The sequence below is a fragment of the Balaenoptera ricei genome, chromosome 12 (assembly GCF_028023285.1).
Source record: "Balaenoptera ricei isolate mBalRic1 chromosome 12, mBalRic1.hap2, whole genome shotgun sequence".
NCBI lineage: Eukaryota > Metazoa > Chordata > Mammalia > Artiodactyla > Balaenopteridae > Balaenoptera > Balaenoptera ricei.
Window position 1 is genome coordinate 48,137,830 of NC_082650.1, and position 72,089 is coordinate 48,209,918.

Here is a 72,089-nt window from a genome sequence, read left to right on the forward strand (position 1 = left end):
TTCATTTCAATTCCAAACACTTTCCCTGTTTTTCTTGAAGTAAATGATACCTACCAATAATCTGGTATTAAAACAGAGCAAGATATGATGTTGGGTACGTTTACAATCTTTAACTCCTTAGGTACATGCAATATTACAAATGCCCTTTCACTTCTTGATACGTTGTTCAATAAATAAGAACCGTTACAGCAGTCCCCAACCTTTTTGGCACCAAGGACTGGTTTCGTGGAAGACAATTTTTCCACGGATGGGGACGGGGGGGTGGGGGGGGGGATGGTTCAGGCGGCAGTGTGAGTGATGGGGAGCGATGGGGGAGCGGCAGATGAAGCTTCGCTGGCTCACCGCTCACCTCCTGCTGCGCCGCCCGCTTCCTAACAGGCTGCAGACCAGCACCGGTTCTCGGCCCTGCAGGTTGCGGGGACCCGTGCCTTAGGACACATATTTTTAGATAAATTATATTTTTAATTTAGAATAAAAACTTTCTGCTACTTTGATGACATTCTATAAAAATATAACAAACATTAACTCAAGCAAATTTTTTACTTTATTTATTTTGAACTACATTTTCCCTATTTTCATTATATAAGAAAGGAAGAATAAAAAAGAGAGTACAGGAGAAAAAGGTATTCATAACTGTTCTACTCCAACAATAAAACTTCTGTTAATTTTTTTGTCTTGCATTCTAGTACTTGAAATAACTACATATAACATGTTGCACACATAATCAGAAATAGATCCATCAGGCATTTTTGCTTAAAGTACTTTGCCAGCCTTGCAGCCCAAAGTGTCCCAATATTTGAGTTTAACTATCTATTTGCATCCGCTCAAACCAACAAGCTCTCTATGGGCCCAAGACTCATAGTGTTCTCCGAAATCCATGTTTTCTTCCCCATAAACGAAACCCTCTTGCATCAGGCATAGCCTGGTGACTTATTCTTGCCAGTGGATGTGGGCGAGAGCGAAGTTTGTCTCTTCTAGGCCAACACAGTAAAGCCTAGCTGTGCTTTCTCCACATGCACTGGCTCTGAGGGCTTAGGGGGCTGGATAGGCCACTGTAAGCAAGAAGCCTGGGTCCCTGAATAACTATGACTCACACTGGCCTGTGACACGAGCTAAAAGTAAACTTCTATAATGTTAAGAGAATAAGATTGCATGGCTTGCCTGAATAACAGCTAGCATTACTTACCCTAATACAATTTTTAAAAATAACAGAAGACACAACTTCAATTTTATAAAACAAATTCAACAGAAAATATTAACAGGAAGTGTCATCTTAGCAAGAGGCCTCTCATGATCACCTACTCACCCACACCTGGAACTCCCTACTCCTTTCCCTGCTCTGTTTTCTCCACGGCACATATCACCATCTGATACAGCACAAATTTAACTTATTCATTTCTTTATTATCTGCAGCTCTCTATTAGAATGCAAGGTCCATGAGGGAAGGAACTTTTCTCTGTTTTTTGCTCACAGCTTTATCCCCAAAATCTATAAAAGTGCCTACCACATAATAGTTTCTTAATAATTGCTGACTGAATATCTATTGAAGTACAGTTGCAATTTAGAAATTGTAAAATATCTAATCCCATTTAATAATCAAAACTTCAAATTATCAATATTTAAATTGTCTTTTCTCCCTCAATTAAGGTCTTCTGTAGGTAGAAGGCCAGAAGAGAAGCAGTCTTTCTTCTCTTCTCCCACCTTCTAGTCTTTAGTCCCATGTAGCTGAGCAAGTTTCCTCACCCCTTTTGGGTTAGAGCAGAGATTGAGGAAGAGGTTGGGCTTGTGTTGAAGGAGCAGAGCATTTCTGAGTTGACTGTTCTACATTAAGATGAATCCCAGCAGTCAGAGCCAGGCAGGTGCATAAAACTGATGTATACCTTGTGAATTCTTCTGAGACCCCTGGGAACATTCCCACGAACAGGTGATTCATTTTCCTCTGGGCAAGTGTTCATCCCTCATCCCCTTCTTGCATTAATGACTTACTCTAAACAGATGCTCCATCATTCTTTCATGTAGTATTCTTGAAAAGAATTAAAAAGATCTATAGGGCAGGCCTGTCTGTCCCCACTTAACCCACCTCTAAGTCCACAAGAAATTAGCATCCTTTGCCCCAACAAAAGGCAAGAGGGTAGTCCAATCTTATCCTAGCATCAAACTCTTTTCCCTCAGCCATCAAAGGAGCTAGCCAGCCATCTCTTGTCCTCTAGATTTCTCACTGCAGTAAGAAACCAAGTTCTCTGTGTGACTCTGTTGGAGGCCCTCTTACATGACTTGAAAAGAATATAGAAGCACCTCTCCCCCCACCACAGACACCCAGAATAAGGTTTGACCAAATGTCTGGGTACCCGAGGTCCAGTCAAGTCGACACATAAAATTAACCACCACAAAGTCTTTTTAAAAAATACTGTCTGCCATGATGCATATATCCAAACTATAAATAAAAGAGAGTATAAGTCAAGGGTTAAGATCCAATCGTTCCTCAGTATGAAAATGATGATGTATTTTGCCAGGAATGTCTGCCCTAGTCCTACCTAAATTCTCATTCATCCTACTTCTGTGTCATACACTGGTCCCCTTTCCTGTGCCCATTGATCTCTGCTTCCCTGTTTGAGAACTTCTGTGCCTACTGCTGAAACTTCTCAGCAGATCTATCTGCAGTTGTTCAGGGTCAGACTTGGAGCATAAAGCCTTCGTCAGCTTTCTTTCTACAGCTCTCAGAAGCCCTACTCCTCATCTGCATTGCACAAAATCTTTGCAGCCCTAGAACTTCAGGGAAGCTTCTTGCTGTTACTGGGTTCTGAAAAATGCCCTGAGCAGCCTTCTGTTACCAGCAACTGCTGTTCTTCCCTGTATAATGTTAAGTAAATGGGTTTGAAAATCACACAGTCCTGGCTTCGAACACTGGCTCTGCCATTTACAATTTGTATCTCTTTGGGAAATACAATTAATCACTCTGAGCTTCAGTTTTCTCACCTAAAAAAATAGTTAAGACATGAAATATTGGTGGTGACAATGTAAGAAGATGATGAATATTAAATATTTGGCACAGTGGTTGACACAGAATAGAATCTCAACTACTATTATATTGTTATTTTGGTGGTTATTGTTACTTATGTCCTTGTTGTACCAGCTCGGGCAGAGGCCACTTATATATAGGCCACTTTAACTTTGGCAAGAAGAGAATGGCCTCTAGCCAGCGGACTCACTAAGTAAGACCACAGCATGCTTGACTCTGTAAGGCACCCTGGCAAGAGTAAGATATGGTAAGCAACTCCCTGGCCTGTGAGACAGGCCAAAAGTTTACTCTTCAACAATTTTTTGTTACATATTTCAAAGAAGGCAAGAGAAATAACATTAATTAGAACCAGATATGCACCTGCCACACTGTTAGGCTCTTTCTGCTTTAACTTAACCTAACTGAGCCTCAGTTTACTTACCTCTAAAATGAGAGTAAGAATAGTACAAACTTCATAGTGTCACTGCAACAATTAAATGATATAATGGATTAAAATTACTCATAGTGCCTGAGTAAATAATTACTATAGATCATGAAATATCATTAAGTAGAAGTATTTTATTTTAAAAAATATACATGTATATAACTCGCTGCTTGATATTTGTCATAAGATTTTCTTATTATGCTTTGGGAAAATACAAAGAAGTGAAAGCTCATTTGTCAAGTTTGAGTGAGCTTGAGGAATTAGTTAGAAGGGTAGGTTAAGTTATACAAGCTTACACTGTCCCTAAGGCATAGAGCTTAGACTCAAGCCCAACTGTGTACTCTTTTCAATACACTACTTCCTCCCATACATCCATATAGGTTAATTATTCATAATTTTTAAGTGGTTCTTGTACTAGAAGAGCCCAGCAGTTAAAAAACTTTTAGTCTCTGGACTCTTTTAAACTCTTAAAATTACTGAGCATCTAGTGTTCAGATCTTGGTTTCTAATACTATTTTCTAATAAAAAAGGACCAGGTATCCCTGAAGAAATGGCTGGTTCTAGGACTGGGGCAAGAAATCTACAAGATGAGCCTGGAGCATCTTGTAATGCTAGAAAGTAAGGGAGTGGAAAATAAATAAATAAATAAATTGACATTGATAGAAGTGTGTCAGAGGTATATAGGAGCCAACAGAAGGACTGCTCAGTGGCCAAAGCTGGAACAATTTGAGCAATAAAACAAATAAAGCAGAAAAAATTATAACTCAGCATATAAAGTAAGTATCCAACTTAGAGGAGGGCACAACTATTTTTAGTGCCCTCCTCTCTACCCATCTCCCCAAGACTTCTGCTGTGCAAAAAAAACGAAGCATTCTGGTGATAATGTGTGTTGTTTGACAAGAATGTTAGGCAAGTGGCTCTTTCCCATGTGTGATATAAGCCTGGGAAGAAGTGGTTCCAGTTTACGGGTACGGTAGTTGTGAAAGAAGTAAACATGTTTTCTAGATCTGTGAGATATTCCAGAGAGGCCAATCTGATAGGAGTAAAACATCAATCAGTTACTGAGATGGGGAAAGAAGAGCAAAAGGGAAAAGCCACAGAGATTGAGGGAGTAAGGGAAATGAGCGCCGTGGAGTTTGGGGAAGAGCAAAATTTCCACAGGGCAGAAGTTAAGCTGTAATGCTTTCAATGGCTCTGCGTGGTCAGCAGCCATTCATTTGCTGGTAGCTCCTATTTAAAGAGTTAATTTGACCCAGTTACCATGGTGTTCGACTTTGTCCATCTTCCCACACCGAGTTGAAATTCTTTTCTTCCTGAAAGCTATGATGTTGGACTAAACAACACATCCTTGTGGGGTACTCATTGGATTTTAATGAGCATCTGGGAAAACCCTGGGAGAGAGCCGTGTTCTCACAGCGCGAGGGCAGGCTTGATGCTTTCAGCTGTTGGCACTGTTCACAGTAGATAGTGTTCTCAGGAGAAAGAGTGTTAGTAAACCTTTATTTGTGTGTGTGTGTGTGTGTGTGTGTGTGTGTGTGTGTGTGGCTGCAGAGAATTGGCTGCAAAAGAGAAGTTCAATTCTCTTGTTTCTGAAAGCAGTAAAGAGGTTTCCAAATGACTTTCTCTAATGCGTTTGGTAAGTTGCCCTCAAAGACTATTGTTTGAACCTCTCAAACTATAGGCTTAAAAATCCCTCTAATGTCTTTCATTACAAATAATCTGTTTAATATTTGAAAACATGAGTTTGTTTACAAATTTCACCATTGCCCATATTGGGAATAAGATGGTACCCTGAGAAATTCTGGAAGAAGAGGTTGAAGAAGGGGGAGTCTCAATGAGAGTTGATGTAAGCTCTCCTATCCAATGTAAGAGCTGTTCAGAAAATTTCTTTTGACCACTCCACCACACAACAATGGAGGTGCTGATGCTGGTATTCCTGGTGCTTTCCCAAGAAGAGAAGAATCAAATATAGCTAGAGGTAACTACAGATATAGAGTAGCTCATTTTGCAACTCTGTATATTCTATTCCCTTCACCTAGAATAACTTTCCCTTCTTATCCCAGGCTCTCTTTTATTAATCTCTTACTCATCCCTCAAAATCCAGCTCACTCTGTACTTCCTCAGGAAAGCTTTATCTAAGCAGCAGGGAAAACTGGTTTGTGCTATTCTTGTACTAAGATCTATGCATTTCCAAAACACTTTTATTGTACCACGATTGAAGGCCTTACATCTTCTACTCTTCCACTTAATTGTCCCCCATAAGATTTGTGAAATCTTTTAGAACAAGGACCATTTCACTTTTTATCCCCAATCCTACTGCATTTCTGAATGAATGAATGAAAAACAAGGCAGGACAGAAAAGGGCAAGACAAATAAAGCTGAAGATATGCGACAAAATAGGAAGGAGGAACAAATAGCATAGGTTGAAAGTATGTCAGTCTGGAGAAGCAGACCAAGTCAAGAAAAGACAGAAGGAAGAACAAGTAGTATGAAGATATATTTTAAAGGACAATCAGTCTATATCATAAAAAGAACGTGGAGAAAATGGGAGGAGAAAGACAGAGGCACTGAGCTAGGGTAAAGCAGAGTCTGAAATGTCAGAAGGCCTTATCTCTTTATAGGGAGCCAAACTGGTGCCCCACGAGATAGAGTGCTGGACTCAGCTCCTAAACTGTTGCTTCTCCAGGAACTAGACTGATGAAGACCCTGGCAGAGGAATTGCCTTTGTTGCAGTCAGGGCAGTTAAACCTGGCATTGAAAGGAAAACGAGACCTGTAATAGCAAAGCAGTTATTTCCAGGGACAAGAGGAGATGTACATCAGTCTTTATTCCATGCCTACATTGCTTTAAATTGAGGACAGGAGTGGCCAAAGGGAGAGCTTAGTTCATAAGTTTTGGCCTGCCACAGGGGAGTCCCCCCCCAGCTCTGCAAATGTGCTCTGTATATGTGGACCATAGGCCAAGCTCTGCTCTACATGGTGTCACCACTGAATTTTGGAAGCAAACAGTATTACCTCATTTGTATCTTGATGTTCTACCAGATTGTAATTTCCTCAGGGAAAGAGACTATGGGTGTGCTTCTGGAATCAATTCTGGTATGAAACTGATAGCTGTTCCTCAGAAAGCGATTGGTCCAACATGATGGTAGTCTCATTATTGGTCTAATTTGACCACATAAGTTAGCATTCGGCATCTAGATTTCAGCCCTTTGAGACCTATTTTCCTCATTGCTTAGTCTCTGCCCCTAATTATTCCATACTTTAACTGGGGAAGGGCTGATCATAAAATTTTATGCCTACATTTTTTCCTCAATTTTTTCCAAGTTCTCCATCTTACTGTTAATTCTATAAAGTCTCATTCTTCTTCCTCAGGACCTCTTTCCCACCAGCTCCAACCCTCTGCAATCTTGAGTGCTTGCCCTCTAAGCTGACATACGCCACTAATGCTGGTTCTTCTTATCTTTTATTGTTTTCTGATGTAGAAATTGTTTCCTGAGTCATTCTTTTTCTTAGATGACACCATTATTTTGTTAATGTGCATTTTCAGATTTTTGAAGAAAGGGTATCTGGCGTATTAATTTTCCTAATCAGATAATGGCTATACTCTGCCATAACACTTGAATAGTATTCTAGGTAAGTTTAGGATTCTAGATGGGAAAAGATTTGTCTTCAGTCTTTGAAGGCATCATTCCTCTATTTTCTATCACCATAATGTAAATGAAAAGTCTTAGACCAGGCTGTCTTTCCTTTGTAGCTTAACTTCCTTTTCCTCCCTAAAATTTTTAAAATATCTTATTATTATCCTTGAGGTTCTAAAACTTCATACTGATGTGTTTAGATATAGGTCTTTTTAGTTTATTATGCTCAGTAGTACACTGGCCCTTTTAACATTTATGATACATCTCCTTTCACTCTGAAAAATGTCTTTGCATTATTTCTTTTATAGGTTTCTCTCTTCTAGTTCTTCACTCTCCTTTTATTTTACTCCTACTATTCAGATATTGGATCCTAGCTTGAGATTTTTACACCTTTTATATTTTCTTTTATTTTTGTACTACATTCGAACTGATTTCCCAAATGTTATCTTCTATTTCTTTTTTTCTAATTTTGGCAAGCACATTTTTAAATTGCCAATAGCTCATCTTGGTCTCTAAAAATCCTATTTCATAGTATGTTGTTCTTTTTCTGTGGTTATAAAATCCTCTTAAATCTCTCTGATTCTAATAATCAGGGTACATATATGCTGGGGGTTTTTTGTCTTTAATTTCTTTTCCATTTCTTGAATTTTTTGTTTCTATTGGGACCCATTTTTTTCAAGTTACTTTGCTTCATCTTTCTCTTTTATATTGCACAATTGCCTTGAAGGTTAGAGAAAACCTATTTGAATACATACATTTGTATATATATACACATATACATAATTATATATATGTATTTAAAAATAAAAAATATGAAGAGTAACCAGGAGTTCTTTGAGTACTGGAAGAATTTGTTAATGGGGCACACTTTGCTTTAAGATGAAGTGGCAGGGCTTCCCTGGTGGTGTAGTGGTTAAGAATCTGCCTGCCAATGCAAGGGACACGGGTTTGAGCCCTGGCCCGGGAAGATCCCACATGCTGCGGAGCAACTAAGCCCATGCGGCACAACTACTGAGCCTGAGCTCTAGAGCCCGCAAGCCACAACTACTGAGCCTGCGTGCCACAACTACTGAAGTCCGTGCACCTAGAGCCCGTGTTCTGCAACAAGAGAAGCCACCGCAATGAGAAGCCCATGCACCGCAACGAAGAGCAGCCCCTGCTCACCACGACTAGAGAAAGCACACGCACAGCAACGAAGACCCAACACAGCCAAAATCAATCAATATATAAATTTATTTTTTTTAAAAAAGATGAAGTGGCAGGGGGCTACTTTTGACAGTGCAAGTGTTCGACTGCACTGGGTCCTGCTGCTTGCTGCTTACCAAATCAATACTTACAGATGTTGATAGAGAGGAAAAGTGCCTTTAATCAGAGTGCCAGCAATCTGGGGAGATGGGGGACTCAACATCCCCCCGAAACCACCTCCGAAGATTCTACTTGGCCATGAAAGTTTTAAAGGGAAGTAGTCTCAGTTAATCATTGAGATAGGGGGTCAGAGTCATCACCATTCCCCACTGCGTGCAGGCAAGTTAGGCGAAGAATTGTGTAATTAAAAGATTTGAAAGGTGTGCTTGGGCTGGAGATGAGTAGAACATGGGGGTGCCCGGTTTAAAAGTTAGTTACAGTATAGCTTTGCTAAAGTGACAAGAAAAGGGGCTTCCTGCTGAGGGCAGTTTTTTGCAAAGAGCTGCTTACACAAGGATCCAAATTGCTAGAATGAGAAGGACTTACCCTGGGGTACATCCAAGCTAGCTCCCCTCTTTCTCTTCTTTGATTTTGACCTGGGCTAAATTCAATAGCTACAGACAGTTCTTGTGAGGAAGTTGTTTAATGTGGTTGTCTGTTCTCTACACAGACCTTTAACAGGCAATGAGACTGAGAACAGGCATCCAGGAATATAAAGAGAGGACAGAGGGAAAACGGTGTCCAGGAAGCCAAGAGAAGGATGAGCTTCAAAAAGGAAGAAGTGCTCGATCCTACTGCAAATAAACCAAGTAAGTTGCTACATGACGCTGCCTCCTGGTCAGTACTGATTGTTCTCTGGGTGGCATTTGACCCAAATTGGGCCAATGAGTAGTCCCTTTTCCTCTCTTTGATTTTGTTTCTTTGTTATTTATTTAGTTTAGATTGAGGAAAAAGAGTTAGTATAATATCTCTCTATTGGCTTTGGCCATAACATTTAGGTGCTGTCATTACCCATGTTTCCACAATGACATTAAAGCTGGTCTGCAGTGAGAGAGAAGCAGGGAGCCAAAGAGCAAAGAGAAATGGAGCTGAGTGATGGAGAGCATCCAGGCATTGTCTGAGATGCTCACTGGACTTTCTCTTCTCACCATGCTGCCGTGTTCTTACCTGTGGGTTCTGTGAGGTACTCAGGCTGTCTTATAATACATTTCCCTTTGCTTAATCAAGCTTGGGCTGTATTTATATCATTTGCAATTGAAAGAGCCGTGATTAAAGCAACAGTATTTCGGCTATCATTTGTCTCAACTTTAAAATGTATTAATACACTACAAAATCTTTTTAAAGAATGCCTAAGTGAAGAAGAAAAGAAGCTTAAAATGGCAAAGGAAATATATATGACTTTTCCCTAAAATGTGGACCATGAAGATTGTAAGAGCAAATTTTCAGAGAGGTGCCACCCCTTCCAAGATGATAGGAACATTATAAATAAGTTACAAGTAAGTACATTTTAGGGCTACATATTTGGTATAACTCTAGGTTCATAAAAACCTGATTTTTCAGGTTTCAATATTATATAGGGCATAAGGTGTGCTTAAAACATAGAATTTTGCTAGGAAAAAAACTGAGGTCTATACATTAAGCCTTAAGAAACTCTTAAATGGTAGTTCTCCATGTTGACCACTTGTTTTTTAAAAAATGTGATTCACTGCCTTTTTCAAAAAACTGTGTTTGTAAGGTACCTACAAGAGCAGAGAATGGCATTCTTTAGTTGCTGTGGCAACAGCAGAATGAGTGAAGCAGGAAAGTTAAATACTTAAGCTTCATCAGGAGCCAACAAGAGTGGAGGGGGAAGGGTGTTTCATTTATATTCTGAGGCACATAACCAGTTAAGTGATGATTTCTGCTAACTTCTGGCTCCTGCAGGCTATCTATTTATGGACTTCATTTACTCAAAGAAAAAACCCAGGAGGCAACCCTAAGGCTTGACAGTTTACTAGCTAGAACCAGATCTGATCTATATTTATGTCTATCTGTCTATATTTTTTATTTCTTTACATATTCATACAGAAAAGAACATAGCACCTATATATTAATAACCCCTCAGTCTCTGCATTTTCTGGGCATGTAAACTAGGGATGATAATAAACTTACTTCATAGAGTTGTTACAAAAATCAAATTTGTTAACAGATGTAAAATACTTGGAATGGTGTCTGTGACATAGTAACTGCTATGTAAGTATTAACTGTTTTATCAGTGGCACAGCAGACCATAGCCATTCACAATGTCAACCTGAAGTACAGGCTTTAAGGTTAGAGGGAGGGCTTGCAGCAAGTAGCCTGACCCTGAGAAGACATTGCTGACTACTGGAAGCTTCTGGGAGTTACTGTGCATTCATCCAACAAATATGTATGAAACACATGTCATATCACAGTACTATGCTGTGTGGTAAAAGAGATATGAAAGTGAATGTGACATGGTTCAAATACCCTTCAGGAAAAGAATAAGAAAAAAGGTGAAAACATAGGAGAAAATGGGGGATAAACGATCCTGTATAAGAGAAGGCAGAAATATGTAGTCTGAAGAACACAGATGGAGAAGTTGGCCTTGAACACAAAAATAGACATTTAACCATTGTTGCCTTCCTGAAGGGCAATAAGGATGAGAATGGGCTTTGCCAAATTTGTAGGTTGGCCAGACAAGCCAAGAAATGGCAATGAGATCTCACCTAATGGGCTCAATTTTCCCAATTATGTTTGTCAAGTGGGCAAGTTATCTGCACAGGGACAGGTGGAAGAGGGTTTTCTGGTAACCTGAAGGAAAATGGTAAAAGTTTGAAATAAACATTTATGGGAGTAAAAGTGGAAGCTAAAGCAGGAAAAAGGAAAATGCTGAGAATTACTAGGGATCCAGATGATGTTGAGGTCCTAATTTTATGGGGACACCATTGTACAAGCTTATTTAGTTTTCTCAGCAGTTTTCTACTAATTGGGTAGAGGAAAGATAAAGTGGATAGTAACACTGACCCAGAGTTGGGAATTTGCCCGTTATGTACAGGGAAAGACTAACAATAAGACTAACAACAATAATAATATTATATAGAATTTGCCATACGCCAAACATTAAATATTACATGTGTATTACTCCTTAATCATTACCCCTTCTATGTTTATGACCCATAGTGCCTCCTGTAGACACATGACTTGTTTAGGACAGTGGAACGTGAGCAGAAGTGGCCGTGTGCCGGTTCTGAGCAGAAGCTTCAAGGGGGAATCCTGATTCAGCTAGAGTGCCTGCTCGATTCCCACTTCTGGACAAAACTGGTTCCTTTAGCCTGAGTCCCAGAATGAAAGGACACATGGACCAGATCCATGGCAGCCGACCCACAGCCTCTAACATGTAGCCTGAGCAAAACAACAAATGTTTTTTAGAAGCTACAGAGACTTGAGAGGGAAGAGGTTGTTTATTACCCAATTATTACATGTAGATACTAGTCATCCCTATTTTACATACTCCCTCCCTATCAAACTAAAATATAAGAATATTTTTGACAGTCAGCATGCCAATAAACACTTTGGGCACCTATGTAACATGACAGGAGGTATAAATAAGATCAATCTGGTTTATCACCTTGGAGAAGAGACCCTGTCACCACTTAAGAGATTGTTTCAATTGACTAAACAACAGGCAATGAAGTCCTACTAGACTCTGGCAGTGGCAGAAAACTGGAGAGAAGAAAAGAGATTAGAATGAATATAAGAGTGGCTTTGATATATCAGAACAAATAATAGGAATCCATTTAATTGAAAATAATCTTCAGAGCAAAAAAGGTGTCAAGAGTATAAAGAATATTTAATATTCTTTAAATATTATCAGCTCTCTCGCCCAATGAAAGTTGATGCTGTGCCATTACATCTCAATTGTGGAATTTATAGCTTGAGACTTATTCTGAAATCAGTTCTCTGCTGATGTTTTCACCAACTCATTGATTCTTGATCTTCAAAGAGAATTGTAGCCTATAGAAGCTGGGAGCAAAACAAGATTGGATAATGAAGAGAAGATCACGTGTCTATCCTAAACTCAAGGTAATCCAGTAAAAAGTCCATTTCATGCCATAGAATCAGAATCCTTTTCAGGACGTAGAGGGTGATCCAAACCATGTGTTTAGGGAAAACTTGGTTTTTCAGCCTGAAACTAGCCTGAAAGGTGATGGATGCTAGGAGGAAGTGAGAACTCACGGAGAGACTGAAAACTGAAGGTGGGAGGAAAGGGAAGCACAGCACCTTCTTACAACATGCGCCTCGTGGCTCATTTTGTTGATGTTGCAAACGCCCAGCCGCACCCAGCTTCAAGAATAAATGCTATGTATTCCCAAAGTTAAATACTCCCTAACAGTAAGACCTTCCCCGCCCTAACCCTGGCTTTTATTTTCTAACTCCCCTCCCCTGCCATCACTTTATTTGCTCTTAGAGCCCCCAGAGTCTGGCATATTGTATTTTTACATGTATGTTTATTGTCTGCTCCCCAAGAATGGCAACTTCATGGGGGAAGAAACTTGGTTTTGTTCACTGCTGCACCTCCAGAATCTAGAATAGTGTCGGGCATTTAGTGAGCAATTTAACAAATATTTGTTGAATGAATGAATGAATAAAAATATCCACGAACAAAAACCTGTGAGCTTGAGAATAATCCTGGAGAAAAATGCCTCATTATATGCTAAAACAAGGCACACAAACACTTTTAAGAAAACAAAACAAAAAAAGAGCCTCTGGTCTTGCTCTCCACAGATCCAATCCCTTCTCAACACTACAGCCACGTGATCTTTCTAAAACCCAAGCCTCATGATATGCCATATTGTTGCTTCAAATTCTCGAATGGTTTTGCGTATCTCTGAAGATAAAGGTCACGCTGTTTTGGTGTAGTATGGTCTTCACATACTACACAGTTGGTCTTCACAGTTCCTACTCAGGTTTATCACTCTAGGATCAACAAGTATGATGCCCTCACATTCTCACTGTTAAGTCCACTCATAAGGAATGACTGGTGTATTCTTATCACGTGTTTATTCTTGCTTACCTCACTTCCTTCCGGGGAATTATTTACCTGCCCCTGTCTGTCTTCCTATGGCATCAGGTAAAACCCAATCACAGTACTTATGGCGGGAAGAGGCTTCCATGTGCTTAAAAACAAACGACAGGTGGTCCTAGTTCAGCTACCAATGATGTCACACTTGCTGAGAGGGATAGGTGAGCTGAGAGCAAAGTGAGGTTGCTTGGGACAACAGAAAAGGAAGAAACAGCTTTTAGAGATTGTTTGGATACAGGAGAGAGAAAGAAGATACTCTGAGAAGCTGAGAGTCGAATAAGGAAAATAGCAGAGATATTTTAAGGTGATTTACAAAAAGCTTGCTGTGTGGGAGTGATGAAGTCACCATCACCTCACAAAAATCCTTCAGCAATGATATTCTCCTGTGCTTTAGGTGGTGTTTTTAGAACATTATATTTGCTACATTGTGTGCATGTGTGCACGGGTGCACGTGTGCTCTGAGAAAGAGCTAGGGCTGTCCTACGGCCCTGCCTGGAACTCAGTCCCCTTATGTAAGATTTCTAATAAGCGAAGCCCTAAGGAGTGAAAGAAGCGTGTTCTGAGGTGGGTGATGCCCTTGGTGTTGCTTCTAGTGAGGAGAGGCTGGTCCTGAGAGGAATCTGGAATCTGGCAGTCAGCCCTGGTGTCTCACAGGCTCCAGGACAAAAGGCCAGTCTGTCAAGACAAAGCCAGAGAGAGCTGAGCAGAGGCCACCCACATGGATCCCATCTCCTGTGACTGCTGGTCTAATTAGCTGCCTCACCTCACATATCATAGGCAGCTTCAATTCAGGGCCAGTGTTACAGTCACTTCATATCCAAGAGTTCAGGACAAATAAATGTTTGTTGAGTGAATGCAGTACGTAACCTGGCCTGGAACCTGTCATCAGTAATATCTAGCCCACACTACAGAGAAGAGAATTTCAATAATATTTAGGACTATAAAAGCTTCACCTAAGAAATGACAAGCATAATGTGACTACCACCGGGGCCCCTTCCATAAGCTCAAGGTTTATAAAATTTAACTATTTTATGTTAAATATCCAGACAGAATAAATATGGGTTTCTTTAAATTTCATGGTGGAACCAATGTCTGGACTACTAAGGTGAAAGGCTTTGTTGTTGCTTCTACTAAAATTCTACAATGATCGTCAAGTGTTCTTTATTTATATAATACCCTAAAGCAGGGAGGGGGGACACGGTTAGTGCTGAAACAGAAGAGAAAAAATTGTATGACACTCCTGTGAGTTACTACCTACTTCAGACATGGAAACAAAGAACCTCTCTGAAATAACTGTGGCATTGAAAACCAAAGTTCAATTTCAGAGCTAGGATTGAATGTCAAGCTCTTGGCTTCCATTTCTTGGTTCAATCCAAGATTTAAGTTTATCTGCAATTGATTATCACAGCTAACCTAAGTATTACATCATACTTTAAGTCCTATGGGAGGACACTCTTAAAACCTTATTCACTTTCCACTGTCCTAACATTTTTTATGACATTTGACTCACCTATCTCATTCTAAAGGCTTTCTAAAATGTAGAGGAGATCTTGCAGCTAGTCTTTTATTTTGCTAATTCTTACATTAAAAAGGGAATATATAGGGAACTATATTTAATATCCTGTGATAAACCATAATGGAAAAGAATATAAAAAAGAATGTATGTACACTTTGCTGTATAGCAGAAATTAATACAACATTGCAAATCAACTATACTTCAATTTTTAGAAAGTGAATATATAGATACCAAACATATTAAATTTGATTTTTTTAAATACACTTTTTAAGTAAAGTTTTCTTAACTGCCTGAAAAATAGCTAGCACTTATTGAACCAGGGTATTTTAACATACATTAATTCTAATTATCACAGCAACCCTCTTGAAAATAATTATCATTATACCCATTTTACAAATGGGGAAACTGAGGCTCATAGTTCCTAAGTAACTTGCCAAGATAAACCCTGCTAATTTGTGGCTGTGCTGAGATTTGAACCACCACCTGCCTAATTCCAAAGTTCTTGCCATTTCTCCTAAACTGTTACAGCAGGTAAATCTGGCAGTCAGGAAATATTCATGAATTAAAAATCTTTACCAGTGTTTTCAAAACTGCAGTGTTTTATGTTTCTATCTTCATGATTTTTGTCATATCAGCACTTGAGTGGCATTTGCTTATACTTTTCTACAAATGAAGTTACCTTTAACATGCTTATTTTATAAAGAAACTATTGCTATGGAACTGAAAAATCACTATTACTTGTTATAAATTGACTATAACTATAAAAATAGATAAGATGAAAAATGACGCTATCAAATAGAAATTAAAGCATAAAATAAATAAATGCATGTAATATTGAATCTAATTAATTTAAAAACAGAATTCAAAATAATTTCCTCAATGATAAGAATAAAACAATTTAAGATTAGTCAGGAATGAAAGGATAACAGATTGAAATCATTCAAATTTTATATCAATGTGACAATCTCATTTTTAGTTTTGCTGTGACTTATCATTGAGAATTTCATCTCATGTGTGTGTGTTCTAAAATTGTAGAAGGTATTGAACTGACTTTTCTGATAGGGTTGGACACTGAGAAATCATTCCTAACCAAAATGGTGTGACTGTCGTTCAACAAACCAAAACAATGTCTTGAATCTCTTCTGAATGTGTCAAGTTTGAGTTAAAAAGGTGAAAACAAAATCTGCTTCTTAGCCACTCATGAATGTAGTCTTCTTAAGAAAAGTGATTAGAAAGTTTATCAGGCGTTTCTTAGTTCTTCTTGGGAGTGTTTAAAACAACTATCCTTTAGTATAGTGCCCCTGGATAACTTTATAACCAAGGTGTTCAGAAATAATCACAGGCATTCAACTCATCTTGATCAAGGTAAGTAGTCCACTGATCCAGTTCTGTGATTATTGCAATTACATCTTCCATGGTAATTACTGATAAAATCTCATCTTTTGAAAAGATAAATATTTGGTTGTTCAAATAAGCAAATAAATCTCAGGGTATTAGAATTTTCAAAGCAAGACACTGATGTCATACGATCTCATTCCTCCAGAAAAATGTGAAGTCCCTCAGACAACCTAGACAACAGAGGACTTTCTGAGAAAACACTAACCATAGTTACTTCACTTTGAGAAGAAAGTCCAAGATGTATGGGCCTACCTATCATGACTGATAAATTTAACAACTTCAATAAGTGCTCTTGAAAATCTCCCTAGTTTTTCAAGGAGGGAGAGCTCACTTGAACTTGCACAGGGAGTAGAGTTTGTTTTTGTTCTGGGTATGCCCACTTGAATCCAGAGAAACATCTCTAAGCAGAGGATTCAAATCACTCACAATCTACTTTGTATGTTGTAGTTCATCACAAACTTACTACTGGGTTAAAATTCTCTTCTTCAGTTGCATGAATTGTCAAGTTTAGCAAAACAACATATTTTAACGGATGCCCTTGTGTTCACTTCTGTTTGAAAGAAAAATATTACATATAAAGCTTAGTTCACAACATAAGTGCATCCATCAGTCTACAATGACTTTCTGGCATAAAAGCTTATTTGGGGCCATAGTTATAACATTACCACAATCTGTGCTATTTTATAAAACCCCCAGATCGTCATCTTTTCCAACATTTATTTCCTAGAAGTTTTTATGTGTCTCACCAATAATATTTGTAAATGTAGATCAAGCAGCAGTTTTAAATAATTGCCTTTAAAGGTTATGCTAGTTTTTAATAATCTACAGTCTCACAAAAAATAAATAGATAAATAAAACTACGACAGGATAATAGGACAGATGTTTTATTTCCAGTTTTTATTGAACTTATGGCCTATCAGAGTTAGCAGCTCTTGCCTTTACTTATATGTTACACTATAAATGAGGCTACTGTGGATTTTGCATTTTCATCCTGGTCATATTGTGCATGACTGATCAGGAGACTTGACTGTCCTTTTACTTGGTGAAGAAAAATTCTACAGTTTTTCCTGGTGTTCATTGTTTGTTTCAAAATTGAACTTGAGCTTGGTGGATTTATACTAGAATTTGAAAGCATCCTCAAACATAATGGAATATGTTCACTCTGTTACCAGTAATAAACATTCACATTTCAAATAATTTTCATCACATTGTCAGAATTATTACTTTTCACTTGGTATTTTATGACAATAAATACGATTCAGGCTGGTTCATTCATTTTGTCCTCACATCTATCTGAAGGCATGTGGCTGATTTCATCACACTCACCACTACTGCTAACATTTTCATCACAAATTTCATCTTCTCTAAACTTAAAAACGTCTTCTCTATGATGGATAATAAAACTCTACCATAGAGCTCTAATTTAAAACTATGCATATTAATACATTATTCCCACACCTAATAAGTTTCAACATGTGGAAATAAGGTTTTAATGAGCTACAGAGATGTGAAACTGGATGTGTCTGCCATGTACACACAAAAAAGCACAGAGAACCATTCTGCAGAGAACTGGAGAAAGAACTAGTTTTACAGGGAATAACAGGCAAAAGACCATATGGTCTCAGTGGAAAAGAGATTGAGACAATAAGTGTGTTAGATGCTGGCAACGCTATAGTTTCCTGTCTCATCTCTCCTGAGACTTGATAGCACTTTCTGCCCTTGGGTTCTAGGAGATAGTTTAATATCCTAACAATAAAGTCCCCATTTTTGCTTAAAGTAACTCGAATAGATTACGGTTACTTGTAATCAAATGAACCTCTTCTAAAATAATTTCTGACCTACCTTTGTGTTTGGTTAGGTTAACTGAATGGCTATGAACACGCAATCCAAAGTTAAATGAGTTTCTGTATACTCAGAGTATGAAGCCTTTTAAGAATCATTAGCATGAAGTTATACTATTTTTAATAATAAAATATTTTGATTTAGGCAATAGCCTCCCCCCACCAAAAAAAAAACCTAATGGCATAGTTGGGAAAACTGACATGTAAAATGAATACAGCCAACATACAGGGTTACTGAAACTTCTATGGCCGAGAGAAATCTCAGGAATCCTCTGATAATTTTGAAAGACTGATGTAAATTTACTGCATAAAAATCCTAAATTCAGGAAAATTGAAAGCCAGAGACATCAATTCTTATAATCAATGCAAGATTTCACCATAAGTACCTTAAGGTCCTGGCAAGACTACAACTGCTTGTGGCCATGCATCTCTCTGACTGTCCAAGAAATCAGGGTAGATGTGCACCACATGTGTAGCTCTTGACAAACTCAGGCCTACAAGTCTGTTTTGGAAACATATCATTAACCACTGGATATATTTTTTTTAAATCACAGCATATGTCCTAATACAAAAAAGGGAATTCTAAAATAATGAAATATACAGTGTTTTGGCTTAATTTCAGCAAAACCAAAGAAAATATAACTAGCAAAAAGCCTAATCATATTAATGTTTAAACGCAGAAATCAGTGACCACTTCTATTCTCAGAACTAATAGTGATGTTATATAAAACCTTTACATTAAATAAAGTATTCTCAAATTACCTGCACATGTTAGACCCAAATAAACATTACTTTATTTCCTTTCCCCCAATCTTTGGATGAAAGATTAGCGAAACTCTTTAGAAGACACAGATTAGAGTTTAACTTTTCCCAATATGAAAAATATACTTGGAGGGTGAAAGAACTGGCAAAAATAAATAAGTGAAAAGCCAAAATTTATAAACATGACTTTGTAATTAAATCCCTTCCTTAAAATAATCAGATTGCTTTAATCGTATGCTCTCATATTCAAACTTAACTGATTCTCATCTTTATGGAAATTGAACTTAACTCCAAAACTTCAAGATATGACTATGCATTTGTGTGTGTTCTCTTCTCATGGTACTAATCCCTTGTCCTTAGTAATTACCTCTAATGCTAGTTGGAGGAATCTCTCCAAAATATATAGCCTTAGGTATGACTTAAGGAAATTATGTTAACTCACAGTTCTGATTTTAATTTAACTATTTTTAATCTATAATCACATTACCCATTTGAAGTTATATTAATTCCAAGAATGTGACTTTGGAAAAAGCTCTGACTACATGTATGGAGAAAGGATTTTTTTAATTTGATATCGAAGAGTTCAATCTCTGGCATTTATGTTATGAAAGCCATTGCCCTTTTGAAAGAGGTAAGCCCTTCCTTCCCTGGAGTTTCAGATGCAGAGATATATGGAATAGAAATATGCATACTTAGGTCAGAGACCTATTTTGTAATATGAAAATAATTATGGATAGAAGAGTCCAAGTCCGGGAAAAAGGTAAACTCCAATGACTCCAAATATATATTTGAAGCAACAGCAAGGATTTGGAGACAATCCGATATTTGCAGGAAAGGACCACTTGGCCATTCTACCACCTAAGAATGGTTTAGTCATTCAGGCTAGTACCCATCCAAAGAACGTCCTAGCTCCTGGTTTACAGCATCACACCGGATACGAGAGGAAATGGAATAGGGTTGATGAATTAGTCGAATGCAATTTCATGAAGTTCAGTTCGATGACAATGAAAATTCCAAACACTGATGCCATTCCCAAACCAGCCTCTTTTGGTCCATCTGGCCCTCATTTAGTGGGTCTACTGCTCAGAAAGTCTGGATATCCTAGAAGCCGTACACACAAGAGCCTGCTGGAACCACACCAGATTTCATAAAACCTCTTGGACCAACTAGTCAGTATCCATATTTTATCCAAGGGCATATACTATGCTGGTCTCAGGCCTCAAAAACTGCCCTGGAAACAGAAACAGTAACTAACATCTTCTCCAATAATCTCATTTATATTAATAAGTTGTTAATGAAATAGATAGCAAATATAATATTTTGTTCATTTTTATAGACAGAGATACTCAGAGACACAAATTAAGAAACTTGCCTGTTCTTGTCATCTACATTATAGTAGCATAAGTTCTAGCATCCTTTCTCAAACTCATGATGGTTTCCAAAAGAAAGCTGTCACTTGCTCTAATTCAGAACACGCTATTTCCACCCTATGTGTGTAGCTGAAACCGCCCTTCACACAGGTTGTTGGTATGTGTGCCCCGACGAAGGGAGATGTTTTTATAAAATCTAATTTAAACAATGGCCCAAATTATAGCCTCCCTTGACTCCCCAGAATTCAATGGATCTCTGAGTTGCCCAGGGTACTTGCCTTATAAAAATAATTGAACAACAACAACAAAAAACCCAACCAGTTCCATGTTATATAATTTCATATACTCTCATGAAAAACTTACTTTATTGAAGTCAGCATTTTATTTAAACTATTATGTTCATTTTCAGTGATTCATGTTTTCCCTTATGAAAATGAAATCATAATTTGGGGCTGTCTGTGGTGCTTCTTCTTGGAACTTAGGTATTAAGAGGCAAGGTCCTAAAGGGTTTCATTCATTCGGGCACAGCGTGTATTAGAGTCAAATGTTTTTTGCAATTGTTCACCATTAAGCCTTGCCTTTTGGAGACAAGTCCATGGCCTGGGTGTTAACACCATTCACCAAAGAATGTGAATAATATTCATATAGAATGATAATAGTGGTTATAACAAAGCAGCTCTACTCAGTTACTGAGCACCAATTTTGTGGCATGTTCTGTTTTTAAAAAATAGAATTTTTAATCATTAGAAGTTGATCCTATTAAATGATTTACTTGACCAAGCACTGAGAGTATTTTCTTGATAGTTCACGATGTGAGAATTCCATACTCATAGTATTTTATTTTAATTTGGCTTCTTTGGGGATACAGATTTGTAAACATTAATTATACTGGTAATAAGGCAACCTGAGTTGAGATAGGTCCATAGTTCTCAAATTTGAGTGTGCATCAAAAGTGTTGGGAGGGCTTATCAAAACAAAAATTGCTAAATCAGAGTTTTTCAATAGGTCTGAAGTGGTGTCTGATAATTTACATTTCTAATAAGTTCCCAGGGACCACAGTTTGAGAATCTTGAGATAGAGGGCACATATCATCATAAACTTTTAAGAGAACAACCCAGGGGAAAACAGTGAAACAAATTTTCAGAAGAGAATTTAGGTAACCTTTCTAAAATTTAGGGTTGCCAGATAAATTACAGAATGCCTAGTTAAATTTGAATTTTAGCAATTCAAAGTAATATCACAGAGATGACACTGAAATGGGGTTACAACTTCTGAGGAATGCTGTCAGAATTGTAGAACTCGCCAGAGAACCAAACTTAGGCAGCAGTATGTGAGTTTACCAAGTGTAGGAAATCTATAGAAAATTCCCCATGGAATGGCAAACTGTAATTTTGTCTGTTTCCGCATCCTCCATGGCTATTTGCTAGAGGCTTCTACCCAGCTTCACCAGCTAAACCGGATCCCCCAGGATTAGTCACAACCCAGAGTCCTGAATGAAGGAGGCCTTGAATCTTCTGCTATAGACTAAGTGTAACCATAAACTTGAGCAGTACAAGAGAAAAGAACTTGAACTGTGTTATAACATGTCATAGAAACAGTACAGGAATGGATAAATGTAAAGGCAAAGATGGGCTGCCATTTATGTGAAAGGCCATGCACTGAGAGTTTATATAGATTCAAAGTCCTAAAGACAAGTATGTCTGTGCAGGATTGTCTCACTGTCCTAAAAGGAAGGCATGGTCAGAATTTCAAGGACTAGGACACATATCTTTGTGTAGTGAGTGTGAAAAATATGTTCCATCTTCACGATAAAAGTAGGAGAACTATTCCAGAAGGCTCTCTACTCCAGGCCAGAGGAAAGAGACTTGGAGGCTCAGAAGTTTAGTTCACATAAGGGTGATTTACAGACAGAAACTAGTAAATAATATTAAATGGCATGGTCACCCTAAATAGGTCCCCAAATTCTCACTGACAGCAAAGTCAATTAGGGGAGAAGGAAAAGGAGATAATTTAATCAGACATCATGGAGAAAGACTGACAAATGGAAACCAGGTCTCAGACACCGTGGTATCTTTAGGGAAAAAGGAAGTTATGCAAGTATATGCCGTAAACACAGAAACCCAGCAAGCTGGTCCTAGTGCATAGAGATAAGAAAGTACCCCAACCTTGGTTGAAGATTACCCACAAACTTGCTTCTTATATGTATGATATAGTGATACCATGCTAGATTACTGTCCTTGTTTGTCCTTTTACCTCCTGGAATTTTTTCAGACTTCAACGTACTTAGGATAAAATCTGAACTTCCCCCAACTTTACTTTGGTAGTGACAAAGACATAAATTTAGTGTCTAACTGACCCAAAGCATCTTTTCCTACTACAAACAAAGAAGTCAACCTTGGAAGAGAGGAGCTTAAATCTCCATGTTTTCCCCATCTCTCAACTCTAAGATTTGAACATGAAAATATGAAGGCCATACTCTGATCATGGCACTATCTCCAGAGTCTCCAAAAGGAATCAGGTTCAACTAGAAGGAGAAAGAAAGAGAGGGAATGGACTCTAAGTAAAAGGAGTACCAAGGCGATCCAAACAAATATCATTCCACTCGATGTGAAAGATCTCAAATATGCAGAGCACTGAAGTGAAATGCAGGACTGTATTCACCAGCAATGCTCCATGAGAATTTCACATAAGAAAGTAATCAGCATTAAGCAAAGAACATTTTGTGCCATTGACCAAGGAGTCACCTGGTCCTCTAGCCATCTTAGAAATCCAGTACATCAGTGGGTCAGGAGCATGAATGCCAGTGGCTCCTTGTGGCCAGAAAGTGGTATAGTGTGACAGGGTATGTGGAGGATAGGAAGGGGTAAAGGAAATGAGTCAGCTAAACATGAGAAAATCAGAGCTATTTCTAGCTACTGTTCTTTGTAGGAAACTTCATGGAAAGGGTATGATTTCTGGGAAGCTTTATGTATGGTTCAGATAAAACCATATATGCATGGTTTGTATAAAACCCCAAAGTCAGTCCCTTTTAAAAGATAAACTATAAAAATCAACATTATTCTTTCAGGTTGCTGGACTGTGGTTGTACATATGTTATCAATACATTCATTCATTCAGTCATTCATACACTCAAAAGTAATTCTTGAGCCCCTACCATGTACTAGGCACTATTTAGGGACTTTATATGTGATTTTTCTACAGAGAATGTGACAAATAGGTGCCCTAGATTTATTAGGATCATGTAATAAGGAAATAAATCAATCTGCTGATTATACTCTACACAAACCCACTGAGGGCTGGCTTCCTTTCATGAATTTATAACAGTTATGAAAACAACCCTATGTAAATTCTTCGAAGTTCTATTGCACCACCTGAGGGGGAAAAATTCTGAAAACTTTTACATAATTATCTGTTCACGTTTAGAAAGAATCTTCACAAAGCATATGACTTAATGTCTCTGAAGGAGACACTGAATAAAGTAATATACCATGTTCTAGGACAAAAAAAGAAAGTTCCGTAGGAGAGGTTTTGTCTACAAATAATGTTAAACCCATTTCAGAGTGGTTTAAAAGTAGAGAACTCAATGGCTCATGTAATTGGAATTCTAGAGAGAAGGAGGCTTTCAGAGTTTCCTTAACTTAGGTGGCTCTTGCTTAGTTTCTTTGTGGTCTCCTAACTGAGCCCCCCTTTATGTTTTTGGTCCATCCCCAGGCTGATTTCTCCCCAAGCAGGGAAGTGGGTGTGCTGTTCCAGGCCTTACATCTACAGAGGATGGCACCCAGAGGAAAAGAAAGCTCCTCTTCTGGTGCCTTTCTTTAAAGAATGAAGAAACTTCCAAGAAGCCCAAGGAAACCATCCCTTCCTTCCCTTTGCCTGAATTGAGTCACATGCCCAGTCATGGAGCGATTCCTCTCGTCAGGGGAAATGCCATTTGTTGAACAGCCAAAGCTTGACCTTCTGAATTACTTACTCTGGAAAGGAACATGGATTACTTTTCAACCAATTAGGTCCACTCATAAAGCCAGGGAAGGGATAGAATTCCACTGAAGCTTCTGAGCTGCATGGCAAGGATTAGACTTCTGTTTTTTGTTTTTATTTTTTGGCGGCGCTCCATGGCTTGTGGGATCTTAGTTCCCCGACCAGGGATCGAACTTGCGTCCTGCACATTGGAAGCACGGAGTCTTAACCACTGGACCGCCAGGGAAGTCCCAAGGATTAGACTTCTGAATGAATACCAAGATACTGTAATGAATACGGAAGAGGGAATTTATGATTAACAGGTAACAAAAATCCACTACAGGGAGTCTCTCTATCCACAGAAATGCCTCCTGATATTTCCCACCTAAAGAAAAGAGAAGAGCAATTTGGCATCCTGGCAATACATTTGACCCAATAGATGTTCTGCATCATTTAATAAAAGTGTCTTCTTTGGGATGTAATGCACAACATGATAAATCTAATTAATACTGCTGTATGTTATACATGAAAATTGTTAAGAGAGTAAATCCTAAGAGTTCTCATCAAAGGGAAAAATATTTTTTTCTATTTAATTTTGTATCTATATAAGATAGAGGATGGCCATTAAATTTATTGTGATAATCATCTCATGATATATGTAAGCCTAATCATTATGCTGTATAACAAACTTATTAGTGCTATGTGTCAATTACATCTCAATAAAACTGGAAGAAAAGATCTTAAAAAAAATAAACTGTGTACCTTCTTCTTTAAAAAAAGTGCCTTGTAAACAAGTGTTAACAAGTATACACTCCCATGGATTTTATGTTTCTAAGCATTTCAGTGTGATTGTGTTAATGCTCTAAAACTAAGATGAAATGAAGTCAATTTGCTAGCTGCCTTCCCTTGATGAATCAGGAATGGAAAGGTTTTGGAAGGCCATTTGATGTTTTCTTGAGTGTGGTTATTTATTTACAACATAAAAACCTTTCCCTGGTTATGGCAACACTAATGTTATCTGATAGGTAGCACCACATGGGAATTGTACTATCTTAAGCATTCAGGCCAAGTTTGGTAACGTCACTGCATATTATTCTGCAAGAAACTTTATATTGACTTGTCTATGTGACATTTATTACCAATTTAAAATATTCCCATTGTGATGCAGGGAAACATTAAGAGAAAGTTGCTCTGTCAGCTATGTTCATGGACTCTGCAATACCATAACATTTTAAGATAAGATGAAGTAAAATTTATTGACCATTTATAGTTTGAGAATGCCTACAATAAAGCCTGCTTATTTTCTCACAGATATTTTGTACAGGATTAGACATTATGCCCTTGAGGTAATATTGCAATAAGAACCAATTTGTGGTCTGAATTTTCAAGCTTGTTACAGGAATTAATTTGGTGAGTAAATAATATGTTTCTTTTTTTTTTCTCTTTCCTTTTAAACTGATGTCTTTACATAAATCAAGAATACATTTCTATGTTAATGCAACTAAATGAAAATATTAACCAATAATTCCAACCAGTATATTACAACAGACTATGAAAATAGAACCAAATTCGGGAAATTCAAGTAGCTGTTGTCTTTTCTTTCTATTTAACCAATCCTCAACTGTAAGAATTCATTGCTTACTTTAAATTTTGTTTTTCCTGTGCTTGAGCGCTTTTATAAACTGTTCGAGAATATTTCTTTCTCTACTCAAGGATCCCTTTAGGAGTATATGCATCTTCAATATTTTATTCTCTTTTAATATAATTCAGGTTTTTTTCCTTGGTACCTTGTCTTGGACTTTCTCATTTAAAGAGTATTGTTTTTTTCACTGCAAAGTAAAGGAGCTGTTACAGTGGAGGATTACTGGACTGAATGTCAATATTATGACATAGTATGAGTGTGTTTCATGTTTGGTAATTGCAATCATTGTTGCTTTTGTTGTGGTCATCCATGTACAATGCTTGGTGTCAGTCTATTTGTCTCTTGTAAAAATAAAATACAGTGCGTGTGTGTGAAAAATAAATAAATAAATAAAGAGTATTGTTTATGACAACATCTACCTAAGCAGCCACTGAGACTTCCTATATTTTAGCAGTAGGAAGAAATCGTCTTTCAAGCCATAAAGCTGGGAAAAAGAAAGGACTCTGATAAATATCTTTGTTGGCCTTAGGCAATAAGTTAGCTTGAATCTCAGGCACATGTGTCTGTGGGTACAGGGTGGAAGCCAAGAATAGGATGATTAGAATTACAGAGACTGATCATTTTGAGAACAGCATTTGTTGACAAAGTCTAAAATAAAATCAGATTAAATTTATCAATCTTGGAAAAAATATTCCATTGAGATTCTGTTACAAAAACAGAGTCAATACTATCCAAATTTTCAAAAATTTATTTTGAACCATCACCTTGATTAGTTAAAACTTCAAAAATACAACACAAAAAATCTTAGAAAGGCATACTTATAATTCCTGATACAGAACATTTGATTATTCAGTTTTTGTTTCATGACTGGAAATCTTTATTTCTTCAGAAAATAATAACATATTTGTTGAATGACACCTTCTGTTTAGTGACTTATTAGATAACCACTCAAGATGTATTAGGTAAGTGCTCAAATTATTTTTATGTAATGAAAGTAAAAAGATATTTGGAAATGTTCTTTATGTATTATTTTTAGTCCATAATTTACACAGTATAAAACTTAGAAATAAAAACCTTCTCAATTAATATTCTCATTAAATTTAATTGATTCAAATGGCAAATAATACTAAGCTAAGCCCTGTCATTACTTTTAAAATCTAAGTTTCTAAAAAACTACAAAAATGATCTGGTTCACAACATTAACTGCCAGACAAACTTTATGTTTAAAAACTGAATGTAATATTTTTCCCAAGACTAATACAAATTTAATCTAATTTTATTTTAGACTTCGTTAACTTCCATTTAAATGATAGCAGCATTTTTTGTTCTTCAGACAAACTGAAGTAATTTTAATAAGGCTTAGTCATATTTAAATAGCAACCTTCTGTACTGTTTTTAAAAATCTAGTCTTTTGACCATTTTAACTTTTTAAATTCAAGGCATCTTTACCAAGGCATCTTTACACTGGAAGGTCTATCATTGGGAGAACTGGTTGGGAGACAATAACAACTTTTGATGATAAGTCATTATTTGATAATAAACACTGCAAATACTGCATCTTGTGATTTATAAAATCATAAAGAGAACACTTCTGTCAAGCTCCAAAATTTGTATATACTTTTAGGCCATAAGAGTTCATAGTTTTACTTATAACTTTGTAGATTAAGTTATTTCTGTACAAAAAAAGGCAGGAAAATATTAAGGAGTTCTATTTACAGAGAATTTCTTTAATGTGTTACATTTCTTAAATGTAAACATATATTTTTAATGTATACCTAAGTAATATTTAAGGAAGCCAAAGTAATGATCCAATCACAGTATCATGTTGTCAATGACAAAAATAAAACCATTTCAGTGATTAAAAAAAAAAAAAAGGAACATCATTTGTTAAAAAGCATTATGGAACAGACGTGATGAAATAAAAGAAAACCATTAAAATAATGATGCATAGCTATCTCTGTTGATCTATAGAAAATCCAGGATACAGCAAGTAAAAATAATAAACTACAAAGAAGCATATAAAATGACTCTATTCTTGTTTAAAAACACATATTTATATATAAATATTTTGTGAATAGCGTTTATCCCTGGAGGTGAGATTAAAGGTGATTCTGCTTTCTTTTTTACACTTTTCTATATTTTCTGAATGTTTTAAAAGAGTGTATATGAATTGTCATTCCAAAAAAGGTTATAATTCCATTTTCTTTTCTAAGTACAGTTAAAAACTTTTAAACAGAAACAGATATAATGTGATTTAAACAAATCAAGTAATTATGAACTTAATTACATGTTTTTTTTTCTCTCTCCTAACCTAATTCTCACTATACTGATTAATAGTTGATATTTTTGAATTTTTGCCTGGTAACAAAGGACAATAGCTTTTCTAGGCAGCAATTCTGTATCATCCAATAATAGGTTGTAATCCTTTTCTATCCTTGTATTAAACTCATCCTTGGTTAATCTCAAACTGCCTTTTAAATGAAAAGACATACTTTTTACCTAATATGTGGACTGTTATTTTCCAGAAGGCTAACTTAGCTGACAGATCAGCTGACTCTGTCTTTTCTTAGCTGCCCTTGGTGTCTTTCCTTCAGGTATAACACCCTTGCCTCAATGTAAGGACCAAGTAGAGGAAAGAGCCTCAGCTTTCTATGCCTGTGACCCTCCCAACCATGGGTTCACTAGAGGTTCTCAGCATTCAGCTCTATCTCTTACTAAATTTCTTCTTGCTAGGAATTCCAGGCTTGTGACCACAGCGGACCTACAGCATGTGACTGTTTCCACATTCTAAAATGCCCAGACTAAATCAGACTCCTAGTGCTACTGCTAGTTAAAATAAAGCTTCTTGTGGTCTTCAGACAAGACCTCACCTAATTATTTCAGAGGCCTGAGTATGTCTCCCATAAGGATAACTTCCCTAGTGTGTTTTCAAAGCCCAGTATAATATTTAACAACTCTCTCAGCCAAGAAATTCTCAATACCAGCTCATTTATTCATCCATCTCATAGAAATTTATTGAGTGCCTACTACCTACCAGGCCCTGGGGAAGCAGCGGTAGACAAGAAAGGCCATGTCCATGACCTCATGAACTTGCAGTCTAGAAGGAAAGCCTGACTTCCAACAAACCCTTTCAATCCAGTGTGATGTGGGTTATGAAAAGCAAGAACAGGGGCCATGGGAGCAGCAAGCAGGGGGCCTAACATTATCTATGAGGTCATGGAAGTGCATTAATTTCCTGTGGCTTCTGTAACAAACTATCATGAACTGGGTGGCTTAAAGCAACAAAAAGTTATTCTTTCACAGTTCTGGAAGCCAGAAGTCGAAACAAGGTGTCTGCAGGGGCGCACTCCCTCCAGCGGTGCTAGGGGAGAACCCGTTTCTTGAACAATGACAAAAATATGTTTCGCTGTACTTTTTTCTAGTTAGATATTGTATTCCTTTGATCAATATTTAATTTCTTTTCTTTCATTTACACTTTTCAACTAATAGGTAAAAAGCACTCCTGTTAATGTGCCTGACGAGACAGAGCAGCCCAGCTCTGCAAAGGCAGACTGCACCCCCAAACAGGCCTCCGACTCAAGAGACTGTCTCAGGACCCTGAAGATAGTTCTGTGGGGAAGCTTGACAGTCTCCTCCCTAAATCACTGCTCCTGAGAATTCAGCAGGTCTTCCAGCTAAAAGGCTCTCCCCAAAACAACCAAAAAACCCTCTAGATCCCATCATAGCTTAGAAGGGCTACTAAAATTTTGATTTTGTTATCTTCTATATAGAAAAGTATAGGCAACAAGGCAATTATCCCATAATATGGACTAAGAAGGAAATAGAATATATCACAACAAAAACCCTCAATGTAATCATCTCCCCAGTTTTTTAAAAATATTTTTTGTTTTTTTCTTCCAGTTTTATTGAGATATAATTGACATAGAGCACTGTGTCAGTCTAAGATGTAGAACACAATGATTTGACTTACATGCATCATGATGTGATGACCACAATAAGTTTAGTGAATATCTGTCATCTCATACAGATAGAAAATAAAAGAAAAAGAAAAAAATAATTTTCCTTGTGATAAGTCTTTTAATGATAATAAAACTGAGTCCTAAAACATTTCAAAATAAGTTTTAAGAAATTTTAGCAGAGACCTAAGAAAGATACTAGAATATCTCTTCTAATGAACAGCCTTTTAGGGAAAAAAAAAAAATTAACTAATGGTCAACCTTCTATCAGTTTAAGTTTCCAAAGAATTCTCAATGTGTATAGTTATTCTCAATTCCTTTTTCTCATCAATAAAAACCATAAGAAATAAATAAAAGATGAGGTTAATGCAAGTGGAGGTGTTTTCACCAACTTTAGAACTGAGGTGGTTATGATTCACCTAGTTTGGTAAGTTTCTTTAAAGAGACAGAGCCCCAAGCCACCTAGCCATGCCTACCATTGCAGTGTCAATCAACAGTAGAGGCCCTGTAGTACTACAACCATACTGTGTAAGACTCCAAACCTCCATAAAGGACTTTCTCCTAACTATTTCCCTTAGGATAAACAGAGCAGTGTGATGTGAAAGGGGTCTTAAATGGAGCAAAAGATGGGGGGGGGCGCGTGTCAAGGAGCTCATTGATCACTGGCAAAGTGCAGCTGGTTAAAAATTAGCAGATAGATCAGTTTCTGATAGAGAATGAACAGACTGTTAGAGCTCATTGGATTTCTTTCCCCAAGGACCGAATGAGGAAAAGGGAAGAGGAGTGAGAAAGAAAACCCACACTGTGTAGGATAAAGAGAGCACAGGGGGCTGTCTGATTCAGACAACAGTGTGAATGAACCCAGAGGAAGAAGATACATCAGTACGCATCTGCCCAGGAAGGAAGATGTGCCAGAAGGTCGGAGCAGCTGGATCATTCCTGTCTAACCAAGAAGCGAAGTGGAAAGTGGATGGGAGCAGGGGCTAGGAAATGAGATGAGACAACAGTTTTCTGAGACACCCCAGATGATAGTGTGTTTATTATTACCCTGTCCTCTAAACTTAGGTTTAGAGAACTTGGCGGCTCTTTGTTCCTGGTTCCTGGAGGTAGCCTTTAAACGCTTGGAATTTCTTGGGTGATAAGAATATCTTTGTTATTCGTGGTGGCCCCTGGCATCTCACTGGAGTTTATGCTAATGAAGTGACTCATGGTGGTCCCCTAGATAATTTCAGGATGGGGACTGGCCATGCCAGAAAAACCAACCATGTGATTAGAGAGTTGGAACTTTGATGCAGTCCAGTCTCTAGGAAGGAGAGCAGTGCTAGAAATTGAGTTCAATCACAGAGCCAATGATTCAATCAATCATACCTATATAGGGAAACCCCAATAAAAACTCTGGACACCTGACCTCCAGTGAGCTTCCAGGTTGGTGATATATATCGATGTCCCAGGATGATGGTGCATCCTGAGGAAATAGAAGCATTTAGGATCCTCCTAGACTTGCTCTATGCATCTCTTCTCTTGGCTGGTCCTTATTTGTATGATAAGTACGATACTTTTCTGAGTTCTATTGAATCACTCCAGTGAATTATCAAACCTGAGGGGGTAGTGGAAACCTCCAAATTTGTAGCCAATTGGTCAGAAGTTCAGATGACTGCGGAACCCCAGAGCTTGCAGATGGCATGTGAAATAAAAGAATACTTGTAGAAGGAATACCCTTAATCTCTGAAATATGACTTAACTCCAGGTACAGTCAAAGCAGCACTGAACTGAGAAAGTTCCCATTGCTCTTGAGTAGCTTTGAGATTCTTCCCTAAGAACTAATGTTTAAGGCACCAGGCTCTTGAGACACCATCTGGTGTTATTTTTGCCAGTCAGATTTCTCCATATCCAATTTCTGCTTGATCATTCACAAATTAAACTTGGCCCCCTTTCATGGTGATTGACCTGTACCCTCTGCAGGCTAACAATTTATCTTGGTCACCCTACCCTTCTACATCCACCCTTTCTACCATTTATATTCAAATATTTCCAAAGCAGAAAACTTTCCTGTGTTTACCTGAGTTCTTATCTAACCCCTACTTACGGTGTTAATGCAGAGAAGCAGACTAAAAGCTATCTTCTTTTTCACCCCAATGTGTAACCCCTTAATTGTGCCCATAATATCAGGAAGGACAGGTAACAACAGGCCATGAGCAGAAAGGAAGTCTTACCATTAGACTTTCTCACCTTTCTTTCTCACCTTTCTCCCAAAGGACTTTCTTTAGCTTTGGGGCACAGGCGTAGTGGCAAACACTTCTCTCTGTAGCCTGTTGAGTCAGTTCTCAGCTTTTAGGGACCTATTTTGGATGGACCTTAAGAAGTTCTTTCTTTCCCTAGTCTCCCCACACTCTTCTTTCTCACCATCCTTTCAGGCTATTCTATCTCCCCTTCAAGCTCCATGGAGGGAAAAGAAGAGCAGATCCATTGAGTCTTCCATTCCCCTGAAGGTAGCTTTATATCCTTCAGTGTCTTCAGAGATAAACACCTACTAGAAAAACACATGTTCCTTGCCATTATCAAAATCTTTCAATAACAGCATGACTCATCAAGCCAACAGAGTCAGTGTCTCTTTTTCTCTTTCACCAAAAATATCCTCCATGGAGAAAAGAGGGGAAAAAGGAAAAAAGGGGGGGGGGTGTGAGTAAGAAAAATTATTACTCACAAAAAAGCAAATTCTCTTGTAATTATCTTTTTATTCCCTTTCTCTCTCCCTCTCTCTCTCTCTCTATAAAATATATATATTTATATATCATATTATATAAATACATTTATATATTATTTGTATAACATTTTTATAAATATATACAATAAAATATATTTATCATAAATTTTACAACATATAAATTTTATATATATATTTTCTAATGGTCTATCTTGAGCATGAGTAAGGGGAGCTGCAGCACTCCACCTGCTGTGGGAAAGACCACTGTTCTAATGTCCCCCTTCCAGGAGAAGGAGTAAAGAGGGAGTTCCTGAGCAATGTGAGTTTCATGAAAATGCTGTTTCCTGTTTCCTGTGCCTTCATACCACCATTGGTAGAAATTAAGAAAAGACCTCCAAATTCTACACCCTCCAAATTCTAGACCCACCCCTGCTCTGTCTGCCAGCGCTCCCAGTCTCACACCACTATCTGCCTTGGCACTTTCAGAACTAATCTCATTCTGCCCTACATTTCTGTTTACATCAAACCCTCAAAGAAGCCCAGTACTCCCAGGTCATCTCTTAATCCCAAGACTCTAATCCCCATAGGTGACTCCATCTCCCACTCCTACCCAAATCCTGAAACTCAACCACTATGCCCTTTGGCACTCCTGGTCAGTTATCCACAAGATTCCCTATTTCTTCAACATCTTCTTCAGATTTTTTTCTTGTACCAACTGAAACTGTAACATTGCTTCTCCTGCAATTTCTTAGGAAGTGATTGTTTTCTGTCCCTTAAAACTTTTACTTCATTGCATAGCTTCCAGACCATTTCCATTCTCTCCTTTCTAAAAATCCCTAATTTTGAATCCCATAACATCAAACTAGAGCACCCATTCATTCTTGTTATGGTCAACCTCAGAGCTATAAGTCACTCCAACTCATGCCTTCAGAAATCTGAACTCCTGGATCACTTTTTTTCTCTTATTTAATTCTTGTCATAACTGATGGTGATTTCAAAATTTACATGTATAACATCTGTCATATCCTGTCATCTCAGTACCTTGACCCCTTGCTCTCCAAAGATCCTGTTCTTCACCCTAAGCCACAAACTTCTATCGTTCCCTCCAGGACCACTTCATTATCAATAACTGCACCCCCTCCAAAATTCAATTGTAAGCAACACACCTCCTGTCTACCCAGAGTATATCAACAATTTTCCAACTCAAAGGAACCTAAAATCCATTTATTCAACTACATTTTCACCATCTATTACTACTTTGACATCTAATTCTTCATCTCCCAACTTAAATTCCACAGTTTTTCATTAGAATCACTTCCTTGCATTCCCCCAACTCCCTTGCTCCCCCTTCATTCATCATTCTCATCTGTCGAAAGCCCAATTCTAGTTAAATCCAACTCTCTACTCAGTTTGTACTTTCACTCACACAGCTGAACAGTGCTGGAGCAAACAACATAACCACATTGAATGGCCCCATGTTAAATTCATGACCTTGAATTCAGATCCACAAAGCTTTCTGGGTATGAGATGCAATGAAAATCTACTAAAATAGAAAGGCAGAGTTTATTGAAAACACAGGTTACAAAAGAGTATGTACCATATAATCTCATTTAGGTTCAAAAATGTGCATGTGCATGTGCATAGTTAGGTAGGTGGATAGTTGGCTGGATAGACAGACAGATCTGCAAGGATGCACAGTCGTGATTTCTGGAATTATGTCTTAATTTTTTTAACTTTTGCTTGTCTGATTTTCTGCAATGTTCCTGTGCTTCTTCTGTAAAAATAACAGACTATGTAAAATAAAATAAAAATGAAGTAATTCCCCCAAATCAGTCAATCAATAAACAATGTCTTAGATCCTAAAATAAATAGCCTAGTTCAAGGTGGCAGATGAGGAAATCTTACTAAAATAAGAGTAATTTTTAAAGATATAAACCCTAAAAATAAGGAAAGTATGATCATCTCCAGATTGAACTATATATATATATATGGTCATACACACACACACACACACACACACACACATATGTATTTAAATTGGGATAGAAAGAGAAAGAAGATTATGGAATATTTGATGAGACAAGGCAGAGAAAGTTGAAGGCTTTAAAACATACTGAGTGGTTAAAGCTGAGAAAGGAGGTCTTTCCAGCAAAAATCTAGGGATTCCTCAGACTCATTTTAGCTAGTATGGAGGATGGAGTGAAAAGTGGGGCTAAAAATGAATTAACTGAAGGTTTTGAAACCAGTTAATACCTCTTCCCACTCATCAGTCTCTATACTGAAAACAGAGTCTCTTAAGAATTTACCCCTAGGCAAAAATAATATATATGTGTATAAAAATGAAAATTTGAGAGAGAAATTTAGAGATTCAGTTCAGAAGGTCCAACATCCAACTATTAGGTTTTCCAAACAGAGAAAACAGAGGAAAAACGTGAAGGAACTCAACAACAACAAAAATATACAGAAGAAAAATTCCCAAGCGCGAAGAAAGACATGAGCCTTCAAACTGAAAGTGCCCACCAAATGCGTGGTTAATTTTAAAAGTACTGCCTATCTTATAGCAGTACTGTGAGACGGTATTCATTCACTCAACACATACTTATCAAATATCTATTACATGCACTGCATATGAGTAGTCACAAAGTAGGCAGGCTTGCTGCTGTCCTGACTCTAGTGGAAGGAAATAATGAAAAATTCTTAGTAAAGTCCTCTTAAAATTGTTTTAAAATGTATTCAAGTAAAATATTACTTTTAAATTTAACTTTCGAGTTCATTTAAGGCTTTATGAAGCTCTTGTGCTATACTATCCCAGTATTTTCAATAAGCACATATATTTCAATGTATACTTTTATAAGTACTAGACAATCTAAAGTTATTTATATAACACTAAAATAGGACTTTCTCATATCATCTTGGCTTAAGAACTTTTAAGTAAGTCAAGATATAAATTAATAATCATGATAAATATAGAAATTCTGCTACCACATTAATGTTAAAAACAATTATGAACTGTTGGTCCACAATAAATAACCAGAAGCAAATGATCTTTAAGAGATTTGGGGAGATTGTATTGTGTTACTTTTATCTCACAAATAAGTGTAAGATATCTAGTGCTGTTCTGTGAGTGAAGATTATAAAAAGAATTGATTTCCGTATCATATTCCATCTAAAATGTACTATAGTTCTTTGTGTCATAAAACATAGACATTCCATTTGGTTTACAATGCTTAAGCAATCTGGAGTCAGGTTTTTTTTCTTTTTTTGCCAAGGGAGCTTGTGCTTTTCCCTTGTTTTGAACAATAGATCTTTCAAAGACAAGAATCCAATGACCTTCTTCAAGGGTCATTTGGAACCTTGGGCAAAATGTAACAGTTCTTACTGATGGATTTCCACACACAGTTACTGGAGACGCAAAGTCTATGGTAAATAGAGTCTAGGGAAACACAAACCTGGATCTGTCTGCCAGCTCATTATTAATACATCTGAATGGCCTGAACCTCTGACCTATGCACTGATTCTTTAAGCAAAACTTCCCTTCTTCCTCTCTCTTCTCTATGGCACTGTGGTCCTTACTGGCTTTGCTTACTTTCCTCTCTACTTTGTATTCATGTAATCTCCATTATAATATTAAGTCAGATTTATTTTGTTTTCCACATCTGCTCTTTTCAGCCCTATTGATAGCACTTCGTGGCAAGAGGAGCTCGGGAAAGAAAATAACCAGAGCGTGTGGGGTTTCAGGAGTAAAAATGGAGCTTTCTGCCTTTGATCTCCAAAGTCCTGTTTCTCCCACAGAGCTTCCTCTCATGCACCTTGGAAAACATTAGATGCTAAAGCCATACTACTGTGAGGTTTGGGAAGAGAAAAGGAGAAAGAACAGACAACAAAAACCCTGGAATTAAAAACAAGGACTCTTTACACAGCTCTTAAATATTAATCTAAACATTAAAGAAAAAACTCAAATGAATTTGTGAAAACTGCATAAGAAACTGTATGCATAAATAAAATTATTTGACATACTTAACCTAAGACTCAAAACAAAATTATTACTCAGATGATTATCTGATAGGAAAAAGAAGAATTCTGTCATCAGCAGGAGCATATTACATGTTGCTACAAAACTTGAAATCTTCCCCTGAAATTCTCAGAACTTGAAGGATTTAATTTTCTATGATGGTTCATCTCCACAGACTTAGTTATTGAATAAGTAAAGAAATCATTAGTAGCAACATCGACATGTTCATTGCCTGGTTGACTCATAGCTCCTCACTGGCTTAACCATGACAACTTAAAATCTAACCTATATGTTTTCCTTAAAAAGCTAATGAAAGTTCTCTGAGCATTGAAATCTATGCCTAAATGTGATTTTAATTTTGCTTCACTATTATTTCACTCCCCACTTTTCTTCAGGTAAAAAAAAACCCATCAAATTGTAAGTCTGGTTTTGCCCATTAATTTGGGTCCCAAAGAGATTATAGTGAATCATTTAAGTTTTTTAATTACATTCTTGTTAGGCAGGAACTGTACCATTCCTTCCCTACAGCTCCTCTCAAAAAATCCAGAAATGGGTTTATGGCTGTGAATGTGGAAGAAGTTGTGCAGAGTGTTTTGAAGTGTTAAATCTGAGCTGAGAAAAAAATGAGTCCTTCTGCAAGCAGTGAAAAACCAGGGAATCCTTTCATTGTCACGACCCAGTGGCCAGCAGATGCTTAGAATTCCATGTATTTTAAGGACAAACCATTCAGTGAACTCCTTTGACACCCAAAGTATGCCAATAATTCAATGTATTAGTTGGATGCAAATTTTATACAATAAGGTATGGAAAGCAAACTGTAATTGGGGCTGCCAGAGTGAATGGAGCTCTATCCTCTGACAGGGCCCATTGTTGAACTCCAGCCTGAACCTCCGACCCGTTACTTTGCAGGGATACAATAGCCTTTGATATGAGATGGTGGGAAACGGACTTAGAGACTCATTTCACATTCAGTTGCAATTCATCAGTTTGGCGAGGACTTTTAGCAGCTTTAATGACCACAGCAATTGATGGTTAAATCAATTTGTGCCGGTGACAGCATGGCTGGCCTGTAGACTGTAACAATCCAGGATTGCACCAGGCAGAAAAGACTCTGTTATTCAGATGTGCACGGCTCCTACTCAGCTCACAGTGAGAACAACAGGGAGACAGTCTCTCACAGGGCAGGCCCCAGAGAATACACGCATTCACTCCAGTTGACCACACAATGCCGGGGCCTCTTTGTAAAGTGGTGCCATAGATTTTTTTAAAGTATTGTTGCAAGCAAAAATATACAGTAGAAGACAAAGATTTCTAATATTTAACTATATCCTAAGAGAAAGTAGCAAACCAGAAAGAATTTAACCTTTGTTCCCTTGATCAAAATGGGTGGTCCTACTCTCGCCACCACTAGACTTCCCTCCCCGCTAAAAACAGAAAGAAAGGAATAGAAAATCAACAGCAGAGATTATGACAGAGGAGGTTACGTTTACAGGAAAAAAGAAAGGTAAAATAGGAATTTAAAAAACAACACTGCATTCTGTGTCAAAAAGAAGGAAATACTGCTCCCTCTTCTGTTTATCAGAGGGATTTTTTTCCAAATAGAAGACCTCTCTTTTTAAATTTTTAAATATAAATGTTTATAATGAAAAAATGGCAGTGTCAGCACAGTGGGATGGCTGATGTGATTTATTTATAATAAAAAAAGTGAAGTGTTAAACAAATAAATACTTTGCTGAGCCTACATTTTAATGTTTGAAAAATATATAACCAAAATTGACATTTTAAAGGTGGGGGAAGGGACAAAAAGTCATTTCACATCAACAAAACTTTTTGTGTCAGCATAAATGAGTGTTAGAATGACTAATTAATTTATACACAATACAAGTCTGCATAAAATGTACTAAGTAAGGCATCTAACTATAAGTTCAAGTAATGGGGGATGCCAATATATTATTTAAACATCTGAATTATAATGGCTGAAATAACCTAAGGTTCACAGATGTACTTTAATGGACTTCTAAGCTATAAGAGATAATTGACATTACTGCCTAGGTTTTTTTGAAAAAGGCATTAGTGCTACAATGTTCACAAAATAGAAATGATCTCCAAAAGTACAGAAACAATGTATATGTAGTATTAAATTCAGGATGTAATGAAACACAACAAAGATGGAATATCTGTAATCCTGAGTTATCTTTTATGCTGTATTAAAAATCAGACCAAATAATACAAGTTTTTTAAGCTATGGTGGACAAGGCGGGGTGGAAATAATCTCCTTCAGGACATGGATAGATCCATGGGAAATGCGTTACACAAAACATACAGCTGTAGTACTGTGGAAAAAAACCATAAACAACATTTTCCACCAGATTTGTCTAAACACTGAAAGAACATTGAGGTTGTACAGAGGAGGTCTTGGCACTGAGTCCAGAAGCTGTACTTGGTAACTGGGGAGGGGGAAGACAAGGAGGCGAGTTTCCATGGCAACGCTGGTGCTGAAAGCAAATGGAACTAGCAAGCATCTTCCCAAGGGAGGAAGGGAGCATGGAAAGTGGAAATGGAGGGGGAAGGGCAGTGGCAGCTTCTGAAAAGCTAGTTTATGCTGAATAAGTGTTTTGTGTAAAGATGTGACGTGATCCATATCAGAGTGTGTATTCTGAGAAATCTGACATCCTCTTGTAATGTACTGCTTCAGTGATTAAAGATCACTTTGCCTGGGAATATATATTTGTCTTACAATTTCCAGTTTGGATATATAAAGATACTGAAGTCATCTTGATGCTTACACTGTCTCCTGCCTTCACAATAAAATAATGGGATGAATAGAACTTTGTGTGTCTTTTTCTTTGTCTTTGTATCTGGGAGTCAAGTTTATATGTGGGGGAAAAAAACCTTTTATTTCCTTCTCTCAGCATTCAAAGGCAGATAGGCGTGGTTTCTCATACTTGTGACTATGAAACTCTGATTCCTCCCTGACAACAGTGTTTCCTGTGTCACAAGGCAGTACATTATTCCTAAGGAATAAGACTACCTAAAAGCTAATCTTATTTATCTGATTTAAATGATCATGATTAATATTTTCCTTTCATTATAAATGGCTCATTGTAAAGATTAAAACAGTAATGGCACCAAGAGGAGGTGATAGATGGAGGGCTAACTCTCCTCAATGCTCTAGAAATAAACACATTACCACAGAAGAAAGCCCTTTCATTAGAGGTCAGATTAAATTACAAATTAGCACTGAATAGAACTGCTCTGATAAAATATGGGTTTGGCTGCACAGGAGTTAAACTTACACCACGACCTGATGGTTTTAATAATAAAAATCTGGATCAGACTATACACTGGTCTATAAGCTCTGTGTGGGCTATGGCTGTGTCTACCTTTTTCCCATAGACATACATAATATTCCCAGCACTCCACAGAGCCTGCACTTAAGAGACACTCAATACAGATTTGTTTACTGTTGAAAGAGCAAGATGAAGCATTCTTCAAAACTGTGACATATAACTTGTAAATGCACAGGACAGAAATGCGCTTTTTATTCACTATCTCCAACACAATTATTAAGGCAGCATGCTCGTGTTCTTTTAATACTCACAAATACCTGGAAAGGTAGTTATTATTATCCCCATTTTACAAATGAGAAGAGAATCCCTGGAAGGCTAAGTTCTTTTTCCAAATTTACACCCCTGAAAAAGCTGAGACTCAAATCCAGTCCTGTCCAAATAACGCCCTTGTGATCTTTCAACTTGTCCACACTACTTACTTTACACCAGAAAGCATGGACTAACTCCCACTTTGGTCTAATCGGAAGAACCGAAACACAAAGGATTTACTCATCATACTCATACTCTCCTTGGGACCCCCCTGAAAGTGCAGGGAACAAGGCTTTGGATCTCCCATCAGCCCTGCCCCTTGGAGGCCAGTGGAGGACAGTATCTGAAATCCAATGTTGAATTAACCAAGTATAACTCTTACCCTTTGTATATAACTGGGGTTGAAACTCTGTAGAAGTAAAAATATTTGTGTTCCTAAGTTCTGATGGGATCTTGGTACAACCCACATTTCCACTGTCCACTCTGATGCGCTGCTTCCCACATTCTGTGATTCAGTCTCTGCCAAGGCTGAGCCCCCTGGACTGGCAAAGCTTTCCCCAGATCCATCTCAACCCCTTCTCTTCCTTATCCTCCCTCTACTGATTCAATTAAAAAACATCAGTTCCAGTAATTCCAATGGAACCTCCATCCATTATCATTATGTTTTACTATGAACTTAGTCTCTTCATAGAATAATCCTTCTAATGCATCTTCATGGTTTTCTCTTTCATCTGAAAAAGTTGTTCATTTTTCTTCTCCTTATATTTCAACGGTCATAACACTCCTGGATTCCCACCAACATTTTCAGACCATTATTCTTTCACCCTTGTTTAAAAAGATGGGATGCACCTTTAAGTGTCCATATATTATGAGCAAATAATAACATGACAGGCATTGTCTGAAGACATTGGCTTATTTTCTATAAATCTCACTTCAACTCCATGAGGCAGTGATATTTAATTTCCATATAACATTCCTTGGAAGTAAGCTTCAAACAGGTTACGTAACTCACCTAGCTTTTGAAGTGGAGTGGGAATTGAACCCGTAGTCAGGTTCTCTTCACAGCATCATTGTTCGTCTCTAGCTGGGTAAGCCAATCTCTTCCCACCCTCATTTCTGCCACCCATCATCTCCACACAACTCCCTACAGGCATCACTGAAGACGCTTACAATTAACTCACATTGTACCTCTCCATTGCCAACATCTTGGGGCATGCTCACATCCACCTTGATCATGCATCTTAGTATATCATTAACCTCTGCCCTGAGGATCTTTTTTTATATTTCAGAAAACCACTCTCATGGGTATGCCCTAAGCAGTTTCTCAAAATGTGGCCGGGAGATCTTTGATGATTACCAATGATGTCAGCAAATATGTGGCAGTTTAAAGCAAAAGATAATGAAACCATTTTGTCTTTAATTTCACAAATCTCATTCATTTAGTCCCTAAATTTCATTATGCATCAACTAATTGCCAGGCACTACTGTTGCACTGAAGATACAGCAGTGAATAAGACAGAGAAGATCCTGTTCTCATGGGGCTCATGATCTCAGAGTTAGGGGAAGGGAAAAATAAAACAATTACAAAAAGAAAGAAAGAAGCAATACATTATCAAGTAGCCAAATTTAATATTTATCTATTCAACAAATATTTTTTGAGTTCCTATTCTGTATTGGTCACTGTTGTACACAGAGGGGATGCAGCAGTAACCATAAAATGCTAAAGCCAGAGAAACATTCACCCCAGGAAATATAATGGTATGAAACTTATCATATGACCTTATTACTAGAGGAAAAATTATTTTAGCCAGCTTTGGTCCATGACCTTGGATTCAGTATATTACAAAAACTTGTTCTTTATCATTTACCATTGTCTGGGATTAAACATGCAGGTGTTTGTGTCATCATCTGTTCTTTTCTGTGTGTAACAGGCTTTGTTCATGTGTTTAGCTGAGAACTCCTTGGAAGCATGAGTTTCCTTGGCCATGAAGTTGAATAAGCCAAGCCTAGGCTTTTTTAATCTACTGAACAGAGAGTTTTGTTTGTTTTTCCCAGGATAATCAATGCCTTTGCTATCTTGGAGATTCATTTTTAATCAAGGGGAATCATCTATAAGTAAACACTAATAAATTTATTTTAGAGTATAGTGCATGAAGAAATAAAACATGGTAGTGTGAAAGGGAGAGATGAGGGCTAAGGTTTTAGGTCTGGGAAGAAGAGAATAAATATGGTGCTGGGGGAAGCCCCTTCAGAAAGAGGAGACTTGAGAGCCGAAGAATAAGAAGTGCCAGAAATCCTATTATGTTCTTAAAAATCATCACATGCTTAATGGATGCACATGTACAACTGAAACAGTCAAGAGTTTTTATCTAGTATTCAAGTTTAGAGCCATCTCAGCTAATATATTGTTTCAGAATTTATCTGTTTCTGTTTGCAGTTGTTATTATCCTATAACATATTTCAAATTTAGGGAAAAAATGGATCAATGGTTCAAAAGTTGTTTATAGAGGCACAAAAGTGGCAAAAATAATCAACAAATTACTACAGCCAGGCAAGTTATCAACAGTGAACCAAACTTCATGATAACATCTGATGTGAGCCTCTATGAGCAAGGCAAGTGACACTGCAAGTGTAATCATTTCACATAAATAGAACAGGACAAAATGAGAATAGGCTACATAATAATGAGTATCTGAAAATTCAATTTTATTGAACCAGTGATCAATTAGTCTCAGCGCATGTTCTGTTGAAAGTATATCAAATAACATTATAAAGTCGTAAAAGCTTTTATATTGTTTTCAGAAAAGCACAGTGACCTCTCTGGTAAACCAACTGAGTTTTTCCAGAATGAGGAAAAAATAATGGTTTCCAGTATAGAACTGATGAATTTGCTTGCCAGAGGCAGAGAAGAAAACAACAACGGCAACTTTCAAAGTCGTATGCCTCATAGCACAAACAGGTATAAGACATACTATTGCTGAGAAGTTTATAAGGCCATCATCATAGTCAATTCAGTGTGTGTGTGTGTGTGTGTGTGTGTGTGTGTGTATGTGTTTTGGAAAGAAAGCAAAATAAGTTGAATACAAAATACACCAGTGTATTTTGCATAGTATCAATGATGTATCATTTAGAGGAGCAACTGCTGTGCTGATACTTTGTTTTACAGTTCTATAAATGTCACTAATACACAGAACATGAATTAGATCCAAGTATGTGTGGGATATATGAGGACAAAGTGCTACGTGATTATTTGTTCTGCACTGACAGAGATGTGATTTTCGGTACATGATGATGACTTTGCAAGCCTGATACAGATTGGCGAAGTTCATTTAGATCAATGCGGACAAATTTTTAACTATGTGTGTGGCAACAGGATATGTTGCTGCACAAATAAAACTAAGTGCACCTGCGCATCAATCAATACACATACTCATTCACAAAGAACTGTTGCTAATGAACACCACACACCTCCTCATATGTAGATTCAGTGTTGAAAGAAATATGAAACTTTGTGAACATAACTACATGGGATCACTGGGTGTATGATATTTGAGTACTTTAAGGAGAAATAGGTAGGGCAGTGAATATAAGAAAGTTTGCTGGTTGTCAAAGGGAAAGATACTGACACTATTTTTGAACTAAGGAATAAGATATAAACACTTCATAATGACACTGATATTGCTCAGAACTATTTCAAGTGGCTTTCTCAAATGTTCTGCCTTGGATAACCTGCTTTTATCACTTAAACATTAAAAAAATCACACGTTTTAATGTTGAGACTCATCTGAAAAAACTACAAGGATTTCTTACAAAGATGGAACTGCTGTATTTTTAGGTCAGTTGCTGCAAGTTTCATGCTTCCCCAACACTTTATGATTTTTTTCATGCATTGGAGATATTGATACCATATTATCAAGTTTTTTAAAAATTGTGGTTAAAAAAGTCATGAAATTTACCACCTTAACCAATTTTAAGTGTGCAATTCAGTAGTGTTAACTATATTCACATTGTTTTGCAACAGATCTCCAAAATTTTTCGTCTTGCAAAAGTGAAATTTGATACCAGTTGAACATCTTCCCATTTCCTCCTCCTACCTGTCACTTTCTATCAGTCTGACCACTTCAGGTAGTTTCACACAGTGTTTGCATTTGTGTGACTTGCTTATTTCACTTGGCATAATGTCCTCAAATTTCATCTATGTTGTAGCATATAATAGGATCTCCTTTTTCAAGAATGAATAATATTCCATTATATATATATGCCACATTTCATTTATCCATTCATCCATCAATGGACATTTTGGGTTGCTTCTACCTCTTGGTTATTGCGATTAATGCTGCAATAAACATGGTTGTGCAAGTATCTTTTGAGATCCTGCTTTCAATTCTTTTGGATATCTATCCCAAATTTCAGTCACTGAATCATATGGTAATGGTATTTTTAACTTTCTGAGGAACTTTCATACTATTTTTCCATAGAGCCTTCACCATTTTACATTTCCACCAACACTGCACAAGGGTTTCAATTTCTCCACATTCCCACCACGACTTGTTATTTTCTGGTTTTTTTGTTGGTAGACATCCTGATAGGTATGAGGTAATAGGTCATCAGGATTTTGATTTGCATTTCCCTAATGATTAGTGATGTTGAGCATCTTTTCTTGGCTTGTTGGCCATTTATATATTTTCTTTGGAGAAATGTCTATTCAAGTCCTTTGCTTGTATTTTAATTGGGTTGTTTGATTTTTTGTTGTTGAGCTATACGAGTTTTTATATATTCTGGATATTAACCGTTTATCACATATGTAATTTGCAAATATTCTCCCAGTCTGTAGGCTGCCTTTTCAGTCTGTTGATTGTTTCCTTTAATGTGCAGAAGTTTTTAAGATTAATGTAGTCCCATTTGTCTACTTTTGTTGCATATGCTTTTGTTGTCATAAGCAAGAAATCATTGTCAAATCCAATGTCATGAAGCATTTCACCTGTTTTCTTCTGGGAGTTTTATAGTTTGAGGTCTTACATTTAGGTTTTTAATCTACTTTGACTTAATTTTTGTGTAGGTAAGGATCTAACTTTATTCTTTTGCACGTGGATATCCAATTTTCTAACACCATTTGTTGAAGAGACTGAGCTTTCCCCATTATGTGGTCTTGGCACGATTGCCAAAGATCTTTTGATCATGTATGAGAGGGTTTTATTTTTAAACCACATTCAAATTCTATAAAAATTAAAGTATAATTTACAGAGATAAATGCAACTAAAGAATGGGTTAGAAATCTGTTTGCATGTATCTTCCAATGTCTACTTTGAGTGGGAAATGTTTGTTAACAGCACTGTAATTAGTTTACATGAGAAATCTCTCTGAATTTCTGGATGCACGTTCATTCTGAAGAGCCAGCACTATTTGACAGCCACCAAATAATTATTTCTATTCTGCAAACTCACGATTGGAAGTATAGGACTTATTTAATACAGATAAAGATAGCTAGTGGGAAGCAGCCACATAGCACAGGGAGATCAGCTTGGTGCTTTGTGACCGCCTGGGGGGGGTGGGATGGGGAGGGTGGGAGGGAGGGAGATGCGGGAGGGAGGAGATATGGGAACGTGTGTATATGTGTAGCTGATTCACTTTGTTATAAAGCAGAAACTAACACATCATTGTGAAGCAATTATACTTCAATAAAGATGTTTAAAAAAAAATACAAAACTGCTGAGTATGATTCATAATCTATGTATTAAACTATCTACAAATGAATTTGATACCAAAACTTTGGTGTAAAGCTAGGATAACTCCCTCATTTATTAAGCAATTATCATTACTATTAACACATATTAAAATACTATTTATTCTTTATTTTATGTTGTCATAATTTTTCTACTTATTTTCAAAATATTGCTCAAATATGTTCCATATAGCCATTAAATGATCTAAAACCACATTTTGAAAAGCTGTGTTGAATCTGTAAATACACATCCACTCACACATCGCCATCCAGTAGAAATATAACATATAATATATATATGCAAGCTACATATGCAATTTTAACTTTTCTAGTAGCCACATTAAAAAAGTAAAAAGTAACAGATAAAAGTAATTTTAATAACATATATTTAACTAAATATACTCCAAATATTATTATTTCAACATGGATTAAATATTTTAAAATATTGAGATATTTTGCATTACTTTTTTCATACTAAGTCTTCAAAATCTGGTCCATATTGTACACTTACAGCACATCTCAATTTGGAGTAGCTGCATGGGACTAGTGGCTACTGTACTACACCACATGGTCCTGAAACCTAGCCTTAACAATCACATTCTCTGATCTTAACCTTCCATCCATTCACTTCTTTCAATATTTTTCTCTCATTAAATCAAAATTTAAACCTCAAGAGACCCTGTCCTTTGACGCTCCCCTTCTCAGAGTCCAGCAATTCCCTCTGGCTTATGTTAGGAAAGCTCTCTGTTTACTTGCTCTCTACCCAGCATGCCTCGTCTGCCAGACCATCTTACAGTGCTGGATCAGTTTGAGCACTCACTTTTCTACTTCTTCTCCAGGACCATGAGCACTACTGAAGAAAGTACAGAGCCATGTTGACTGGTACTATCTCACATTATCTCTTCCACCCCCAGCTGGTGCAGGGGGGGGGTCTTCAATACTCCATTACAAATTACAATCCTTGTATTCATTCTTAGCGGGATCCACTTTCCACTCCTTCAGCACACAGTCCAAACTGAGATCACGCTCCTAATGGCCCATACCCCTCCTTCCCCCTCGACCTTGATGGACAGTCTAGCTCCCTACTTCAGAGAAAACAGAGATGCCCGAGCATGCACAGCCCTTACCTCTTCCAGGCAAATGCCTTCCACCCAAGCTTTCAACACATCCTCTCTGAGATTCCTTAATGACTTTGTGTGGAAAACAAGAGGACAGAGGACATCTGGGTTAAATACTGATGTGATGTGATTACTCAAGTTTTTAAGGAAATTTTACATTATTGTTCCCATTCTGGTACCAGATATGTGACTTTAAGCAAGTATTTCCAGACCTCAGTTTTCTCCGCCTTAAAGGCAGGCTGGATGAATTCTGTTGTCTCTTTTAGCTCCAGTGTTTTTTGTTTTTTGTTTTTTTTTAACATCTTTATTGGAGTATAATTGCTTTACAGTGTTGTGTTAGTTTCTGCTGTATAACAAAGTGAATCAGCTATATGCATATGTATATCCCCATATCCCCTCCCTCTTGCGTCTCCCTCCCACACTCCTTATCCCACCCTTCTAGGTGGTCGCAAAGCACCAAGCTGATCTCCCTGTGCTATGCAGCTGCTTCCAACTAGCTATCTATTTTACATTTGGTAGTGTATATATGTCAGTGCTACTCTCTCACTTCCTCCCAGTTTACCCCACCCCCTCCCCTTCCTCAAGTCCATTCTCTTCGCCTGTGTCTTTATTCCTGTCCTGACCCTAGGCTCATCACAACGACTTTTTTTTTTAGATCGCATATATATGTGTTAGCATACGGTATTTGTTTTACTTTTTCTGACTTAACTCATTCTGTATGACAGACTCTAGGTCCATCCACCTCACTACAAATAACACAATTTCATTTCTTTCTAAGGCTGAGTAATATTCCATTGTATATATGTGCCACATCTTCTTTATCCATTCATCTGTCAATGGACACTTAGGTTGCTTCCATGTCCTGGCTATTGTAAATAGTGCTGCAGTGAACATTGTGGTACATGACACTTTTTGAATTACGGTTTTCTCAGGGTATATGCCCAGTAGTGGGATTGCTGTGTCGTTTGGCGGTTCTATTTATAGCTTTTTAAGGAACCTCCATACTGTTCTCCATAGTGGCTGTATCAATTTACATTCCCACCAACAGTGCAAGAGGGTTCCCTTTTCTCCACACCCTCTCCAGCATTTATTATTTGTAGATTTTCTGATGATGGCCATTCTGACTGGTGTGAGATGATACGTCATTGTAGTTTTGATTTGCATTTCGCTAATGATTAGTGATATTGAGCATGTTTTTATTTCTTTGTTAGCAATCTATATATCTTCTTTGGAGAAATGTCTGTTTAGGTCTTCTGCCCATTTGTGGATTGGGTTTTTTGTTTTTTTGATATTGAGCTGCATCAGCTGCTTGTAAATTTTGGACATTAATCCTTTGTCAGTTGCTTCATTTGAAAATATCTTCTCCCATTCTGAGGGTTGTCTTTTCATCTTTTTTATGGTTTCCTTTGCTGTGCAAAAGCTTTTAAGTTTCATTAGGTTGCATTTGTTTATTTTTATTTGTATGTCCATTTCTCAAAAAGGATCTTGCTGTGATTTATGTCATAGAGTGTTCTGCCTATGTTTTCCTCTAAGAGTTTGGTAGTGTCTGGCCTTACATTTAGGTCTTTAATCCAATTTTGAGTTTATTTTTGTGTATGGTGTTAGGGAGTGTTCTAATTTCATTCTTTTACATGTAGCTGTCCAGTTTTCCCAGCACCACTTGTTGAAGAGGCTGTCTTTTCTCCATTGTACATTCTTGCCTCCTTTATAAAAGATAAGGTGACCATAGGTGCGTGGGTTTATCTCTGGACTTTCTATCTTGTTCCATTGATCTATATTTCTCTTTTTGTGCCAGTACCATACTATCTTGATTACTGTAGCTTTGTTGTATAATCTGAAGTCCGGGAGCCTGATTCTTCCAGCTCCATTTTTCTTTCTCAAGATGCTTTGGCTATTCAGGGTCTTTTGTGTTTCCATACAAATTGTGAAATTTTTTGTTCTAGTTCTGTGAAAAATGCCATTGGTAGTTTGATACGGATTGCATTGAATCTGTAGATTGCTTTGAGTAGTATAGTCATTTTCACAATGCTGATTCTTCCAATCCAAGAACATGGTATGTCTCTCCATCTGTTTGTATCATCTTTAATTTCTTTCATCAGTATCTTTTAGTTTTCTGCATACAGGTCTTTTGTCTCCTTAGGTAGGTTTATTACTAGGTATTTTATTCTTTTTGTTGCAGTGGTAAATGGGAGTGTTTCCTCAATTTCTCTTTTAGAGTTTTCATCATTAGTGTATAGGAATGCAAGAGATTTCTGTGCATTCATTTTGTATCCTGCTACTCTACCAAATTCATTGATTAGCTTTAGTAGTTTTCTGGTAGCATCTTTAGGATTCTCTATGTATAGTATCATGTCATCTGCAAACAGTGACAGCTTTACTTCTTCTTTTCCAATTTGTATTCCTTTTATTTCTTTTTCTTCTCTAATTGCTGTGGCTAAAACTTCCAAAACTATGTTGAATAATAGTGTTGAGAGTGGGCAACCTTGTCTTGTTCCTAATCTTAGAGGAAATGGTTTCAGTTTTTCACCATTGAGAACGATGTTGGCTGTGGGTTTGTCGTATATGGCCTTTATTATGTTGAGGTAGGTTCCCTCTATGCCTACTTTCTGGAGAGTTTTTATCATAAATGGGTGTGGAATTTTGTCAAAAGCTTTTCCTACATCTATTGAGATTATCATATGGTTTTTATCCTTCAGTTTGTTAATATGGTGTATCACATTGATTGATTTGCATATATTGAAGAATCCTTGCATTCCTGGGATAAACCCCACTTGATCATGGTGTATATCTTATTAATGTGCTGTTGGATTCTGTTTGCTAGTATTTTGTTGAGGATTTTTGCATCTATGTTCATCAGAGATATTGGCCTGTTGTTTTCTTTTTTTGTGACATCTTTGTCTGGTTTTGGTATCAGGGTGATGGTGGCCTCGTAGAATGAGTTTGGGAGTGTTCCTCCCTCTGCTATATTTTGGAAGAGTTTGAGAAGGATAGGTGTTAGCTCTTCTCTAAATGTTTGATAGAATTCGTCTGTGAAGCCATATGGTCCTGGGCTTTTGTTTGTTGGAAGAGTTTTAAACACAGTTTCAATTTCAGTGCTTGTGATTGGTCTGTTTATATTTTCTATTTTTTCCTGGTTCAGTCTCAGAAGGTTGTGCTTTTCTAAGAATTTGTCCATTTCTTCCAGGTTGTCCATTTTATTGGCATACAGTTGCTTGTAGTAATCTTTCATGATCCTTTGTATTTCTGCAGTGTCAGTTATTACTTCTTTTTCATTTCTAATTCTGTTAATTTGAGTCTTCTCCCTTTTTTTTCTTGGTAAGTCTGGCTAATGGTTTATCAATTTTGTTTATCTTCTCAAATAACCAGCTTTTAGTTTTATTGATCTTTGCTATTGTTTCCTTCATTTCTTTTTCATTTATTTCTGATCTGATCCTTATGATTTCTTTCCTTCTGCTAACTTTGGGGTTTTCTTTGTTCTTCTTTCTCTAATTGCTTTAGGTGTAAGGTTAGGTTGTTTATTTGAGATGTTTCTTGTTTCTTAAGGTAGGCTTGTATAGCTATAAACTTCCCTCTTAGAACTGCTTTTGCTGCATCCCATAGGTTTTGGGTTGTTGTGTTTTCATTGTCATTTGTTTCTAGGTATTTTTTGATTTCCTCTTTGATTTCTTCAGTGATCTCTTAGTTATTAAGTAGTGTGTTGTTTATCCTCCATGTGTTTGTATTTCTTACAGATTTTAGACTGTAACTGATATCTAGTCTCATAGCGCTGTGGTCAGAAAAGATACTTGATATGATTTCAATTTTCTTAAATTTACCAAGGCTTGATTTATGACCCAAGATATGATCTATCCTGGAGAATGTTCCATGAGCACTTGAGAAGAATGTGTATTCTGTTTTTTTTGGTTGGAATATCCTATAAATATCAATTAAGTCCATCTTGTTTAATGTGTCATTTAAAGCTTGTGTTTCCTTATTTATTTTCATTTTGGATGATCTGTCCATTGGTGAAAGTGGGGTGTCAAAGTCCCCTACTAATAATGTGTTACTGTTGATTTTCCCTTTTATGGCTGTTAGCATTTGCCTTATGTACTGAGGTGTTCCTATGTTGGGTGCATAAATATTTACAATTGTTATATCTTCTTCTTGGCTTGATCCCTTGATCAGTATGTAGTGTCCTTCTTTGTCTCCTGTAATATTCTTTATTTTAAAGTCTATTTTGTCTGATATGAGAATTGCTACTCCAGCTTTCTTTTAATTTCCATTTGCATGGACTATCTTTTTCCATCCCCTCACTTTCAGTCTGTATGTGTCCCTAGGTCTGAAGTGGGTCTCTTGTAGTCAGCATACGTATGAGTCTTGTTTTTGTATCCATTCAGCCAGTCTATGTCTTTTGGTTGGAGCATTTAATCCATTTACATTTAAGGTAATTATTGATATGTATGTTCTTATTACCATTTTCTTAATTGTTTTGGGTTTGTTATTGTAGGTGTTTTCCTTCTCTTGTGTTTCCTGCCTAGAAGAGTTCCTTTAGCATTTGTTGTAAAGCTGGTCTGGTGGTGCTGAATTCTCTTAACTTTTGTTTATCTGTAAAAGTTTTAATTTCTCCATTGAATTTGAATGAGATCCTTGCTGGGTAGAGTAGTCTTGGTTGTAGGTTTTTCCCTTTCATCACTTTAAATATGTCCTGCCACTCCCTTCTGGCTTGCAGAGTTTCTGCTGAAAAATCAGCTGTTAACCTTATGGGGATCCCTTTGTATATTATTTGTTGCTTTTCCCTTGCTGCTTTGAATATTTTTTCTTTGTATTTAATCTTTGATAGTTTGATTAATACGTGTCTCGGTGTGTTTCTCTTTGGGTTTATCCTGTATGCTACTCTCTGTGCTTCCTGGACTTGATTGACTATTTCCTTTTCCATGTTAGGGACGTTTTCAACTATAGTCTCCTCAAATATTTTCTCAGACCCTTCCTTTTTCTCTTCTTCTTCTGGGACCCCTATAATTCAAATGCTGGTGCATTTAATGTTGTCCCAGAGGTCTCTGAGACTGTCCTGAATTCTTTTCATTCTTTTTTCTTTATTCTGCTCCCTGGCAGTTATTTCCACCATTTTATCTTCCAGCTCACTTATCCATTCTTTTGCCTCAGTTATTCTGTTATTGATTCCTTCTAGAGTATTTTTAATTTATTTAATTGTGTTGTTCATCACTGTTTGTTTGCTTTTTAGTTCTTCTAGATCCTTGTTAAATGTTTCTTGTATTTTCTCCATTCTGTTTCTGAGATTTTGGATCATCTTTACTATCATTACTCTGAATTCTTTTTCAGGTAGGTTGCCTATTTCATCTTCATTTATTTGGCCTTCTAGGTTTTTACCTTTCTCTTTCATCTGTAACATATTTTTTTGTCGTTTCATTTTTTTTTTTTTTTTAATGGGTGGTGCTGTATTCCAGTCTTACTGATTGTTTGGCGTCAGACGTCCAGCACTGGAGTTTGCAGGCAGTTGGATAGAGCTGGGTCTTGGTGCTGAGATGAGGACCTCTGGGAGGCCTCACTCCAATTGATATTCCCTGGGGTCTGAGGTTCTCTGTTATTCCAGCAGTTTGGACTTGGACCTCCCACCACAGGAACTTGGGTCCGACCTCCGGCCTGGGAACCAAGATCCTGCAAGCTTCATGGTGTGGTAAAAAAATGAAACAAAACAAAACAAAAAAAACAAGGAAGAAAGAAAGAAAAAAAGGAGTAGTACAGTATCAAAGAATAAAAAACAAAATAAAATTAGAAAGATAAAAAATATATTAGGAAAAATAAAACTATAATTGAAACAACTGCAACAAGGTAAAATAAATCCACAGCAGAAAAAAGGAAAAAAAGCGGGGGGGGGGGGGGGGGGGGGGATGGGTGGGGGGAAACAACAAGCCAAAAGGAGAGAACAATAACAAAGTATAAAGAATAAAATAAAATTAGAAAAATAAAAGATTTATTAGGAAAAATAAAAATATAAGAGGCAACAACAATGAATCAGCAAGGTAAAACAGAACCCCAGTCTAAAAGAGGAAAAAAGAAAAAAAAAAGCCTTGGCTATGGGGGCAGAGTTTAGGGTGGGGCGGGACCTAGGCGGGTGGTGGGTGATGTTTGAGCCTTGGGTGGGGCCTAGGCGGGGCCTCTCCTTACGACCTGCATGGAAGGGGAGAGGCAGCGCATGGAAAGCAGGGCCTCTGGAGTGTGGGGTTCCAGAATTTGGAGGTGGGGCCCTGAGTGAGGCTGTGTGGGTGGGGTTCAGGTCCAGCTCGTTGGAGGGGGTCTCTGAGTGTAGAGGTGGGGCCCTGGTGGGGGTGTAGGGGCGGGGCTTGGGTTATGCACAGCAGGAGGGAGGCTCCGAGGGCACAGGATTAGGCCTGGGAGCCCAACAGGCTTCCCAGTGCCTAAGCGGACAGGGAAAGCACTGGCCCTGTTCCCTTCCATTCCTTCGTGCCCTTCCCCCACCATCTCCCCCAGGGCCTCCCCCATCACGGCTGGACCCCTAACCGTGGGTGGGTCCCGCTGGGTGTAGGAACTCCTCCCCTCCCCCAGCCACCCTTCAGGGGTGCCAGTCCCAGAGGTCCAGCCTTTACTTTTGCTCCTCCTTCCCTCCCTCCTAGTCCCTCAGGACCCACGTGGCTGGAGGGGGCCTCGGTAGGCAGGACCGGGATCTCAGAAGGTTCCTGGGGGCCCAAGTGGGCAGGGGAAGCCTGACCAAGCTCCCTTTTGATCCTCTGCCCTCCCAATGGTCCCCCAATTTCCCCCTTCGGGCATTGGATCCCTTCCCCTCCCCCAGCCGCCCCTCAGGGGCACCAGTCCCATCCCGCCTCCACTTCTCTTCCCCCCTCACTCCCCCCACGCCCCACGTCCTACCCTGTCGCTGGGGGTTCCTCTCATCCCCTTAGGTGTCTGTGGTCCCCCACTGGTGCCTGGTAGGTGCCCTAGTTGTGAGGAGACGCGAATTCCACATCCTCCTAGTATGCCATCTTGACTCTGCCCCCTCCAGTGTTTTTAAATCCACAATTCCAGCACAATAAAGAGTGAGCTTTGAAGTGCTGAACAGATACAGATGACAGGAGGAGTATGTATAGAACCAGGTGGCCTCTGTTCCTTTCTGGCTTTGCAACCTCAGACAGAGACCCTGAACCTCTGCAGGATTCCATTTCCTCATCTATAAAGTTGAGGTAATAGTAACCACTTCATAGAATTGCTTGGGAAAATTAAAAGGCATGGCCGCAGGCGGGCAGCCTCTCCCAGGACAGTGCCTGTGCCATTCACTGTTTCAGGCACAGGCAGAGGCGTCGTGGTGATTGCTGCCCATCTGCACACAGGTGCACCCCTGCCCTGTTCCTGCAGACTGTGTTTTCCAGGCTCCCTTGCCAACTGGCTTTCTGGCATGCTTGGCCAGTCAGAGGCACTGGTAGAAGACTAAGGGTAGAAGGAACAGAGAAATACAGAATCTCTCCCTCTTTTCCATGCCTCACAAAGCATTTTACATGGTTCTAGCTCCCTACCTTAATGGTCCTGGCTTTTTGTCACAAGAGGCAGCCCTTTGTTTGGGTTCTGCTAACACCACCTCTTGTGTCCCTCCACCTCTCCTGAGGTTCCTCCCTTTGTTTAAAATATTTAGTGATTCCTGCTTCCTGGTTGGGCCCTGGCTGGCACAGCTATGATTAGTGTCAGCTATGGCTGGAGAAAAGGTGAGGATTTTAACACTGTGGTAAAGGAAGGAGCCAAGTAACCCATTGAAACCCCTATTTGATTTCAATGTTCTGATTCTTATACTTTGTCAAATGTTCATTACACTAATTTCATGGCCTGAAATTAGCTGACAACTGACAATTAGATGGCTTTATGCTTAGTTTCAAAGTTTCGCAGAGAAGTGCTGAGTTCTTAGAATGAGCGAAATTCCAGGATATAAATTTTGGTGAGTCCAATACACTACAGCTGCTCCTAATAGCAAAGCCACAGGGTGGAAATTGTACACACTGAGCTACACTGAGCCAGACCAAATGTATTTTACGATCCCAGGTCCAGTTTTCCCATGGCATATCCTCCCACAGCTAATGGCTTAGGTGATTCGAAACACTTCCCCCATTCCTCCAGGCCTTGCTGTGTTGGAATGTTAAGATTTCTAATGCTAATCTTAACCACATTCTCCCCTCTGTGTGCTGCACCAGGATGGTCCAAAGCAGATGCATATATAAAACAAGATGTGGGGAAAAAAAACCCTTAAACTTCCCTTGGGCCTAGATACTGTGTGGGAATTCATTTCTTTTTTTTTTTTTTTTGGAAGAATAAAAGCAGTTTTTACTATTAAAGCATTACTACTGATTTCTATAAATGTGAAAATAATATTCCTTCTAGGCCCATTACACAGGTAATAATAACCATTCATTTAATTAATACTGACTCACAGTGAAAAATTCAATCTGAGTACTTATAACATCCACATTAACATCAAGAAGATTCATTAGAATTAATACCACAATAAATATAAAATGAATTAGTAATGATTACACCATTATTTTAAAGCATTCCTATTTGTACTCCTGTATTTACTTTAATCACCATCGCTCTAAATAGCAATTAACAAAAGCTGGGCTGGGCATTTTTGTGTAGAAATAACAAGGCATATAAATGCAACCCAGTGCAAGCCCTGCACATTTTTATCTGCCCTCATGCATCAACATACCCAAGAGTACAGCACATATATACAATGGAATATTACTCAGCCATAAAAAGAAACGAAATTGAGTTATATGTAGTGAGGTGGATGGACCTAGAGTCTGTTATACAGAGTGAAGTAAGTCAGAAAGAGAAAAACAAATACCGTATGCTAACACATATATATGGAATCTAAAAAAAAAAAAAAAAAAAAAATAGTGGTCCTGAAGAACCTAGGGGCAAGACGGGAATAAAGTCACAGACCTACTAGAGAATGGACTTGAGGATACGGGGAGGGGGAAGGGTAAGCTGAGACAAAGTGAGAGAGTGGCATGGAATTTATTTCTTGAACATCACTGTTACCCAGAAATACTCTGCCCTGAGCTAATAGTGAACTGCCTTGCCAGAAGTTCCAATCTCTTAGAAATGTCACATTACTGGTTTCCCCTGACCCCCTAACCTCTCTACCCCTGTGCTCCCCGGTTGCAATTTCAGACATTCCATCATTATAACTTTTTGCTTCTTCCTTGACCACTAATTTGTCTAAGCTCCTGCATAGCTGACAACTACATGGCTTTATATATAGTTTCTTACCTAGAGGTATAACTAATGACATTGTATTTCATTCTAATATTCCCTACATAACAATTGTTGCTGCACAAATAATTTTCATAATTCTAACAAACATTTATTGAACCAGACACTTTTCTAAGCACTCTATGTACATTAGTTCATTCGATATTCACAACCACACTACAAAGTAGGAAGCACTGTTTTCTTCATTTTACAGATGAGGAAACTGAAGCACTTAGAGATTGATTTGAAAGTTATGCAATTAGCAGGTAATGGAGCTGGGATTCAACCCCAGGAATCCCAGTGCCACAGCCTCCATTCTCAATTACAACCCTGACTGAGACATAGCTTTATTAGTAATTGCCTCCATAGTTGTAATTTTTTACCTAAATTTTTTAAATTTAAATTTTAAATAATTTCAAACTTGTAAAAAAGTTACAAAAATAGTATAATTTTCACATTACTTTCACCCAGACTCCCACAGCACAATTACCAAAATCAGGAAATTAACATGAATACAGTACTAATAATTAATTAATACAGTACTAATCTATAAATATTATTCAAATTTTGCCAATTATCACACTAATTTCCTTTTTCTGACCCAGGGATCCAATCCCTTGTTTTTCATGACCTTGACACTTTGACCTCATCATTTTGTGGACTGTCCATTTGAGTAACCAAAATAATCTTGAGGCTTGGGAAAGCTGGGTATTAATCACCAGGAAGTCCTCCCAACATCACACAAAGGCCCAGCATGGATGTACATCTAACCTTATATCTGATGGGATGTAAGATCTGACTTCTCAAGGAGAATCCAGAGGTTGGGTCTGGGATGTATTGCTGCCCCTCCTCTGCATGACCTTCCCCCACCAGCACTCCTTTTTCAGAGCACTATTGGTTTGTAATGAATTAGAGAAATATTTCATTCTGCTGAGTAATCTGTAGGAATGTGATCTCTCAAGCATTTTCTGCCCTGAAATAATTATGGGGAGAAGCATATGAAGGAATTTAGTTTATTTTCCTATATATGTTCCTCCTGAGTATTTCCACCTAATTGGCTCCAGATGAATTCCGTGCATGGATAAAAGCCATAAATACCACATTTCTATTATTATATAGGTATCATAAGCAATGTCTCCATGTTTTATAATCTAAATTGAATACAACTATTTGCCATCTTCAGGTTATTACCTACTTTTTTCCCCTAGATAATCAAGGCAAAAGTATAGCAGTTGATGCTGCTTAGACTAATCCCTGTGTCCACTATAATTATCACACTAGAATTGTTCTCAGTGGACACTCTATATACTGTATGTAACAACATGGGGAAGGGGCAGAGAAAGAACCCTTATTAAATGTTATGTAACACATGTAATATAAAACAGACATGCTTAAAATTGGTGGGTGCCAGGGAGAGAGGGCTTCCTCATAAAGTTCAATGAAAAATGACTCGTGTTCACCACTACGACCATTCTCAGTTTACACTGTCCCTTCTCTTGATCAGGGGAGTTATCATTCATTGACGAATGTGCTTAACTCTCCACTTTTCCACATAGGTGGAAATACACTACTACTTTGTAAAGTAACAGCAGCTCTCATGTTTATTGGTCTTAGGACCCCTTTATACTCTTAAAAATTATTGAGAGCTCCAAAGAGCTTTTGTTTAAGTGGATTATACCTGTCACTATTTACCATACTTGAAATTGAAACTGAGAATATTTAAAAATATTTATTTATCAATTACTTAAAGTAATAGTAAACCCATACAAATAACATCTTTGTATTATTTTGAAAATGTTTTTGACCTCATAGATCCCCTAAAATGGTCTCAGGGATCCTCAGGGTTTCCAAGATGACATTTTGAGAACTGCTGTATGATAGACATTTCCTGTTAGATCCCTGATGCATCACCAGGAAAAATTTAAGTCACAGCTAAGTTTCCAAATTATGATATTTTTAGTAGATAGATTTTAAAAATGCTAAACCAAGTTCTTCGGGCTGAGAAGATAAGACTCAGTAAAAGATTCCCCTAGAGGAAACTGACAGCCACTCTATGTTGGTGGGGATGGAATTTTAGGCAACATGAAAGCTGAACATAGAGTAGTGATTATTTTTATCTTTTATTTTGATTCCCAATTCTGTATACAGCATTATTCTTCTTTGATCATCCAAAGATGCGCAATAATATAGTTAATAAAATAATCTACATAATACTTTCTTGCCTACAAATAACATCTTTCTTTACTACTTTTAGCACATGTACTTAGAAAATATCAAACTGATTGGAAGATGACAGGTTAGGACCAAATAAAAATGATACTAAAATTATCTAGAAACTAGATTACTGCCCTAAGAAGCCAAGAGGTGACAACATTTTGGAATGTATTATATCACTCTGAAATGTGTTACCAAGATTTCTTAAATCATTTTCCCACTGTATTTTCACTTATCAAAATCAAATCCTAAAGACTTTGCTATCACTCAGTTCAAGAACTGTTTCATATTGCAACTTCTCATATATTACTCTTTTAAATTAACATCATTTAGCTCCAGTATTCTTACAATGACCTACAATGCATAACTACTTAATTGTCATAAACAAAACCTTTATCTTTATTAAAGTCCTTTAAAAACTAAAAGAAAGGTGAATTTAAATCTTCAAGCCACAGAAAAGGGATGAAATAGTACTTTACCACCATTCCCCCTGTCTAAAGCAGCAGACTTGCAGACAGTTCTTTGCTCTGCTTTAGCCTGGCTCCTGGCCCAACCATTTCTCATTAGAGGCTCTGTAAAGTGTTTGCAATAATTAAATATGTTCCTGGAGCATAACACAACTCAATAGATATAACCTTAACTAAAATACAGTCTTTTTAGTTGTAGAGTTGTCAAATTTTATGAAACATTTAACAGTTATTTCTGATATATTTTTTCTAGAAATCACCTTCTGTATCACCACCACCACCACCACCACCACCACCCCCAGACATTTTAAAAAAAAAGATCAAAGTGATAAAATCTAGCCCTTTACTTCTATTACCTTATAATCACTGCTGCAAACATAAACCGTTTACAGGTTTCAAGTGGAATTGACATATCTGCAAATGCATCACTTCCAATTAATAACCAAAACAAAATGTTTTAGTTTACCTGAAAATGCTTTCCCAATCTCATTGGGAAATGCACTAATTAGGATTCTAGTTACAGATGACATTAACCCAACTCAAACTATCTTATGAAAATAAGAGTCCGTTGGGTGGACAATGGGCCAATTCTTTGACTCAATGAAGAAATGCAAAAGTCGAGACAGCTTTACAGACTTTGGGGACTGTAATGAAGGATTCAGATGCCGAAGCCATTGTCTCTGTCTCTCGTGTTCTCTTTGTCTCTTTGTCTCTCTTTCTCCATGTCTGAAGTGTGCATGCACACCTCACCTTGGCTGCTCACTGCTTGTCAGCTCTATTCTCCCAGGCTTTATCTTTACCGGGGAATATGGCCACCTGCAGCTCTGAGGTGCAATCTTTACAACTCCAACCACATAGAGCAAGGCCTGTCTTGGACCACTTATCTACCCCTTTAACCAAACTAGCTAGGAGGTGCGGAGCCCTGATTGGACAAGCGTAGGTCATGTGGCCACCCCCAGGTCAGGAAAAGGAAGGGAGGAAGCCAAGGGAGCCACCACCAAAACTACTTGGTTGGAATCAAGGAGAAGGTTCTCAAGGGAAGATGACAGCTATTTCCAGAAGAATGGGGGAAAGTCGTAATTTTCAATGAAAACAAAAGATTGCAACTATAGAGAGCTTTTTTCTTTTACAAATATTGATTTTGAAATTAATTATTACATATATGTCTTAGATTTAATTAATCATTCAGTTCCATTAACTTTTGTTTTTCTTAAAATAACTAATATCTTTCCTTTACTTGCCATTTCACAACTGCTATCCTACTACAGTCCCTCAATATTTGACCCATTCATCGTCCCCCAGATGGCCAAACGACTGATTCCTCTTCATTCGACATCTTGAAGTGTCACTTTCACACTACCTTGCCTTAGTCAAAGCCGGTCCCAGGAAGAGCTTTCTGACAAGTGTCATAGCTCTTGCATTTCTCAGGTCTTAGAATGCCCCTCCCTCCCCCACCTCTGTCTTCAACCCCGAGCCCTTCCTTTAGTTCTCTATCAAGTTCCAGTCCCCTGGGAAGTATTTCCCATTTAGTCAGCTCTTAGTAGCTCTTCTCCTACTAGCACATATAATTGATGGCACATTATATAAATCTTTACTGTTGCAATTCTCAGGCATTAGACCAGGTGCCTGAGGAGAGGTGTCAGTTTTTACAATTTGTATCTGCTGCTGTATCTCCCTGGTCTATAGCTCTTCAAGCTTTTATTGATTCTGAGTTTACTCTCACCATACTTTTTTTAGGTTTTATATCTGCCTTATATATTTCAGTTTTATTGTTCAAAGTTTTTCTCGTACTTATTTCAATGAAATACTTCCTAATCCATGCAATATCTTAGCAAACCTTGGATAGCTGAATACAATTTCAATGCAAAGCTTAAAATGCTCAACTTTTTAAATAGTATTTGCATTATCTGGATTATAGGTGTCTTTGCTTACTAAAGTACATTACTAAGACTTCAACCCTAGTTTACTGGGTGAATGCAATAATGTTTAATAAAGGAAATAATTTGAGAAAGAGAGAAATGGAAATATACAATAGTGGAATGTTATTGTACAGACCTGGATTTATTTCAGACCTAAGAATATAGAGGGAAATGAGATAATCAGGAAAGGTAAACTATCTCAGTTGTGAGGGAAGGTAAAAGAGAACATGAAGAAGCCAGGAAAAAAAAAGTAAAAAGGACCATAAGCCATCACCCATTCTTCAGCCTTTATGATAAATCAGCTTTGCACTTATAACTTAATGGCTCTTTCTTCTTTGAGCACTCTCCCACCTCAGAGTAGTTTCTGGATACTACATTTAAAATGAAAGTTAAATAGTGGGAGTGAATTAAACCACATGGGCCTTGCCCCTTAGTGCATACAATTCTGATGATTGTTGCTATTTAGTAACTAGCTCTGCTATGACAAAGTCTTACAATTTCCCCGTGTTTATATAATTTCCTCTGTGAATTGGTATAGGTATGCCCAAAACCCTACCGACAGGATATGTGCTAAGTATACCGCACATTGGACCCTCAAAAATAAGACCTCCTAAGGCTCAGGCAAGCACACCAGGTGAGCTTTTTTTTTTCTTCCTCTTTCAGCCACCACACCAAACCAACCCTACTAGTATTCAGGGCAGGGAAAATCATTCCCTTTGTTTTGCTTTTTATAATTATTCCCTCTGCCATTTAGAAACCAGGACAACGTTTGTGGCATTCTTTTTTGAGGCAGAAAGCAGATGATACTCCAGTGCATGTGGAATTGTAATATGACATTATTAAGAGACATAAAAGCATTTAGTTCATTTAAGTCAAGTACCTTGTCCAGGACTTGCCTCCAATGATAATCACTGCTCAGTAGAGCATTTTGTTAGATGGGGAAGAAAAATCCATTACACCCATTATTTCAAATAGCTCTCACTGATGCGAATAAATTTGAAAAAGAGAAAAAGAAGCCATCTCATGAAGAGATCTTACAGAATGCCATACTCTGCTGGTTTAGAATGCTGTGGTCTATAATGTGATTATGGATTTATGAAGTATGTAGTCTACAGAGGTGACAGTGTGAAGAGATCTTAGTATGACAGTATTAGGTGCCTTTAAAATATTTTTTTGATGGCGTACAGTTCTTGCTGCAACATGTGACTACCCTGTTTCCAGTGGGAGGAAAAAAATAGAAAGAAAAAAAAAAGTGCCGACACTGGTTGCTATGGCAGCAAGTGCAAAGAGTGAGCCTGAATTCTGTGCCAAGTTAATGAATTTAGCATTTACAGGAAAAGAAATGGATTTCCTGTCACACACTATAAATCCACCACAGGAAATGAACACATTGTAGACATTTTGGGATGTTTAAAACCCATTTAAGATGCGCAAAAGTGGTAGAGAAAGTGCATCAGATTATCTCAAGGGGCCCAGTCCTTCCCCATCAGTGTGTTTCCATCCATATCTGTAAGAGGGAAGAAGAAAGAACCTTCAATATTAATCTGGCAGTTTGTACACAGCAGGTCCCAAAGTAACAATGACATGACCCGATTTTTCCTCTGGGCCTCATGGTTGCTCTGGACTCCTGAAAGCCTTCTCTCAGGGAATGCTCCTCAGAAGGACATTTCACCCCTTCCTTGACTCTTGACGATTCTCTTGTTCTGACTCCTGTCCATTTACAAGGTCATCCTTTTATGGGGCTTCCTGAGCCCACTCCTAGGCTCTCTCCCCCCGTCACAAAAATAGCTGTGATATGTTTGTCTCAGGGCTGCTAAGCTGGCAACCAAATAGGCCATTTTCAAAATACGTATATATATGTTTGTACATGTGTAAGTACAAATGCTGTATCTTATTGAACTGAGGAACAGACATAATATATAATTTAGCAAGTGCCAAATATTCAAAGATCCATGGGTAATCCCTCTTAAATAACATTCACTCTCACAGATACAATCATAACTACCTAACTAGGATTATACATTACACTTAGTAATGATGTTGAGATGCTTAATATGTGTGCTACAACAGACCTAAGTCTCAGAAATTTAATACTAAAAATATTTATTTTTTATTGATGGGCCTGCCTGATGTAAGTAAAGAAGCCCCCTTACATTATAGCTTTGCCATCTAGAGCACTTGACCTCCAAGGCTGACCAGGGAGGGGAACAGAGAAGGCTTAAAGAACAGCCTTGGAAGTAGCATTCTTTACTTCTAACCACACTCATGGTCAGAGACCACTCACAAGGCAACCAGGACTGCAGGGAAGCATGGAAAACATAGGTAAACATGAACCATTTCTACAACACTAATTTTCTAACACAGACTTTGATGGACAGTATTTTCTATTTTGAACATTGGAGTGACCTTGGTTATTGATTGAGAAATACAAGTCAAACTTAGGTAAAATGATATGGTGGCTCAAAAATCTACATAAGAAATGAATGACCTTCATTGGCAGCTGCAGTGAGCCTCTTTATGTCAACATTATTCCTTCTCTATGATTTCTTTATGCCTCACCTGTTTTTTCTAGAACATAAAGGTACAGAAAATGATATCTAGATTTTATTAGAGAAATATTTCTGTATTGACTAGAATATTTCTGTAAGGAACAAGAAACAAAGGTAATGATAATGATAGTCTTTCACTGTACTTTCAGGAAAAATTAAAAACTCTTACATTCCCAGGATCCTCTTTCCCACCTTTCAAGTATCCTTAGACTTAATTTTTAAAGAAGTCCACATAAAAGTGCTATTATCACAAAATATCTTCATATCACTTAGCAATCCAGTAACTGCATCCTGATGTCAGTAAAATTATATTTAAGTGCCTTCTCACCATTGTTACTTCTATTATCTCTGAGGATAGTTAGTGTGGTCAGAATAAAATAGAGCATCAAATCAAATACTGTTTATTTTTTATATTTCTTTATTAAACAAGGCAGAAAGCATGATTTGTCTCAGTCCATTTAGACGGAAAGCAAAGAAACAGAATTCCCAAGTATAAACTTGCCTGAACCCATGTGGAAGCCCAACTTGCCTATTGCTTTAGAAATTAATGGACTGCAGATGTTACTATATTTTAACAGCATATTGTACCCAGATCAGGGTCTATGCATGGTCCCAGTAGGACAGATGTTTTGTGCAGTCAGTGGAAAATTCAATCAAATAAGCTGTGATTGCAGAAGTAAAGTTCACTACTTACAGTAAATACACTCAGAAAACTTCAACAGTTAAGGAAAAGCAACTTTCTTTTTTTACCATCACAACAGACAAAATTAGAAATGAAAGAATTTGATCACTAGGGGCAAGGCACAGGATTCTTTTCCAGTCCAGAGGTAAGTAAATATTTGCAAAGAAGTAATAAAAGAAGTTAAATTAAAATGCTCAGGGATGCTTCTTATAATAAATACTTGAGATGACAAAACTATGGGGCACAGAATATTATCAAGCACATTGATGGCAGATTTGGACATATAATAAACTTCAAAATAGTTATATAATTTCAAAATTGTACCATTGGGAATATTATGTAAGAGGTTAAAAATATGGTAGATCTTGCCAGTTTCCTCCAAGCTCAATATTTGGTCTTCTAGAATAGCTCTGAGGAGTGTTTGGGGATTTCTTGTCCTTAAAAGTTCAGTGAAGTATCACCAATCATGCATTTTATAATAGTATCACAATAGTTAACATTCTTTTATCTACTTCCTGTGTACCTGGCACTGTGCTAAGAACTTTACAACAAACCAGTGAGAGAGGTTCTGTGATTTTCCCCATTTTACAGATGAAAATAATGAGATTAGAGAAGTTAGTAACATCCAAACATCACACGTAAATGGAGAAGTTGCGATGACAAACTAGGCAGTTATACTACAGAGGCCATGCTCTTAAATATTTCATTATATTGATCAGAAAGTCAGCAATATGAATCTTACTCATTTAAACATTATTCATTTCCAATAACCATTTGAGGTAGCTACAACATTTTTTAAAATCACAGGCTATTCATGAATATCTCAGAATCTCCCTTGAACTCATTTACATCTTCAGCCTCTCGTGATTGCTATGTAAAGTGTCCCCTTTGATCCTACTACTATTTCAAACTTCAAGATTCAAAGAGAGCTGCTCTATTGTACATGTTCTGAATTTGAGGAATTAAGGATCTTGCTCACATTTTCCATAAATTAAAACATTTTAGATATGTGTTTATTTACTCTTGTGTTTCCTTTTAATTCTTTTTAGTAAGCCCTATTTTCTTCCCATTTGTACTAATATGGAACCCATTTACCCACTTTATCAAACCATTATTATTCTTCAAATTGTTCTATGTGATATTACAGTTCTTTCATCCTTTAAGATATGGCAAATTAGAATTACAAAAATTCTAACTTTGAGTAAGGCCAAGCTAATGTTTTTAGTTTTGCTCCTCTCCTGGTAATGCTTTTTAACCATAACTAACATCTTGGGTTAGTTCAAGAAATAGGCAGTTACTTCTTCCTAGAAACCTTTCCTAGGTTGTAAATTGTAATACATTCATTTCCAATTATTGTTTGCATTCTTTTTGAAGTGTCTCATATTTACCAATATTAAGTTTTAAAATTTCAAATTCTATTACCCTGAATTTTTAAAAATGCACTAATAAGAGTTTTTAATGAAAATGCTAGCTTTTGATGATATTATTGGTCTTTTATTAACAGATTTCTTTCTGCACATGGTAGCTTAGTAAACACTGAGATTGAGGTATCTGCTTTCAATTACATTTTGCTAGAAATAATTCCCTGCACTGGAGGTAATTTACAAATATAACAAGAGAAAAAAACAAAATGCAAGTTAAGGAAATAGCCTGAAAAATTAACTTCCAAAACCGTTCATATATAAAAGTCTGATTAATCTACTGCTTCTTAAATGATGGGTCTCAGAACACTAGTGCGATAACATTAAACTTAATGGGTCTATTGTCTTAGAAATCAGTAATTAAACAAGTTAAACAAGTTTTTATACCCCAGATATCAGTTCTTTAATTATACTTAAGTTCATTATGAATTTCCAAGAGAAAACATGATATGAACTATATCCCGCATTCCTTTGGCCCCAGAACACTTTTATTCACAGACTTGCTCTCAGTTCTAATACTCTATAAAGCACACATTGGGAAACGCAGAGGTAACTATTATGTTCCACAACCTACTATTCTAAACTAGAATGATTTCAACTTATAAAATGTCTAGCAGTGGATAATCTAGGTACCATCATCATATAAGGATTTATTCCAATTGGAAGGACCCTGGAGATGGTCAACACAGAAAAGGACATTGCTGGGGAGAGATGAAGCAGGGTGACAGGCAACACATGCAATTTATTACCAATATAACCTCAAAACTTAATTTCCTTAACTTTTCTCTTGCTTTTAGATTTTCATTCCCCTATAAGCATTTGAAATCAAGACACTTTTTTCGCTAATATTTAACTACTTTCATTTTACTGTCATATATGTTAACACAGACATAAATAGTATGTAAAAAAGTTTTCCTGTCCATTCAAAGTATTTAAGTTGTTAAAGCACAGTGTTAATAGTGTCTATAACAAACAAACAAACAAACAAACAAAAAACTGGCTTTCTTTAAACAGAGTAAGTCTCGAACAGGCTCACCAGGTTTTTTTTCTACCAAAAGTTGTTAAGTTTCCTAAGATTTCGTAAAAAATCTATGGGAAATAGGAAACCTGCCAGTTTAAAACAAAAACAAAAACAAAACAACACAGACACACACACACATCATTCTCACTTATATCAAATTGTTGAATTTGTATGAAATTTGTTTATACCATGTCCAAGCAATTAAAAATAGGAACAAATGTTTATCTTTTGGTCACAATATGAAGGAACTTAAAAAACATAAATTATTAAAGATTTTTAATTTTTTAAATGCTAGCACTACTAGCAGCTTTTCTTGTATAATATTGCAAGTGCTGCAAGGCTGAAACACCTTTTCTTGTGCAGTAAGGTCTTAGCTTCAACAAATATATTCAATTCCTAAGGTAAAATTTGATGTACCTCCTCTCTAAAGATTTTTTTGGCCAAAAGGAGAGAGCTATATCTAAATTTAAGGTGAGATTTGAGCAGTTCTGAGCAGTGTCACTGACCTGGAATTTGATCCCATTGCCCGTTTCTTTACCATTATAAATAGCATCATTCCCTTGGATACTAAGGAATATTCTGTCTTGAAGCACATGCTATTAGATATACAAATTCTCTATAGTAGCAGTGACGGCAAATGATAGAAGTCAACAATGAACAAGACCTTTTGCTTAGAAAGGGTGAGAGGCGGCTGATGAGCCTGCGCTCTGGAGCCCGTGAGCCATAACTACTGAGACCAGGTGCCACAACTGCTGAAGCCCGCACGCCTGGAGCCCGTGTTCCGCAACGGGGGAGGCCACTACGGTGAGAGGCCCGTGCACCGCACCGGAGAGTGGCCCCCGCTCACCGCAACTAGAGACAGCCCACAGGCAGCAAGGAAGATCCAACTCAGCCAAAAACAAATAAATAAATAAAATACATTTATTAAAAAAAATAATAGTAGTTTACATGGGAAGAGCATCTGTACATGAATAAACGTATATAATGTTCAAAAAAAAAAAAAAAAAAGAAAGGGTGAGAGGGCGGAGGGGAGAAGGGAGAAATAATACGAAAGTGAAAAGTACAGAAGAAAAGTTTCACCTCCTTAGAAAATGTCTTCTCTGTGGATACAATAATTTTCCAACTACAGAACAATTAGTGGCAAATAAGACTGCAGAAAAGACACTAGAGGAGGAGAGGGCAGGCAGCAGCAGCAAGAAGAACTAGAATCCTGCAGCCTGTGGAACAAAAACCACATTCACAGAAAGATAGACAAGATGAAAAGGCAGAGGGCTATGTACCAGACAAAGGAACAAGATAAAACCACAGAAAAACAACTAAATGAAGTGGAGATAGGCAACCTTCAGAAAAAGAATTCAGAATAATGATAGTGAAGATGATCCAGGAACTCGGAAAAAGAATGGAGGCAAAGGTTGAGAAGATGCAAGAAATGTTTAACAAAGACCTAGAAGAATTAAAGAACAAACAAACAGTGACGAACAATACAATAACTGAAATGAAAACTACACTAGAAGGAATCAATAGCAGAATAACGGAGGCAGAAGAACGGATAAGTGACCTGGAAGACACAATGGTGGAATTCACTGCTGCGGAACAGACTAAAGAAAAAAGAATGAAAAGAAATGAACACAGCCTAAGAGACCTCTGGGACAACATTAAACGCAACAACATTCGCATTATAGGGGTCCCAGAAGGAGAAGAGAGAGAGAAAGGACCAGAGAAAATATTTGAAGAGATTATAGTCGAAAACTTCCCTAACATGGGAAAGGAAATAGCCACCCAAGTCCAGGAAGTGCAGGGAGTCCCATACAGGATAAACCCAAGGAGAAACACGCCAAGACACATAGTAATCAAATTGGCAAAAATTAAAGACAAAGAAAAATTATTGAAAGCAGCAAGGGAAAAACGACAAATAACATACAAGGGAACTCCCATAAGGTTAACAGCTGATTTCTCAGCAGAAACTCTACAAGCCAGAAGGGAGTGGCATGATATACTTAAAGTGATGAAAGGGAAGAACCTACAACCAAGAGTACTCTACCCGGCAAGGATCTCATTCACATTCGATGGAGAAATCAAAAGCTTTACAGACAAGCAAACGCTAAGAGTATTCAGCACCACCAAACCAGCACTACAACAAATGCTAAAGGAACTTCCCTAAGTGGGAAACACAAGAGAAGAAAAGGACCTACATAAACAAACCAAAAACAATTAAGAAAATGGTCATAGGAACATACATATCGATAATTACCTTAAATGTGAATGGATTAAATGCTCCAATCAAAAGACACAGGCTTGCTGAATGGATACAAAAATAAGACCCATATCTATGCTGTCTACAAGAGACCCACTTGAGACCTAGGGACACATACAGACTGAAAGTGTGGGGATGGAAAAAGATATTCCATGCAAATGGAAATTAAAAGAAAGCTGGAGTAGCAATACTCATATCAGATAAAATAGACTTTAAAATAAAGAATGTTACAAGACACAAGGAAGGACACTACATAATGATCAAGGGATCAATCCAAGAAGAAGATATAACAATTATAAATATATATGCACCCAACATAGGTGCAACTCAATACATAAGGCAACTGCTAACAGCTATAAAAGAGGAAATCGACAGTAACACAATAATAGTGGGGGACTTTAACATCTCACTTACACCAATGGACAGATCATCCAAACAGAAAATTAATAAGGAAACACAAGCTTTAAATGACACAATAGACCAGATAGATTAAATTGATATTTATAGGACATTCCATCCAAAATCAGCAGATTACACTTTCTTCTCAAGTGCGCATGGAACATTCTTCAGGATACATCACATCTTGGGTCACAGATCAAGCCTCAGTAAATTTAAGAAAACTGAAATCATATTAAGCATCTTTTCTGACCCCAATGCTATTAGATTAGAAATGAATTACAGGGGAAAAAACATAAAAAACACAAACACATGGAGGCTAAACACTACGTTACTAAATAACCAAGATATCACTAAAGAAATCAAAGAGTAAATCAAAAAATACCTAGAGACAAATGAAAATGAAAACACGACGATCCAAAACCTATGGGATGCAGCAAAAGCAGTGCTAAGAGGGAAGTTTACAGCTATACAAGCCTACCTCAAGAAACAAGAAAAATCTCAAATAAACAATCTAACCTTACACCTAAAAGAACTAGAGAAAGAAGAACAAACAAAACCCAAAGTCAGCAGAAGGAAAGAAATCGTAAAGATCAGAGCAGAAATAAATAGAAACAAAGAAAACAATAGCAAAGATAAATAAAACTAAAAGCTTGTTCTTTGAGAAGATAAACAAAACTGATAAACCATTAGCCAGATTCATCAAGAAAAAGAGGGAGAGGACTCAAATCAATAAAATTAGAAATGAAAAAGGAGAAGTTACAACAGACACTGGAGAAATACAAAGCATCCTAAGAGACTACTGCAAGCAACTCTATGCCAATAAAATGGACAACCTCGAAGAAATGGACAAATTCTTAGAAAGGTAAAACCTTCCAAGACTGAACCAGGAAGAAACAGAAAATATGAACAGACCAATCACAAGTAATGAAATTGAAACTGTGATTAAAAATCTTCCAACAAACAAAAGTCCAGGACCAGATGGCTTCACAGGTGAATTCTATCAAACATTTAGAGAAGAGCTAACACGCATCCTTCTCAAACTCTTCCAAAAAATTGCAGAGGAAGGAACACTCCCAAACTCATTCTTCGAGGCCACCATCACCCTGATACCAAAACCAGACAAAGATACTACAAAAAAAGAAAATTACAGACCAATATCACTGATGAATATAGATGCAAAAATCCTCAACAAAATACTAGCAAATAGAATCCAACAACACATTAAAAGGATCATACACCATGATCAAGTGGGATTTATCCCAGGGATGCAAGGATTCTTCAATATACGCAAATCAATCAATGTGATACACCATATTAACAAATTGAAGAATAAAAACCATATGATCATCTCAATAGATGCAGAAAAAGCTTTTGACAAAATTCAACACCCATTTCTGATAAAAACTCTCCAGAAAGTGGGCATAGAGGGAATCTACCTCAACATAATAAAGGCCATATATGACAAACCCACAGCAAACATCATTCTCAATGGTGAAAAACTGAAAGCATTTCCTCTAAGATCAGGAACGAGACAAGGATGTCCACTCTCACCACTATTATTCAACATAGTTCTGGAAGTCCTAGCCACGGCAATCAGAGAGGAAAAAGAAATAAAAGGAATACAAATTGGAAAAGAAGAAGTAAAACTGTCACTGTTTGCAGATGACATGGTACTATACCTAGAGAATCCTAAAACTGCCACCAGAAAACTGCTAGAGCTAATTAATGAATATGGTAAAGTTGCAGGATACAAAATTAATGCACAGAAATCTCTTGCATTCCTCTACACTAATGATGAAAAATCTGAAAGAGAAATTATGCAAACACTCCCATTTACCATTGCAACAAAAAGAATAAAATACCTAGGAATAAACCTACCTAGGGAGACAAAAGACCTGTATGCAGAAAACTATAAGACACTGATGAAAGAAATTAAAGATGATACCAACAGATGGAGAGATATACCATGTTCTTGGATTGGAAGAATCAACATTGTGAAAATGACTATACTACCCAAAGCAATCTACAGATTCAATGCAATCCCTATCAAATTACCAATGGCATTTTTTACAGAGCTAGAACAAATCATCTTAAAATTTGTATGGAGACACAAAAGACCCCGAATAGCCAAAGCAGTCTTGAGGGGAAAAAATGGAGCTGGAGGAATCAGACTCCCTGACTTCAGACTATACTACAAAGCTACAGTAATCAAGACAATATGGTACTGGCACAAAAACAGAAACATAGATCAATGGAACAAGATAGAAAGCCCAGAGATAAACCCATGCACCTATGGTCAACTAATCTATGACAAAGGAGGCAAAGATATACAATGGAGAAAAGACAGTCTCTTCAATAAGTGGTGCTAGGAAAACTGGACAGCTACATGTAAAAGAATGAAACTAGAATACTCCCTAACACCACACACAAAAATAAACTCACAATGGATTAGAGACCTAAATGTAAGACTGGACACTATAAAACTCTTAGAGGAAAACATAGGAAGAACACTCTTTGACATAAATCACAGCAAGATCTTTTTTGATCCACCTCCTACAGTAATGTAAATAAAAACAAAAATAAACAAATGGGACCTAATGAAACTTCAAAGCTTTTGCACAGCAAAGGAAACCATAAACAAGATGAAAAGACAACCCTCAGAATGGGAGAAAATATTTGCAAATGAATCAACAGACAAAGGATTAATCTCCAAAATATATAAACAGCGCATTCAGCTCAATATTAAAGAAACAAACAGCCCAATCCAAAAATGGGCAGAAGACCTAAATAGACATTTCTCCAAAGAAGACATACAGATGGCCAAGAAGCACATGAAAAGATGCTCAACATCACCAATTACTAGAGAAATGCAAATCAAAACTACAATGAGCTATCACCTCACACCAGTTAGAATGGGCATCATCAGAAAATCTACAAACAACAAATGCTGGAGAGGGTGTGGA